The sequence below is a fragment of the Colossoma macropomum genome, unplaced genomic scaffold (assembly GCF_904425465.1).
Source record: "Colossoma macropomum unplaced genomic scaffold, Colossoma_macropomum, whole genome shotgun sequence".
NCBI lineage: Eukaryota > Metazoa > Chordata > Actinopteri > Characiformes > Serrasalmidae > Colossoma > Colossoma macropomum.
Window position 1 is genome coordinate 29,372,246 of NW_023494793.1, and position 71,717 is coordinate 29,443,962.

At 39.4% G+C, this 71,717-nt stretch overlaps 4 protein-coding genes across 6 annotated transcripts in view; 3 read left to right on the forward strand and 1 right to left on the reverse strand.

Moving 5' to 3' along the window:
• The first annotated feature begins 5,263 nt into the window (after window positions 1–5,263).
• tmem115 (transmembrane protein 115) lies at window positions 5,264–9,762 on the forward strand. Its single transcript, XM_036579092.1, has 3 exons — window positions 5,264–5,634; window positions 7,291–8,325; window positions 9,235–9,762. The coding sequence occupies exons 2-3, from the start codon at window positions 7,469–7,471 to the stop codon at window positions 9,458–9,460; spliced, it is 1,083 nt and encodes a 360-aa protein (XP_036434985.1). The 5' UTR covers window positions 5,264–5,634; window positions 7,291–7,468; the 3' UTR covers window positions 9,461–9,762.
• Window positions 9,763–15,511: 5,749 nt separating this feature from the next.
• On the forward strand, window positions 15,512–20,683 carry rhoab (ras homolog gene family, member Ab). 2 transcript variants are annotated; one of them, XM_036579094.1, is made up of 6 exons: window positions 15,524–15,624; window positions 16,373–16,511; window positions 17,963–18,120; window positions 18,738–18,858; window positions 19,359–19,489; window positions 19,890–20,683. In XM_036579094.1, exons 3-6 carry the CDS (start codon window positions 17,965–17,967, stop codon window positions 20,061–20,063), a joined length of 582 nt encoding a protein of 193 aa, XP_036434987.1. In that variant the 5' UTR covers window positions 15,524–15,624; window positions 16,373–16,511; window positions 17,963–17,964; the 3' UTR covers window positions 20,064–20,683. The 2 variants fall into 2 exon arrangements, with proteins under 2 accessions (XP_036434988.1, XP_036434987.1); XM_036579095.1 differs by lacking the exon at window positions 16,373–16,511 and having other exon boundaries at window positions 15,512–15,624.
• An 8,230-nt stretch (window positions 20,684–28,913) lies between these two features.
• On the forward strand, window positions 28,914–59,575 carry sema3h (sema domain, immunoglobulin domain (Ig), short basic domain, secreted, (semaphorin) 3H). 2 transcript variants are annotated; one of them, XM_036579096.1, is made up of 18 exons: window positions 28,914–28,977; window positions 29,371–30,416; window positions 39,026–39,180; window positions 40,321–40,383; window positions 40,523–40,642; window positions 41,299–41,392; window positions 41,895–42,014; window positions 42,790–42,935; window positions 44,265–44,379; window positions 50,487–50,556; window positions 53,578–53,722; window positions 54,510–54,729; window positions 55,181–55,269; window positions 55,366–55,407; window positions 56,054–56,208; window positions 56,575–56,636; window positions 56,886–57,028; window positions 57,894–59,575. In XM_036579096.1, exons 2-18 carry the CDS (start codon window positions 30,317–30,319, stop codon window positions 58,314–58,316), a joined length of 2,262 nt encoding a protein of 753 aa, XP_036434989.1. In that variant the 5' UTR covers window positions 28,914–28,977; window positions 29,371–30,316; the 3' UTR covers window positions 58,317–59,575. The 2 variants fall into 2 exon arrangements, with proteins under 2 accessions (XP_036434989.1, XP_036434990.1); XM_036579097.1 differs by having other exon boundaries at window positions 28,923–28,977; window positions 29,445–30,416.
• A 9,233-nt stretch (window positions 59,576–68,808) lies between these two features.
• Window positions 68,809–71,717, reverse strand: part of LOC118814084 (serine/threonine-protein kinase pim-3-like) — a 3,787-nt gene continuing 878 nt past the window's right edge. The window contains exons 3-7 of the mRNA XM_036579746.1: window positions 71,691–71,717; window positions 71,544–71,594; window positions 71,058–71,436; window positions 70,754–70,930; window positions 68,809–68,900 (exon numbers count right to left, since the gene is read on the reverse strand). The exon at window positions 71,691–71,717 is cut by the window's right edge and continues 68 nt beyond it. Coding sequence (XP_036435639.1) covers window positions 68,809–68,900; window positions 70,754–70,930; window positions 71,058–71,436; window positions 71,544–71,594; window positions 71,691–71,717 — 726 coding nt within the window. The remainder of the gene's footprint in view (window positions 68,901–70,753; window positions 70,931–71,057; window positions 71,437–71,543; window positions 71,595–71,690) is intronic.

Here is a 71,717-nt window from a genome sequence, read left to right on the forward strand (position 1 = left end):
ATGAATAAATATATTTTTTGTAAGGGAATCTTCTGGGGCCAGACAGTGCTTTAGGTCAAAGAAGGAGATGCTTGCCCCAGGGCATGGGAGCAGACCTCCATCGACTACACAATTTAACCACAAGCTGCATCCCCTCCCCAGTCTGCCAACTAGTTGTGTCGCAACTGTGCTGCTAGCTAGCCTAGTAGCTAATCCAGCTAAAGTTTTATTAATTTTCAAAAGAATTTTTGCTAAAACTTCTTAAAGATTACTGCTAAAACTTATAGATTAGCTAGCGTACTTGCTATCCAAACTGCATGCTAGCCAACCGTTTACTGCAAGTAGTGCTTCAGTCTGTCCATCAGTCTGAAGGTTTTTCTGCAATGAAAGGCTCGTTATTTAAAGCCATATCAAACCTGATGCCACTGAAAGCTGCAGGGCAGTTACACTGCAAATTCACACATGTAAGGATGGAGACTAAAGGTTTTGTTCATTTATCACATTAAAGTTGGCAGCCCTCATTCAATCTGTTGTGTTTGTGTTTTTTTCTCAGGCTGAAATTTCTTGAGTAAGAGTTCAATTGCAAGTCCCCATCCACCATTTCCTAAAGAAACTGATAATAAGCACAACATACTCAGGGAACTGCAACATAATTTATCATAAAAATGATAGCATATTGTAATATTGTCCACCCCTAGATGAGAGAGAGAAAGAGAGAATGAGAGGAATGAAAGAATGAGGGAGGGGGAGATTATTTGACAGGCAATATCACAGCTATTGTGCATCTGTGAGATCCACCAAAACACACACACAAACATTTCTGTCAAAACAAAGAGGCTCGCTGCAAAACTAAAGTACGCTGCGTGAGATCTGTTTCTGCGATAAGTAGCTGAAAGCCAGCGCTGCAGTAAAAAGCGGTGAGAATACAGCATGTCAGTCATGCTGTCTCAGTGCTTGTGATGCTTTTATTTCACAGATACGGTACATGACTTTATGACATGACTTTAGTTCAGTGCTGTAGATGACAGGCCTGCTGCTGAGATATTGAGCTCCCTGTGTTTGACAGCATGAGAAGTAATGTAGACCTTAGTGCTACACATAATGCAGTCAATGATAAAAACCTGCAGGGCGTCTGCATACACGGAATATGTTGACGACCATGAGAGAGAGAGAGAGGAGAGAGAGAGAGAGACAGATAAAGTGAGATAGAGTGAGAGAGAAAATGGAGAGAGAAAAAGAGAAAGAGAGAGAGAGAGAGAGAGACAGAGATGCAGGGTGGGAGGAAGGGAGCTAGAGAGAGACAGAGGAGAGAGAGAGATACAGGGACAGAGAGAAACAAAAGTAGCAGAGCGAGGAGCAGAGAGAAAAATGCAGACAGAGAGAGACAGAAAAGAGAGAGAGATACAGAGAGCGAAAGAGAGAGAGGAAAGAGAAACAAAAAGATCATATATATGTATATTATATATATGAAAGAGAGACAGAGAGAGATACAGCGAGAGAAAGAGAGAGATATAGAAAGAGAGAGAAAAAAGGAAAGAGAGGGAAGAGAGAGAGAGAGAGAGAGAGAGAGAGAGAGAGAGAGGAGGGAGGGAAAGAGAAAGGAGAGAGAAAGAAAAGGAAAACAGAAAAACAGATGTAGAGAGAGAAGTATGAAGTAGCCAGATCTTACTTCAGCGACATAAAAAAGTCATCCAAAGTTCAAGGTTAGATTTACAAGAAGATTGGCATGCTCACCCCCCACACACACACACATACACACACACACACACACACACAAACCTGTCTTTTTTTAAGAGATCTAAGAGATTATCCTTCTTTTATTTTAGTCAAGCAGCAACATCTACATTAATTACTGTTAACGCTAAATAAAAATTAGATCTAAGGCATTTGAGTTCTGGTTTTATTTTGATGTTGAGAATAAAAAAATATTTATTTCACTCAACACTTGGACACCTACCAAGTTTCTGTACATTATTATACATTTGTGTTAAAAGAATACTCCAGCATATTTTGATCTAATCTCTGTCTTCTGCATGTGTGGTTTACGGACAACATCACATTTTTACATGCTTTCCTGGAGAAAAGAACAGGAAAACAGCTGACACAAAATTGAAGCCACTGTGCAGGTGCTTCAATGAGTTTTCTTCAACAGGGAACGTATTGTCTGTGGTAGTCAGCCATACACTACAGCAGCAGAGATTAGGTTGAAAACCCTACAGTAGTCCTTTGAAAGGAATACATAGCCCTCAGTCCTGAAGTCCCTTTGAAAGGAACAAGTAGTCCACAAGGAGATCAGACAGAGTCATTCCAGTGGAGCTATTATTCTGCTGGAAGTTCAATATAAACATAGCTTTTGGTATTTTTCATTCAGTAATTTACCACATAGTGCAGGAGCTCGAAATTCCACTGTTCAGATTGCAAAAAGCCTCTTTGATTTGTAGCAAAGCAAGAGCCAGGGAAACGACTGAAGGTAGAAATCTTTCTCTGCTTATCATTTTGCATTGGTTTCCCCTGCTTAAAAAAACATAGACATGCATTCCATGGTGGTTTAAGCTGGTTTATGCTGGTCTGGTGCTGGTTTAGCTGGTCACCCAGCATGGTCATACTGGTTGCCCAGCACACCAGCCTCCAAAACACAACATATGCAGATTTTGCTGATAACCAGCCATGCTCGGGTGGTTTTTCTAGCAGGATTGTGTTAGCGATGCGAATTCTGACTCATTTGGGTCCGTTAATAAAAGTTGCCTCTTTTCGCGCTCAGAGAGCCTGTTTACACCTTGCATTAACATGTGTTTTATGTCCAGATCATATCTGGGTATATTTTGATTAGACTCCATTTACACTTTTCACTAAAACATGTCCCCAGTGTGACCAGATGAGATCTGATATTACCTTTCATGCTTAAAAACCACATCAGCACATGCACCATTTCTGTTTTACTTTTGTTTACTTTTTCCCCTATTATGATACAAGTTGACAAGTCGAGTTGAGTCACCCAGAGTGCGAGAAGACTCTTGGTTTGGGACATTCCAGCTTTGTGTATCCTCCTTCTTTCATTTCCTTGTTTATCCTCTAACCTGGCAGTTAGCACTAGGCAGACACATTTCTGCTCATGTGTGGATTATGAAAATGCAAGATCCACCTCTGATCACCTCCAAATGTGGTTCGAGTGATCCAATCATAATACAAACACATTGCGTTCTGGGGGTGTTTACAGCTGGTTTGTCATGTTCGATTGCTTGCAGCAGTAAAAATGCTCATGGCAAAATCTGTAACAACAGTATTTCATGGAAAGGCAGTAATAGTGGGTGAATTTCTCCTAAGCTATTGGTTTCAAGGATATGTCACAAATACACCAGATAACACAACATACAAACAGTGTAAAACACGCTAACATGTTAGCACACTACCTCAAAGGCTGCGCCATGCTACTTTCAGTAATCCCTCTTCTGCAGCTGTGTAGTCAATTACAGTCTGAGTTAATGTTAGCCCAGGTTTTATTGAGGGAGCCAACATTAGAGAGACATATAGAAGGAACCTGGTCTCTTGGGACAACTTTAGTCTTGGTTTAGCCTTTAGTGTGTCCACTAGCCCTGCCTGTGGTGCACCCCTGTCCGTCATTTGCTTTACGCAGCAGCATCTCACAGCCTTAACAAAGCCGAGAAATCCATAGCTGAACTGCTGCTACTGTTAGCGTGAATTATAGAATACATTTAAATTAATTGTAAATTATATACACACATATATAAACACATTTACATAAATGTAAAAACAGCCACTGCAACACATGTGCATTGGAAGTAAGAAATGCCACAATAACCACACTTGAATCATTCAAAGCAAATTGCACTCATAAATATAGAACACAATGCATTATAAAGAAAAAAAGGCAAAATACAAAGAAATGTGAAATAAATAACTGTGCAAAACTGCAACAATTTCTCCCTTCTTCAAATATTATTTTTATTTTCTTACAGTGCTTTTACTGATATTTGGCCTAAGATTCTTTTCTTTGATTGAACAGCCTAAAAGAATGAACTGAAAGTGCAGACTTGTTCACCAAAAATAGAACACTAGTATCAAGTTCCAGAAACATCTTAAGAAACAAGGAGTGTTAGCATTCAGCTGTAAATGACCTCTTTACTCAGCCATTAAATCAGTGTATTATTATTTACCCCAGTGTGCCTAAATGAAGCAGAAAGCTAATGATATGAAGCCTGACATTTTCCTTTGATTAGACAAAAATTGAGCACAAATGAATGTTAATTTCTTGGCTAATAAGTCAGCTTTAATGTGCCTGTGTCATCAGGGCAGTAAGCGAGTGCCTGATACAGTGAGCATTTTAACAAACATTTTAATGGCCTCCACATCTATGAAGTGATAGCTGCATAATCAGGAACAGCAGGAAGTGGAGAGGTGAAGATGGGAAGACTAATTAAACATCTTAATGAATATGAAAAGAAAAAGAGAGATACTTGAGTGTGTGTGAGATCTGGAGACACTACGTGTGTGTGTGTGTGTGTGTGTGTGTGTGTGTGTGTGTGTGTGTGTGTGTGTGTGTGAATAGTAGAAATCAGCACTTTTAAGTTCATTTTACCACTGCTGTAAGCAATGAAAGCTAATCTTTACATCAAAACATTCAACTAGAGTGAAGAGTTTAAAGACCCCGTAAATAACACCCACCTATGCATGTGTGCACATGTCCACAAATGTATTCCAAATGTTTTCTCATGTATCATATACACTCGTGATATAAAGCTCCTGGAGTATTAGCAGTTTGATACATGTTGACTTAGCTTGGTAGGCAATGTAGCAAATTAACACATAGATTGATTCATGCTAAGAATGCACCGATGATTAATATGCTAATCTGTTTAACTATAAGTGTTGTGGCTAGTTTGGCTTTCTGATATTCATAAAGAAATGAAAATCAGGGTGGTTCAGTCAAAGTTAGCAACTACTTCTCTGCCAGCTTTTTAAGCCCTCCATTCTTCACTGTCAGGTAAGTTAGCAAGTGTCATGGTTTGTGCTATGAGGAAACAGCTACAGACTACATTTATCGTTGTGTGGTATGTGAAGTTCATATGATACCTGAGCGAACACATATTTTTACATCTATTTTTAAAATAGTTACTATCATTTAAAAAAATCTTTTAATGTGAATTTACACTATATATGAATTATTACATATCACATAATTACATGTGCATTTACATTGTCTGTGAAGTGACTACATTTCCCAGTATTCTATGCGCCGCGCCGCGCCGCCGTAAAGTCACGCTGGTGGTGGTTGATGGTGACGTTTGCAAATCTGGCGTTTTGTGCTTTATCGCAGGGGAGGTTTAACTGGGCAGCGACTCGGAGTTACACAAGTGCACTACTGTTACACGTCAACCTGGACATTTATCCACAAAGTAGGACTGTAAATATCACTGTGAATACGCTGAACGGGTACAGCGGACGGCGTCTGCGAGGTTTACGGAGTTCCGCGTTGAGGAAAACACTAATTGGAGGCCTGCTGGAAAAGGCGATCCCCGGACTATCCTGTGGACTCCAGGCCGAGATGAGAGGACATGTCACTGGGCCGAGGTGTTAACGTTGGACTCTCCTCCCTTTATCTTGCCGATAAGAGGGCAAGGACCTAACCTGCGAAAGGTTGTAAAGCCTTAAAACTGATTTAAAACTCAACATTCGTCAAATTGATAAGGAAAAAATATCTTGCGAAACATACAGAGGGTTAAAGTTCCTGGAATGTTTGCAGTTTGACAAGTGTCGATTAGCTAGCTAGCTAGCTTGGTAGCTAACGTAGCAAATTAACAAGTGGATTGATTAGTGCCAGGAATGTACTGATGACGTTAATGTGATAATCTGTTTAATCTGTTTGCGAGTTTTGTGACCAGTTCGGATCCCTGATATTCATTAAATAATTCGAATTCTCAAAGTAGTTTAGTCAGAGTTAGCAACACTTAGCCAACTGCTTCGCCAACTTTTTAGCCTTTAGCCGCTCCACTCGTGAGTGTTAGCTAATTAAGTTAGCTGGTGTCATGGTTTGTGTTATTAAGAGACAGCTAGTAAGCTATGCTTGTTGACCTTTTGTGTGGTGTGTTAAATAAGCCCATATGTTAATTGAGACCATTCATTCTTGGTTCTTTTTTTTTGATATAGTCGTAGTGACATTGTTGAACTGGCTGAACTAGAACGACCAAATGATCTGAATCTAATTATCTGCCGTAGCAAGGTGGCAGTATCTCATTAGCCAGCTTGGTTGAGATTTAAATGGGAATTCCACTAAATGAAACAATGATCAAGATGTAAACACAATCGTACGTATTGGTTTGATGTGAAATGCTACGTTCTAGAGAAACTTAGCAAGTCAGAACCATTCATAGTGGTGGTGATGTGAATCAGACGTTTGAAGTGTTTAATGCTTCTAGAAGCTGACTCACTTAAATACAAAGTGGTAATAAATGTGCTGCCTGAAGCCTGATTCGTTGGGCCTCATTCACCAACCGTTATTAAGAAGATTTTTTCTTAAAAACCAATTACACAGTGTTAATGATTCTGACATTCACCAGTGTTTTCTTATTTGCGATTTGTTCTTAGGTAAGAACAGAATCTACGCACACTCATGAGCACAAAGGTGCAAACAGTTCTGTGGTTTAAGAATGCATCATGAATCTGATGTAGATTATTTCTAGGACCTTTCCCAAGAACAAATATAAGAAAAAAACTTAGGAAGATATTAGTGAATGAGATCTTTTATAATAGTTCTGAGATAAGCATTTAGCCTTAAACGTTTTTGTCTGTTTATAGTCGATAGGTACATGCAGGGCATTGTAAGGCAAAGAAAACACATTTTTTTCAGATTTATCATTATTTTACAATTTTTTGTACATATAAAACTCAGAAGACATGTGTAGGTGATCTGCCTGCCAAAAAAAATGCCTATATTTGTGTTGTAGACATCATGACCCCTGATTCTTATCAGCAGAGAATTTATAAAGATTGTAAAGAAATCAGAATCAATGTTTTATCAGTGCATCATTTCGCATCAGTACACTCTGAATGACGTTGTTTACATTTCAGTGACTTGTCACTAGTGAATTATGCAGAGATTTTGAGAAATTGGTGGAATTCTTTTCTTCCTTTAAATTTTATTGCAGGCTAAGTGTTGTAATCAAATGTAGTACAGGCTGCAGTCATCCCACAGTATCAAGAGGGCCAAACCAGCATATCTTTTTATTCTAAAGCCATTTGATGCATGTTAAAAGTGGAAATGTAATTCTGTTTTATTTTTTCTTCTCAACATAGGACACCAACATTGGTGTGGATGAGGCTGCCATGTTGCTTTTGGATGTTAAGGATTGAAGTTGCCGTTGTTTCACCCCGGCCCTGTTGACACTGACAGCATCTGAGCCGCTGATTGCTGAGGATTGTTTCTTCAGCTGGTTTCTAGCTTGTGACAGGTGAAGAGTCAAAACCATCAAACATGAACCGTTACCTGCCTGTGGCGCAGCAGCACTTTCTGACTGCTCTGGCCAGCACCAGTGTGGTGGTGAAATCCATCTGTGCCACAGTGCTCTTGCTGTACCTCATATCGTGGCTCGTGGACACACATGTTGCGCTCGGCGTCACCCCTGGCTACCTCTTCCCACCAAACTTCTGGATCTGGACTTTGGTGACCCACCCTGTGGTGGAACAGCACATATGGGGTGTGGCAGTGAATGTTGCAACGGTGATTATTGCTGGGCGACTGCTGGAGCCTCTGTGGGGGGCTCTGGAGCTGCTCATCTTCTTCGCTGTAGTGAACATTTCTGCGGGCCTGCTTTCCGGCCTTTCTTATGTGCTCACTTATGCTGCCACATTCGATTTGAGGTATCTGTTTGCTGTACATGTGTTTGGCGCGCCAGCGTTTCTGGGTGGTGTTTTGGTGGCCCTGAAGCAGACTTCAGGTGATACGACAGTACTTAGGGTGCCACAGATTCGTCTTAAGGCGGCCCCTGCCCTAGCCCTGCTAGCGTTAGCCATCTTGCGGCTAGCTGGGCTACTGGACAGCTCAGCGCCACTAGCAGGCTGTGGCTATGGAGCATTAGCAGGATGGGTGTACTTGCGCTTCTACCAGAGACACAGCCGTGGGCGTGGGGACATGTCGGACCACTTTGCCTTCGCCTCCTTCTTCCCTGAGGCACTGCAGCCGGCTGTGGGCTTTGTTGCTGGTCTTGTGCACGCAGCCCTGGTCAAGATGAAGGTGTGTCGGAAAATGGTGAAGCGCTATGATGTTGGAGCACCATCCTCCATCACCATCAGCCTGCCTGGTACAGACCCACAGGATGCTGAAAGGAGACGGTAAGAGCTGCACTAGACAGGAAAATGTAATGGAATTGCACCTTAAACACACAATATAGGCTTTATACATGTTTATTATGTTTGTTAAGTTAGCATCTGTGAAATTGTATGTTTTTTGCTCATCATACACATCATAGAATAGTTACATAAAAATAATTTGTGTGTTAAAATTAATTATTAATGTAATGAGGCTGTTGTTAAAAATTGGTAGTGTACCCCTTTAAGAATTCTGTTGAGCTGGAAGGGCTTAACTGCATTTAAAAGGAATAAATTACAATAGTTCCAGATTCCGTAAGCGGCTCCCTTTCATCTTTCCTTTGACCCTGTCTTCCCTTCTTTAGTTGAGATTTTAGAAACAGTTGTTTTACAAGGATGCACAATGCTCAGCGTAAGAAGACATTCAGACTTGAAATTCTAAAATCCTACCTGAGCAAGGTTGCGTATTAAAGGGCCCATGTAGTGAAAAATCTAATTTCCCTACCTTTTTTGAAATGAACGAGTTTGAAGTTACGTGAAAAACTATCAATAAAACGTACAATGTGGAAACAGTGCTACAAAAACAACCCGTTTTCAATTCATTCTTTCTGTGATGTCACGAGAACCAATTTGTTTACATATATTCGCCTACTCGGCCTGCAGCAGTTTAGCTCTGCCCATTCATACTGAAAATCTGTTTCAGCTCTGTATGCTTTATGAATGAAGCACAATGCAGGACAGTCAATCAGAGTGGTTGGAAAACAGTTATTTAAAAATTAAAACCATACAAATATTTAAAGGGCACCTCAGGGAAAAAATACAAGAAAATGTAGGATGTGGGCCCTTTAAAGATGAAAGGTTGTGCACTATTAGGGTTGCTCTAAATATTGAATTTCACTGCCACATTATATAATATTTGTGATTGGTCCACAGGCAACTGGCATTGAAAGCCCTAAATGAACGTCTAAAGCGAGTGGAGGACCAATCTTCATGGCCCAGTATGGAAGACGAGGAAGATGACGATGATGATGAAGTTCGGACGGATGCGCCTTTGCTACCAACCCGTGATCCCTCGCCACCAGTACCCAGCTCTACCCAGAATCCCACAGGGCAGGAGTCCAGCATTATAAGCTTTGAAGATGCCCCTGCTCACTCCTAACACACACGCACACATACACGCATATAAATGAGTGCAAAAACCTCACAGTTGACCCTCAGAATTTAAATTAAGATACCATCATAGTACCTGCTGAAGATGTGCAGGTAGACATGCCATGATCAAACCCTCAAAAATACAATGAATCGCCATAGGTCTTTATCTGTCAAATCAAATACATTGTCCTGACACAAACAAGCCTACAAATCCACTAATATGCTCTTTGTATGCTCTTAATGTATAAAAAGAACTTTGGACTTTCCTGAAAATCCATATATATGGCACTCAAGGTCCTTTTTATTTCTTTATTTGGCGATGTACAAACAGGCAGACAAGAATATCTTTATCTCTCCCTGTTGTGTGTGTGTGTGTGTGTGTGTGTGTATGTATATATATGTATGGATGTATGTGTTTGTATACATGTACATGTGTGCATAAGGTTTCTGGAAGGTGTTCCTTCCGAATAAATGCTTAAGCTGTGCTGGGGCTTATTACTTACATTTTACATGGGCTGCAGGCTCTCTAGAAAGCTTGAGGGTAACTGCTAGTTTACTTTCCCCTCCCAGCAGCAGGACACAGGACAGTTGACTAATTTTTTTATTTAATGACATAAAGTCCTTTTTGCTTATAATTTGGGTTAAAAGCCTGCTTCCTTTTATTTGAAAACATCCTTTAAAACATGAGCTGGTTTGCCAAAGGTGGAGATGTGCAGATTTCATAATACCTGAGACGATAAATGTTAAAACCACATTGTTTTTTCATTTGCCAGGCCATTCCCTTGTGTTCTTTGTACTTTGAACGTTGACTGATTTCAAACATTGAGTTATAAACCAGAGGGGCATCTTTTCTTGTCATCAGATCTGTTCTAGAATTTTGGATTATACACTACACAATTTAGTGGGGATGCAGTAGGGTGGGAATTGTGGACCAAAGCGGATAATATTTTTCTATGTACATACCTGCTGGTGTTGATTCCAGTACTTTTAACATTTATAATAATATAGAAATTTGAACTACATCCACCTAGATTAGCATTATGGAGAAATATAACGTATTTCTGTAGGGTTAAAAAGTTAGTAAAATTAATAAAATACAAATATTTTAGCACAGTAGCCCAACATTACCTAAACATTATGCTCTTCTGAAGTACGTTAAGCATGGCATCAAATATCAGTTATGCCAGTTTGGAGGATGTATCTGTATATGATGGATGAGCTTAAGCATAGCTTTCTTAGGCTCACCCATGTGAGCTTAAGCAAGCTATGCTTACTGTATAACTGTAACAGTATAGAGTTTCTCTGCATCTCTACGTTACAGTTACAGTTTTACTTTAGGTTGCCACTTGTTTTGAGCAAATGTTAAGCCAATACTGATGTATTACTGCCCCCTGCTGTGCTTGCATGGTATAGTTCAATTTTCCTGAAGTGTAGATCAGAGAATTTCTAGTAACAAGACTAGTCAAAGCCACCAGTAGTCCAGTAGCCTTAAGTGGAGATGAAATTAATAGGACTGAATAAATAAGCCATGTGATATTATAATGAGAAATGGCAGAGATATTCTCCCAAGTCAGTGGTGCTTTGTGCCTTCAGGCTGTTTCCATTACCATCTGTGGGAGAGAAACATGCCAGTTTTGGTCCTTGCCACCACACATTTGGAGAAAGATGCACCTCTAGGCTATAACTCTATGACTATCGCCCATCTTTTGGGCCTATGAGACCATGCATGAAGATGAGAGTATGTACAGTGGACATTCTGGGTAGTTCAAACTGAGGATAGCAATACAGCAACGATTCAGCTACACACTACATTTCACATTTCTCTTCTGAGGTAATATGTACCAAGCTTTTTAGTATAAGAAATATGACCTAGAGTTGGTTTAATCACTTTTATATCCTAAATAACAATAGTTTCATGGACAGTGTGAAGCTGAGCCTCAATCAGCAGAACATTCTATGTGACTTTTGATGTGTATGACCTCTGGAGTCCATTCTCTGTGTTGATCTGTGTGTTTTTCAGCCATCATAAAAGTATTTTCTGGGTTGTATAAGAGTACAGCATTCACGATCTTGAAATCTTACTGTTATGTGTGCAGGGAAAGTTGGGTTGGACATTTGTGTGTGTTTCACTGGGAGCAAGTGTTAGAGGGAGAGCAAAAATAGAAAGAATTTGGGCCTGTTTGTATAAAGCACACATTCTGTATACTTTTGACAGTGATGTTCAGAAATGAAGGGGCAAGACTGTGGGTCAATTTTGCAGAGGTTTTTTATTAGGTGGTTGGATTTCTCACTAATAGTTTTTGTTTGTTTCAGGTTTTTATTACATTCTGTTAATCTTTTTCCCTCTCTGGTTGTGAGTCTCAACATCTCTTCGCTCAGTGGCTCAGAAGCCCACCTCTCTCTTTGATTCTCTTTCTTTCTCCAATAAAAGACTGTAAGGAGATCACCTTTGCTGCTGAAACTGTTGTTAATTTTCCGTGAATGGGAAATTCATGGAGATTTTAGCTGGTAGTGTGGACATGCAGTCACCTGTTGGCACTCTTGTCACTCTATGACACTTTAATGATATATGATTGATATATATGGAAGAAAAAGAAAAGCAACATAAATTGTGTTATTATGATCATTGTGTTGGGCCTCTGTGAGTCACCAGAACAGCTTTCCCATAGATGTTGAGTTGGGTCAAGATCTGGTGAAGTGGAAGGCATAATTTTTATGCTCATCAAACCATTCAGTGACCCCTCGTGCCCTGTGGACAGGGGCATTGCCATACTGGAAGAGTATGTTCCAATTAGACTGCAAATGTGTTATAAGATAAAGGTGGTCAATCAGAATAACTTTGTATTGATATACAGTGATCATTACAGCAAAATCTCACTGTAGGTATCAAGCATTCAGGCCTGTATTGTGTGTGTGGTGAACTCCACACATGCATCGCCCACTTGTGAAGAATATGGTGAAAGATGACTCATCTGACCACATTTTCCACATGTCTGTAGACCAGTACCTATACCTATAGTTCATGTGGCTGAACTCTCCAGTTGTCATTTTGTCATGAGGGGATTGTGCACTGCAACTTTACTATAATCTCCCTCTCTATGTAATGGACTGTTCTTGCGGACAGTCAAACCATGTCCTGCATTGACATTCTCAGTCACCTGAGGAAGAGTTGCTCTTTCCTTGTTTCCGTACATTTCACACTACATGCCACAGATGGTTGTATTTTACTTGCCTAATTGCTTTGGCAGTGGACCTGTCTGGAAGCATGTGCACACGCTGTGTTCATCTATTCAGATTTTTCCTTAAATTTGTCATCCATCTGTATATAGATAGTTATTGTATTTTGTATCCTAATATATATTTTAGATGGAAATATGATTATAGGGTTGATCCTATAGACAAAGTACATGGAGCCTCATTCGCCAACCATTCTTAAGAAGACATTTCTTAAAACCCACTTACGAAGTTTTCACGAAGATTCTGACATTCACCGGTATTTTATTATTTGTTATTTGTTCTTAGGTAAAAACAGAATCTACACACACTTAAGAGCACAAAGGTGTGAACAATACTGAAGTTTAAGAAAACATCATGTATCTGGCGTAGACTTTTTCTTAGAACCTTTCTCAAGAACAAATTTAAGAAAAAACTTGGTAAGATATTAGTGAATGAGGCCCACTCTTATCAGCACTGTTTATTCTTAGTAGCTTTTGTCTTCAAAGGTATGGTGCTGTTGAAATACCTTCATTTTTGTTTTTTGTTTTTTTTTAACCTGACCTGAACCTAAGTGTTGTGGTGTTAAACTTAGCTTAACTTTTTGACAGAATGTTTAACGTCACATTGCCTTTAGCTTTTATGATGGCGCTTGTGCTAGGAAGCTTTTGCAGAAGCAGGCCCATAACTGTGTACACCGACCAATGAGCTTTGCAAGGAAATGTGGTCACCAGGCTGTTTTACTGTGGAAACAGCTACAGAGGTAGATTGGTTGTGAACAGAAACTCACACTTAACCTTTACAGCCACTTACCAAATGCACAGGAGTCTCTGTTTTAATCTGCCTGGTCACTCAAGAAGGATGACTCACTCCCAGGATTGGATGTAATGAAATACATATTTAGAGTACAGAATTAAGTACCTGTATTCAGTACATGTTGCATTTTTGTTAAGGCAGTATTCAGAATAAGTTGTCATTTAAATTTTAAGAAGAATACTTTTAGAATATTTATGCACCACTTCACACTTAAGTCCTGCTAAAGCCTGAATAGACTGGTAAACCAAACTGATGAGCCAGTCATTAATCTCAGCTTTACTAAACTCGTGGGGGATGATGATACTGAATGGTCCTCAGAAGTGAACATATTTACCAGCCCTGCTGGTAACAGCACCGACCACCATGCTGGTCTGTGCTAGTCTAGAGCTGATCTGATGTTGATTTAGCTGGTCACTCAGCATGGTCATGTTGGTTGACCAGCATACCAGCATCCAAAACACAACATCTGCTGGTTTTGCTGGTGACTAGCCATGCTGGTCCATGCTGGTTTTTCTAGCAGGAACTAATAAGCTCAGTACTAGTGTTGTTGTAGTGTTGTGTTTCATTACCTCAAATCACAGCCGTTCACTTTATAATCAAATTTGCAGGATTTCGTTATTGGGATATGGCGAATTGTTTGCTTCACAGAACCAAAATGTTAAAAACTTTGTAACTTCATTAAAATAAGTGATTTTTTAATGAAACATATTGACAGAAAAATTACATGAAGAAAACTGCCAAACAGTAACAGCAAGAAACAGTGTGAATTAAAAATCAAAACAGGAGTTCCATTCCATAGAAATGGTTAATTAACACACGTCACATTTTATTTCACTGGCTTACAGTCACTTCCTGAAACCATATATATGTATATATGTGTGTGTGTGTGTGTGTGTGTGTGTGTGTGTGTGTGTGTGTGTTTTATTGTACTACACATGTGAAAAGGAAAAACTGGCTTCACTGAAGAAGCCAATGTGACAATAGCCTTTCATTTACACTGACAAGCTTTTCTAACAGAACTGCTTTTAAGGACGGTAAGGTGAAGGGAGGTAAAGAGATGCGACCATATTTCAGTAATTCATGCAGTCCAAACACAGATAAATGAAAAGTGGTTCCATTTTTAAGCAGCGCAGCTCTCAAACATAAAAGCATTAGCTCATCCACCATTGGGCTGCATTTGTTTGGTTGCCGCGCTTTCGATGTGTAATGTAACGCTCTGTCCAGCAGATGGAGCCACTGGCATCTGGCATAGTCTATACAGGAGGGACGGTCTGAGTCGGCTTAATAGAGCCGTAACATACCAATAGGTTCCCGCAGTGACAGCACACCACAGCCGTTTGACCACAGTAGAGAAGGGCCGTTAGCTGCTCTGTATTTATATGGGCAAGTGAGTGTTTTAGGCTTTGGGGTGAGGGCACTCTAAGAGGATTAAAAAGTCTGGAAACTATAAAATTCAATTATAAAAACCCCCCCTCCCCCCTTATGTTGCATACCCTAATGATACAACCAAACCAAATTAGTGTGTAATTTTATTAGCAATATTAACATTAACATTATCAATATCCAGTGTTTCATATAAATCAATTTATATCAGTGTTCAATATGCAGGTATGTGCGATATGACACGATAAGTAGGTCTATTTTTCGCAATATTTATTTTTTTCAGAGGCTTAATATATAGGAGCAAACAAACAATAGTGCCATGTAAAAAATACAAAGTCTGTGAACACAGCGATTTTATTAGACATTTAAAATACAAATATAATTTAAGTAAATTAAATTAAACAGTACTGCTGACTTTGTAATGAAACAAAGTTACCGCTCACTGTTTTTATCCACGATATGCTCAGAAAAGCATATCGTGACGGAATGTGTCACGATAACGAACAATATCGTCATATTGCCCATCAATAAAAATACCAGCTGTGACTCCTAACGGCTGTCCGGCGTGTATAAGGGTTAAATAAAGTAATCTGCTGTCCGCGTGCCCGAGCAGGCGTGGCTCATGACCGCGCCCGCCGTCCCTTCCCCCTGCGCGTGTGTCCGCCCTCTGCGCGTGCTCGTCACCGACTCATTGTATCGGGCAGAAGAGACTAGAGCACAAACCGCTGGACAACAACTGAAAGACAACCCGAGCTTCAAGTAAGACAACTTTACCTTTTGTATTTCGGTACAAATTTGTGTTTAAAGTGAATTTTCCCGTCTACTCAGCTGAATCACGGCGAGCGCTGTGTAGCACTTTTTATCTGATTTCAGAGACGCTGTAAGACAGGACTTCTCCAGCGACCGCAGTAGCAGCAGCGGGCTAACGCAGCTTCCGCCAGAAGGAACGTTAATCTGTTAGAAAGAGCTTCATTGTTGTCTGTTGGGCTTCACTGACTAGTTTATTGTGAACGAGGCCGTAGTTGTACTATAGATAATTACATTCTTTGAGGAGATGTGTATTCAGCTTGTTTTTGTTTTTAATAAAAGATTTGTGTGGGTGGACTTATTAACTTAGAGCGTATAAACCAACCGTGCCGGCTGAGGCTAGCTAGCTTTAGCTCATTTAGCTCGATACAAATTTTGACCGAAGTAGGCTTAACCGTGTTTAACGTTGTTCCATCTTTCATCGGCCGGCCGGCTAGGCGCTCTTTTTTTGGGACTTAACTTTAGCTCAGCTGAAAATAGACATAATTAACACTGGTTTGTCTAAGTATATTTAATTAGCTACTTAAAAACCTTAACTTAGCTGTCTGTGGTGACCTGGCGGACGTTTCCCTGTTCTACATTAGAGTCCTGTAAAATGTAGCTAGCTAGCTGGCTAACGTTACGTTAACGTAAAGTGTTTGTGCATTTAGCTGGCATATAAGTGGACCTTGACTGTTATATATGTATTTTTACGTTACAGGGAGGTACCAGAGCAGGAAGGAAGGCTGTAACTTCAGTGTTCAGAGATCTGTGTACAGGACGCTTCGCCTGTTTTCAGCTGATAGACTTTTTTCAAGCAGGGAACTCCTCCATCGTTACATAAAGGAGCTTCTGCTCAGGTAATGAACAAAGCAGGACATCCAATTTGGTTAGTTAGATATATTTTAACCTTAAATATAATTTATCAACGCAGAAAATTCAGTAACAGTGTCAAAGGCGAACTTGAACGCTAGGAAGATTAGCTAAAGCTGAAGCTTGAGCCAAGTTAAGGTTACAATGGGGTGGGGGGTTTCAGTGTGAGATCCCACTCACCGAACAGACTGATTGCTATTCGCCAGTATCTTAAACCACGTAAACCGGTTTCCAGCGTTGAATCACTATTGAATCGCTGTGTTTATCACTGTGGAGTTCATTAGCGGCGTAGCGCAGATCCTCCGCGGCGTGAACAGCCATCTGTTGCTGCCTTGACGCCATCTTAAGCCGGAGGAGCCCGAAGACCCACCCAGCTTGTTTGGAAGAAATTATGATCGGCTTAGAATTACTTGTCTGACTTTGACAGCCCTTCTGTATGTTAAATACAGAGAAGCTAAATGAATAAACATGCTTCTGTCCTTCAAGCTATCAGGTTCTCTCACAGACCTGCTGGTGTTGAAGTGAGTAGCGACTGGTTTGAGTATAACAACATTACGTTCTGTCAAAATAAATCTTTGTGTTTTTAATCTCACTACAAGGGATTTGTTCTGTAGTGCATTTTGAACAAACACTGGCCAGTTTCTGACTACGTATTCAGTTTTTTTCTCCTCAGAAACCCCTCTGAGAACATGTCCAATAGTTTACCATACTGATTTTGGAAAGGCTGCTTTTTAGGTATGGAAAATGAGGATTTACAAGTTATGAACTTAAGCTGTACTGTTGCCAGAGATCCTCTGTGACACTGTCACAGATGTAAAATGTCATAGTTTTATAAAGGCGGACTCTATATTAACCATAAACTACATACACTCTGTAATGTTTGTGTTTTGCTCGAGATGCTGTATTTGTTTTTTTTCATCGTCTATATGTGTTCTCAAACATACTAGATTTACAGTGCCAACTTGGGTCAATATTGATTTAGAAGTTTCGATTGGTGAAACCTACATTGTTCATGTTGATGTGCTCTTGCTAATAGACTTAAGTTTTATGTTAGTAACACAGGCCTCAGCTGGGCTTCCTGTGAGGCCCATTCTGACAAGTGAAGACGTAGTTGTGATGTCTAACTTTACTGAGCTGTCTTTTAATAGAGTTTGCGATCTTCAGTTTCATCCTTATCTGTGATCTTGGTTTAAGGAGAATGTGTTGGGTTGGTATGACAGCAACCTTCCATACGTGTGATCTATAGTGCAGCGTTCTCATGGTAGATGTCAGTGTGACTGTAGACTTGCATGTGTGATTGACACATCATGAGATATCTGTAGGGTAGATCTATCTAAGTACAAATGGAATGTATGTGTTTGTAGCCATAGCAACTATCCTCAGTGAGCTGATGCTGCAAAGTGTGTCTCTAACCAGTTTGTGTATGTGTGTGTTGCAGACATGGCAGCGATCCGTAAGAAGCTGGTGATCGTGGGAGACGGAGCTTGTGGTAAAACCTGTTTGCTTATCGTCTTCAGTAAAGACCAGTTTCCTGAGGTCTACGTACCCACTGTGTTTGAGAACTATGTCGCTGACATCGAAGTGGATGGCAAACAGGTAAATCATGTACACACATTCTCCCTCTGACAGATGCTTGACATCATGCTGTAAAATGTTCACACTTTTCCGGGTGTTGTAAACGAGAGACGTGTGTTCTGCTTTGACCCACCTTATACATGAAGTAAACCAGTGAAAGAAATAATGAAATGTATTTATTGCCTTGTCAGTAAATGAGTCCAACTGAAAGATCATAAAAATTCTACACCAAAGTGTCATAGTACATCCAGTACAAGGTAACAGGAAATGGATGGGTGAAAGTACAAAAATATATTTATGTGCTTGGAGTGGGCTGAGATGTCTGCAGTATTAAGATACTGTGGCTTTGTGTTCTGACCCACAAACCCAGTTTAATTAGCTAATGAAGCCACTCCTGTCTGCTGGAGCTCTTTGATATTGAATTATTTTGAGTTAAACTGCCCTGGTTCAGTGTCCCTATTTAGAATGGCGTCCTTATTGCAGCCCCCCTGCAATGTTTCTTTAAAACATGCTGCCAGAGACGTAAAGGTTTAGCTGCCACATCAGCTTGTTACACTTAAATTATTTGTTTATGTGGAGCAGGTATGTTTAAATTGGAGTTTCAACAGATTCATTTGAGCTAACTCTTTGTGTTTTAGGTGGAACTGGCCCTTTGGGATACTGCTGGGCAAGAAGACTATGATAGGCTGCGGCCCCTGTCCTACCCAGACACAGATGTCATCCTCATGTGCTTCTCTATTGACAGTCCGGACAGTTTAGGTGCTTTTCTTTTCTGTTTTTCCCGATAAGACTGCTAATCTACTGTCAGTCCTCTCTGTATGTTAACTATCGTCTCTCTCAGATCTCATTCTTCTGTTGTAAAGATAAACCCCATGTCAAACAGCTTTGGAGCATGATTGCTGACAGTAGTTCTGTCTGTATCACAATGTCAGTGTATGTCTCAGTGATGTTTAAGATTATTAAGAGATCATTTGTCTTTCTTCCAGGTTAAAATTTAAGATATTATATTAGCCAGTTGGGTCGAAAATGCTCTTTACTTGTTTAGCTAGATTATTGCCTTGCATATTGAACCATTCCATTTAAAGCAATCGGTCAGTGTGACCAACCTGTTAAACGTCAGTAATGTAATGTGAGTAGGATTATCTGCCTTAATTGTAGAACAAGATCATATAAATGAACATACTATAGCTACAGATGACTTAAGGGTTGTTAAAGCTCACCCGTGTCTGACCTTCAACCTGTGTCCTCTGTCTGTGCAGAAAACATTCCAGAAAAGTGGACCCCTGAGGTCAAACACTTCTGCCCAAATGTACCCATTATCCTTGTGGGCAACAAGAAGGACCTACGCAATGATGAACATACACGTAGAGAGCTGGCTAAGATGAAACAGGTAAACCTCACATACAGTTTTACTTAACTGTACATTCATTTCTACCAGTGAAAATCCCCCTACATATGAGTTCATAGACTTCCTGCATAGTTCATAGTCCATTCTTTCATTCAGACTTTATTTATGCTGTGGTGGAGGTGAAGGGCAAGCTCTATTACTATTTGTGATAGTTGTTTGATCTTGTTTTCAGCTAAGCTAGCCATCAGGATTATACACCTTGCATAAGCAGTAGAATGACTAGTTTTTAACTGTCCTGGAATCCACTTTGCTCATATAGTGCTCATTTATTAGCCATTTTTCTATACTTTCCTCACCTCGCCTACATACTTGTTTTATCATACTGAGCTACGATACTATCACAGCAAGAAATAAATCACACTATTCATTGATCATCCAACAGGAACCAGTGAAAGCTGAGGAAGGGAGGGACATGGCCAATCGGATTGGAGCTTTTGGCTACATGGAGTGCTCCGCAAAGACAAAGGACGGTGTCCGGGAGGTGTTTGAAATGGCTACCAGGGCAGCGCTTCAAGCACGTAGGGGCAAAAAGAACAGCAGATGCCTTCTGCTGTGAACACACAGCACTGGACTGAAACCCCAAACGGGGGCAAACAAGTGTGTGTCCTTGGGGACATTCCTCAAACTCGCCAAACGCTTTGGAAGAAAGAGTAAACTCTCTGAACATAGTTTTTGTTTTATTAATTTTATTTTTAATCTTTCCTTTAGTCATGGAAATGTTTTATCAGTATTTAAGAAATGCAGAGAACTTTTGTCTTCGTTTGTTTTTATGATGCTTTACCTGATGACTTTTGTGATATCCTAAAAGCCACACCCACCCGCCAAATTCTGCCATGTGACTCAAAAAGCTGCCAATCGAATGCACAGCCCAGCTTCCAATTGCTGGCCAATTACTATTATTATTATTTTTTTTAAACAACCATGAAACAGGGCTGAATATGTGAACGTGATTTGTAATATCTGTATGTATGAATCATTTTTATGGGTTGTTTTAGATTGGGACTTAAAACGTACTTGTTTGAAAGCAAAAAGGAAATAGAGGGGTGGGGGTAGATATGTATACATACATGTACATATGAACACGTGTGTAGTAATGTATACACACGGTCATTACATGACTGGAATTTGTAAACTAGACTTGGTAATCTTATGTAATAAAATACTTTCTATAAGGAGCACTGGTCTGATTGTTTTGTTTTATGAATGGATTTTACATACATAAATGGATTGATAGACAAACATCAACCAAAAACTTGTTTTAAAGGACATAACATGGAAAACATTCCCTTGCTTTTTTAAAAAATATAATCTTTTCATGTAGTTTGTAAACATTTCAAAATATTTCACTTCTTGGTTCACACAGTACAAATATTGCTGCTGTTGGACCAAAACTTTCTCCATTTTTGTCCTTTTTCAGTTTTTGACATAATTTGAAAATGCCTGTTGCCCTTTACATTGTGTGTAAATTTCATGATTTCATGATGCCCAAAATGACTTGGTAAAAAGTCTGGTTCCATTGGCTTACATTAAAAGTAAAGTATGCTTTTTCCTTCTCTTTGAAGTTGTCATTTTGGAGATAGGAGGTTTTGTTCCAACAGCAGCGAAATGCAAAAATAGACTGTTTTAAATAAATTATTTTCATGATGTCGTGGAAACCAATGCATTTGCATATACATCAAACCTACTGCAGTTTATCCTTACCCAATCAGTGTGAAGACATAGTGTTTCACCCTGGACTGCTTTTTGACTGAAGCACAAAACAGGGCAGCGAATCAGAACAGATTGATTGATTATGTAGATCAGTCTTGAGGGCCCAATGATTCAAGCAACCTAAGGAATAAAGAGACTGAAAAATGGTCATGTAAAAATGAAGTGCAGCTGTTTCTGGTAGATGATTTCAAATTTCATAAGCAGACCTCAAGGGAATAAAAAAATTACTCAATTAGAGTAAATCTTTATGTACAACGTTATAGGTACTACTTTATTAATACCTACCAAAATGTCAGTAGTGGAAACTGGTTTGTATATGATGTGATATTTCAGATGTTTGTGATGTTTGAAACTGTAGGATTGAGCATCCACTGACTGATGAGGAGCATGGTGGAGCCAATCTTAATGGTTTTCCAGATTCCTTAAGTCGCAGTTCCAGTCGTTTTTGAAGTCAGGCCTGGAAAGAATAAAGCAACAAACTCAATTAAAATGGTTATACCACTCTGAATCCTGGTAATTGTGGAAATATATTAAAAAGTGCAGTAGAGCCACACCTAAGCCTGCGACTCTGGAAGCAGCTCTGACTGTGAGTATGAAGGCCTGCGGCCTGTATGAAGAGGCTGTGTAAGAAAGACTCCTACAGCTCTGCTTACTTTCACTTCCATAATGTGAAGTGAACAAAAGCGTGATTTAGTCAGACTGTGGCAACAGGCCGCTCTGAGCAGTGAGAGGGGGAAAAGGCTCAGTTCACTTCAGGAAGGAAACTCGTCATGCTAACCCCACCCAGCAAGGACAGTGAGAAAAGCGAGTGGCCTTCCAAACGGCGGCCTTTCTCGAGCCAGAGCCAGCGAGGAAAACGCCCTTTCTGCCTTTCTCCTTCTGATTCTGTCTGTCTGTCTTTTTGTCTCTCTCTCTTTCCCCAGCTGTTCCAGTCTTCCCCCGCTCCGCTCCGGCAGTGTAGTGCGCCGCACCTCTGCGAAACTCCGGCCTTTTATACGCGGCTATTTTTAGCGACAGAGAGCGAGACTATTTTTAACCAATGAGCTCATCGTTTTCCGACTGCACCAATGAGAGGAGAGAGGTGAACACGTGTATGGGAAGAGAGAGAGAGAGAGAGAGAGAGAGAGAGAGAGAGAGAGAGAGAGAGAGAGAGAGAGATGAGCAAACGGACAGCTGATAGAATCGGGGGCGCGCGAGTTCTCATCAACGTCACGGATTTTCCTTGCATGACAGCGAGACTTTGTCATTGGGTCAATTATTTGGGCTATTTTTGTTGATCCTCAGACACACCGTCTTTGAGGATGCGGAGCATATATGGAGCTGTTGAAGTTGCCGCGTAATAAAATATAATGTACGATTTCTGAGCGTCATTTTATTTTTTTATTTCTCTTTTTTTTATTCACAATTATTTTATTCTCAGTGAAATTAGGATCTTCTGGTGGTCTCAAGTGAAAAAAAATATATGATTTAATATGATAAGTGATAAAAGCTAACTTTTTTAACTATATAGTTTGATCGGTCTTAAACATTTTTTCCTGTTTGTGCTCAGGCAAGCTCAGAAATAAACAGATCAAAGGAAATGTAAAATTTCAAATGGACACTAATGGCTTTATCTGAAACATAAGCGCCTGTACTAGCGCTGGCTAAAGCTGCACATATCTGTGTAGGTTGTTATTTATGGATGAAGCTCATATGTGAGGTGATAAAGGCCTGGAGTTAACTGAGATCATGATTAACACCTTTTCAGTAAGCTCTCTCGAGCAGGTCTAACTTTTGCCTCGGCTGTCAGTGGCTTGATCCTTATTTTATCCTAAAGCGACACCTGGTGGCTGAACGCAGCACACTAGAAATGCGCGGGTCTGTAAACATGTTAAAAGTAACCTGTTTTTTGTAACTGAGTTGCCTGTAAACAGTAACACACAACACTGAGGCTTTAGGCTCCTCCTCTTTTGTTCAACGTTTTTGCGGTGTCCCATCACTTTATAATAAAGGCTAATATTATATGCCACATTTTGTCCCATCACTTTTAAATGTCACCTGTAGCTCTGCTCTGTGCTTCCTGAGGAATCTGTAATGACAGTGGCTCACGGGTTAGCCCAACATACCTTCCTGCAGTTAAAAGGGATTGTTTAGCCGACTTGTAAAGCTTTTATCAGGTCGCTCTGGGAGATAGATGTAGTGTGGGTTTGTCAGACGCTAGAGGGCGCTCTGGAGCAAGTACAAAATGAAAGCGCCATGGAGCATTTGAGCAAAACCATAGTTTGTAAATGCTTAAACATTTTTATATAGAACACTGTTTTCAATTCCTAAACACAGAACAGCATAAAATATTTTTGCACTGCTGTTATATTTTTGAGTTATATGATTTTGTAAGGGTACCTTATGTACGTTAATGACGTCATTGAGCGCAAACCGCTTCACTCAGCCAATGAGCTGCTCAGCTCACCAACCTGTCAGCACTCAGTAGCAGTAATGCTAGCATCCTACAGCCCAGAACCCATTTGCTGTAGAAAAAAGGAATTATACAGGTAAATATTCTTTTAATTGTAGTGAAACACACCCTTCTACTTCCCTTAAAGGAAGGTTCTGGACAAGTAACTAGAAACTGTTTTAACTTTTGTGTCTTTAGCTGTTTAAGGCCATTCACTCCAAATCATTTAGCCCGCCGGCGCCCTCTGATGTTTTGCAGTCAAGTTTTTATGCTGCCTTCACGTCCTGTCAGAAATGTTGAATTTAGGAGATGATGAACGCACATAAGCACCACCACAATGTCGTATTTACTAGTGGGAAACACAATGTCGTATTTACTAGTGGGATACTAGTGGGATTTTTTAATAAGTGCAGCGTTTCAGAGTTGAGGGCGTGTCAACAAAATGAAGCAATGATAGCTGCTGGTAAACTGGCTGTATTCAGTTATTCATCAGCCCCACCCTTAACACTGCAGGCGAAAACCAACTGCACACGCAAATACAGACATAAGAGCGTTATGTGATCCATCTACCTGCATAAAAACATTACTCTTCTCATAAGCATCCTCTGCTCTTCACTTTGCTGCAGTAACACAAAATACACAGACTCTCTTCAACGACAGAAAAAGAGCAAACTAAAAACATTATTTCGAGTGTATCTATTTTATTTCCAACCAAAACCACTTGAACACAAATCAGGTTATACTTACGACCTCGTAAGTAGTAAGTAGGAACTTCCGAGGAGGACTTGAAGGCAGTATCAATATAAGGGGAGAAACAGGAAGTGGCCTGGCTTGACCGGCTGTGGCGGAAGTCATTATTCATTTAATGTTAGTTGTTAGAAATGGAAAACAGCAGCAGCTCTATGTCATGGATCTTTACTAAAAGAGTCACAACATGCAAAGGTAAAATATATGTTAACATGTCTGTCACAAGCTTCAAATGTTTAGTCTAGAATAGCCAAAAAACATGCAAATTGCTGTTAGCTTAGCGTTAACATGCTACTGGAATCCCATGGCAGTGCTAGGAGAAATTTGTATTACTCTATAGATGTTTTTCTCATTTTTGATTACATGTATGGCTCAAACTAAAGACCCAGCACTAATAATAAGGAAAGAAACATACTTCACGCAAGGACGTGAACACAGACGCTTCGAGCTACACAGACAGGGTTTTGCTCGTAGTTGCATTAAAAAATGTGTCACGATGCATTTCATAATGCAGTGCAAGCACCTGAGTGTTACAAGGGGCACTATAACCACGGCCAAGCCTGTGCAAGCAGTCTTGTACCCCCAGCGTGCGGTTTTCTCCAGAGCCGGTTTATGAGGAGCTTGGACTTTCCCACAAGCGAGTCCTACTACTGAGTGCGGATTGGTTGGTGAGTGGAGCAGCTCATTGGCTGTTCGTGCTCACTGACGTCATGGGTATATATGAGGTGCTGTTTTAAACTCGAGTTTAAAAGCTCTTAAAAATATGACAGCCGTGTTAAAATGGTTTATGCTGTTCTGTTTTTAGGCAATGAACATATTATTTTATTTTAAAATTGTTTAAGCCTTTATAAACTATGATTTTGCTCAAATTCCTCAAATATTAACCCATTCATTTTTGGGTCGCTCGGGAGCGCCCTCTAGCAATCGCACGCAAAAATGTCTTACATAAACTTAAAAATATGATACGTTATTGCCTTTCCGTTCCAACAGAAAAGGTAAAGCAGCTCACTCTACTGTCCATGTTTAGCTGTTGAGGCTTTTGAAATAACAGTAGATCCCTATCTGATTTGTTTTCTTTCGCCCCCTTCAGTGCTGAGTATTTTAACCACCACAGTAACGTAAGAACGCATGGTGAGTTTGTACATAAGGACTGAGCATTTGCAATGTGTTTGCATTGTTTTTAACAAGTCTGCTAACTAATAATGTAAGTAATATTAATTGTCCTGTTCGGATCACCATCACAGTAATGTAATAACAAAACTGAGTAATAGGAAACAGCACCTCCTTTTTTTTTTGCAATCTGAAGGCTAACAGCTAAAATGGAGCTTGACTTTACCCCATTCATTAATTCTCATGTTCATGACAAGACTGCACAGACAGTTTTGGGCCAATTGTGGATTTTTTATGCGTGTGCTGGTTGACTGCCAGGCAGATGTTAGGCATGCAGGCCAGAACAGGGTCAGTTGCCATAGAGCTGCATATGGTTTGGCCTCGTCTCTATGTTTGTGGGCCAATTCTGCTGTGAACTGATGAAGACATTAGTTCTTCAGAAACAGTATAAAGGAAGAGACAGGTCACTGGCTGAAATATGAATAAGAAAATGGTGTCTGTTCACGGAGCAAGTCATGTGGTTCTAGAAAAAGAGCCAGTCACCTTGCTGAAAGCCCCCCTCGTTGTGGAGATATGTGCAAGTGCAGTAGCCAGAACAAATGAAAAAACACATTTTTTGTGTGTTATTGAGCCAAACGATACAAACTATTTATGAAGGTTTTGTCAAATTTTAACAGTGATTTCAAATATGTTTTTGAAGCAGTAATTTGATAGGTTTTGAGTATATTGGGTATTCAGAAGGTTGTATATACCAGACGGTTAGCTAGTAAATACAACTTCACTCTCTTGGGGTGCTAATTGTTAGACACGCTCACTACTCAGAGAATGAATGCATGGAGGTCCAGAGAAAACATATCCTGCTTTTTCCTTGCTGTATTGAAAAGCACAAAGATCTAATAGAAGCACAAGTGGGAAAACCGGTAATACCCTGTTTCCGACACCACTCAAATCTGGTCTTGTATGGCTGGAAACAGCTGCCCAGTGGTTGGCCATCGAGTGAACAAACTTTCCTATAAAGACTTTGGTTCTACTCACTTTGCAGTGCGTGGGCCAGATGTGGGCTGAGGATCCAGCTATATACTCGGCCAGAACATTCCCAAGGATTTGGCCCCCAAGTGGGCCAGACAAATTTTGTCAACAGGGTACTAAAATCCATTTTTGGTGATGGTTGAATGACAAGGTGAAGGAGTATGAAATATTGCGAAAGTACCTCTCACAAGTGTGTTTTCTGTCTTGTTGGGCAGCATTTTCTGGGTTTCACTTTCATGGCACTTCACCAAAAGCACACAGTATGATTATGTTCCATTATCTCGAATTGCTGTTGATAATGGACGTCCAGTGTCACGTTTTGGGGTTTATTTTTGGCAGCAAATGCTGATGTAAGTGTCTGCATGATGATGTTTCGATCTGGGGTAATTTACACAATGGTTTCTATGTGATATCTAGACTAATGTCATTGTGGTTTGTGCTGTCCTCACCACCACATTAGCTCATCTTGTCCCTATTGCCATCCTCCTGTTTCTTCTTGACTGATAACAACAGAGCAAATATAAGACTCAGAGAAGCACTTTGGCATGCTCAGAGAACACTTCAGCTGTGGCTAACCGTGTACTAAAAGGTCACTTGAGCCCCGTATGAATCAGCTGGTCAAATCACACAGAGATTACATTACCAGACCTCCTCTGCTAAAACTAATCCACTGATCATCAATCTCATTTTTAGACCATTAATCAAATAAAGGCAGTATTTACTTTGACAGTAGCTGGCTTCCACTAAATAAAGTGAACCATAACATTGTGGAGGATATCAGTGCATCATACTGGACAGAGGATAAATTACACCGTTGTAAGTTCACTCCACATTACATTTGAAAAATAATCATTTTACAGTTTGTAATTGTCATTTGCTCTGTTGTTATCAGTGAAAAAAGAAACAGGATGGCTAAAAGGACAGGATTAGCTGTGGAGTTGAGGTGAGCATGAACCAAAGACACAATACAATGACACGACATAGAAACCACTGTTAGCCATATTTTGGACAGAGTCATTTCTGGACAAGAAGACAGACTAGAAAACTCATTGGCTTTTGTTTGTGTTTGTTTGGGCAGTTTAAGGGGAAAATACTGGAGACATCATCACATGTAGAATTCATTTATAAGCAGCTGATGTTTTTCTATATATATATATATATATATATATATATATATATATATATATATATATATATATATATATATCATATTGGATCAAAACCTTGTATCTCCAAAATGGTAACTTTACAGGAGAAGGAAAAAAAAATACTTTACTTTCAATAAGTCAATGGAACCAGACCTTTTTCCAAGTAATTTTGGGCCATTTCTTTTGGTCCATTCATTATATTATATATGTATATACATGGCATATATTACTATTCATATATTACTGTTATCACCTGTTCTTAACAAATTCAACAGTTAATGGACCCTTCCAAACACACACACACACACACAAACACAAAGATTCCAGGGTTTCAAGGTTTCTAAGATCTCTAGATTACCAATGTACATGTCATTAAAAAGACCCTAATGATGCCAAACAGCCTGACCTACGTGCATGCTGTTTCGTGCTATGTTCCAGTTCCACTAGAGGGCGATGTGGTCTTGGCTGTCAGGCTCTTGTGCATTACCGTGAGTTTCACAGGGCTGTAGTTATTATTGTCTCTCAGTCTGTCTCTCTGATTCACATTAATGAGCTCTCTCTCTCTCTCTCTCTCTCTCTCTCTCTCTCTCTCTCTCTCTCTCTCTAAAATGTTTGTTTTTGTCAATACTATCCCTTTGGCGTGCACCATTGCTGTCTCTGAGCTGGTCTAAACCACTCCAGTGGTTTACACTAAACTGCCCAGAGACACAGATTCAGTTCAGTTCAAAGCACATTTTGAACAGTGACACCATATTGATAGGACAGGCCTATTTTTGGCCTACAGGGCTCATGTTTATATACCAAAAACAGTCATAATTCATTTTTATATGACCTCTTAGAATTAAGCTGGATGTTTTATGTCACTGTACCTTTATGACTGAAATATGTAAGTAATCTTTGTTTTGATTGGCTGCCTTGTATTGTTGAAATACTGAAACACTCCTTATAACTTTAATGTGAATTGGCTGGTAAGCCTGTCACAATTATTAAGTAATTGGCTGATTGCAATTATTTGAGCTGATTGCAGTTATTTAAACTGACCACAATTACTTTCCCCAGTTGTTAGCTTTCACAATATATTCATGTCTCAAAAAACAGAATCTGATTTGGTGTTTTTCAGTTGGATTCAGGCAAACAGATAAAGGAAAGCAGAAAGCACATGTACTGAGACCCGTCATGGGTCTTATGAAAACAATGAGTGTTCTAACTTCCGACTCAGTGATATAACATGTTCAGAGGTCACCAGAGGAAGCGGCTGCTTCTGTCTTCGGTTGGAAGCTACTAAGTATCGACAGGTTGGTAGCAAGATTTGGGCAGCTTGTGTTTGTAATTTGATAGTTGCATACGATTAACAAAAAGGCAGTTTAAATGTTAATTGCATTTATTTATATGGTAATCAATGGTGAGCTAAGATTTCATTCAATTGTGACAGGCCTATTTTGGGATCAACTGCATGTAAATGTGACATCACAAAAATAATGAATTCCCAGCGCACTACTCTTGCAGCTCAATTTTCAAGTGTAGACTGAATGGACTGGGTAGTCAATGGTATGTTTTAAACCTTGTTTATACAGGACATCAAACTTTATTTCATAAAAATAAAGGGTTTTTTGTGATATGGGCCCTTTAATATTAGGTTTAATCCATAGCTGGGTGTACCAACAACTCTAATTCTCTTTCCCTACCAGATTCTCATTGTCTCTTTCAACCTATCCACAGTAAAGCTGTCTATGGGTCTGATTCTTGCTAATCTCTCTCTCAGGGACTGAGATTGGGCTCTCGCTGTAGCGGTGAACAGATTCAGTGGAATTTGGAACTCGGTGCAGTGAGTTTGGGGCAGGGAATTATTCTATGCTCCTAGCTCACAAGCGCTTGTAAAACTGAGATAAGAGTAGAGAGAAAATGAGGAAGGGATTTAGAGACATAATCAGTGAGTCAAGAGTCAGGATCACAGAGAGAAAGAGAGAAAGAGTGGGTGTGGTAGACAAAGTGAATGAGAGAGAGAGAGAGAGAGAGAGGGAGAGAGCGATGCGGAATGAGATGAAAGGCGCACACCAACTGTCTCATCCCTTTTTTAAGAATGCATAGAGGAGGGAGATAGAGAGAGAGAGAGAGGCGTGGAATAGAGCCCTCCTTCTTTACAGAGGAGTGTGTGGAAGTGAGAGAGGGAAGGCTTAAAGAGGAGAAGAGGAGTGAGTAAAAGACATTAAGAGAAAGAGAGAGAGAGAGAGAAAGAAGTCAACCGCAAAGAGAGAACTGACTATAAAACATAACAGGGTTCAGGAGAATAAGAGAGAAGGAGAGAGGGTGTATGAGTAAGAGAGAGACAGAGAGAGCGAGAGAGAGAGGCAGCACTCATTCTACTCTAGAAGAGCCAGTGATACAGCTGGACAGAAGGAAAGAAGAGAGGGAGCGGGAGGACAAACGGGAAGCAAAAGTAGAGGGGGGCTCAGAGGAGACGCTGGTGGCAGGAATATTAAAGCAGGCTGGATTAGATTTCACTGCACTGTGGAGAAACACACACACACAGCAGGAGGTGTGCGTGTTGCACATATCTGTGTGTGTCAGCTGTGAAGTGTGTGTTTGTGTTTAGACTGCGTGTGGTGTAAAGTGAGTCTAGTGAGTGTGACAGCCATGAGGAGGATGTTATCTAGTGTCTTTGCATTGCTGTTGGCTTCTACTTTAACGGGAGCATGGAGCCCATCTCAACCCAGACTGCAGTTCTCACACTCAGGTATGATATCTCAGCACATACATCACACATGTACACTCTCTCTCACTCTCTCTCTCTCTCTCTCTCTCTCTCTCTCAGTCTTAGACACCTGAGAAAAGTGTTTGAAGTCATTTATCTGTAGTAGTTGTGTTATTGCTTGTAAATTTTTGGAACATTAACATATAAAAAAAAAAACAATAAGTATAAATGCACTGAAAAGTAACAAAAATGTCTGATTTTCAAAAAAATAAAATAGTTATCTTGTGGTTCAAGATTTCTCCTGGATGCCCATAGCCATCATATAAATCTGTTAAATTTCATCATCAGTATTTCTTGACCAAAACAGGTGTTGGATAAGTACATGATTTCTTTGAGGAAAGGTTTGGAAATGCTTAAGTAAACGTGTGAGCAAACATATAATTACCACCTATCGTCTAATTGTTATTTACATTTATTCTAATATTAGTGTTTTCTGAGCAAATAAACACTTACTGCCCAGATAAATAGCTTTTTACAAGTAATTTTTTTCCTCAGGTGTAAATAGATAAATAGTTCATCGAGAACTTTTCACACTATGAAAAGCACAGTTGCTGTTTTCAAAGTGTGTAAAAGGTTTTGTCCCATCAGAAACATATATCTATATATCCAGTACATTTTTGGACATCAAGTAAATCTTGTGGCCAAAATTAAAGAAATGAAATGAAAATGATTTGTTTCTAGAAAAATAGAAACAAGTTTATGTATATATATATATATATATATATATATATATATATATATATATATATATTTACCATTACCAAAAAAACAGCCTGGTGTTACTATTAAAAACTGAATTATTAAGAATATTGCCATTGTGGTGATCCCCTGCCAAGCTGGTCCATCCTGACATCACCCGATCTAGGTTATGTGATTAAGTGCTGTTTAGCTACTTTAATCATAGTCAACTTATTTAATATGTCATTTTATTTAAGATCTTATTTCATTAAGTGATATTAGCAAACTCCAGTCAATAGCTATTGCAGTGGTTAAAGTTAAACTCCAACATCTGATTTGGTGCAATTAGTTCCATGTCCGACCAAAAAGGGAAAAAGAGCATAAAGAATGTCCAAGGCAATTGGCCACTCAGGCCACAGGCTCTGCATTTTTAGCGACCAGAATGTGAAATGTTGTGGCCTGAGGCACCGAGCGATAGGCAGTGTCTGTTCAAGGTGTATATATAAAGAGCATTTTCCCATTGTTCAGTGTGTGTGTGTGTGTGTGTGTGTGTGTGTTTGTGTGTGCGCGCGTGTGTGTGTGTGTGTGTTCAAATAAAAGATTGATTACTTCATCAGTACAGACATTCTCAAACTTCTAACCTCAAATTCTTAATTACTTAATGATCCCTCTCTTTCACCCAAAGTGCCTGTTTGCATGTGTATGAATCTGAACTGGAATGTGGAATGTGTGGTGTGACTGAGACTAATGATTATAACATTTTGGCATGATTTCCACATTGATATATTACATCTGTTAGTTTTTGCCAAGCCACACACATGCACATGCTGAAACCACTCACACTGATGTTGGCGCTGTCTAAGTTTTTCTGAATTTGTCTAAGGAGAGTTGAAGCTTTAACAGTGGCTCATTTAGATTATTGGTTGGTGATTTCTGATTAAATCAGGGGTATTGATAGTGATTTTGTCCCCTCTTTGCTGCAGTAAAAGTCTCTACTCTTTTGGGAAGGCTTTACACTAGATGTTGGAACATTGCTGTGAGGATTTGATTGCATTCAGCCACGAGAGCACTGTTAGAGTACTGATGTTGAATGATTAGTTCTGGATCACTAATGCCAAAGCTATTGGATGATCCTCATTCATTCCAGAGAGCACAGTTCTGCTGATCCACAGCCAATTGCTGGAAAGATTCATACCCATCTCGCTATCGCTTGGCACTGGGCATGGTGACCTTAGTTTCAAAGCATCCCTTTCTATTGCCAGCACTCTTCTGCGGAAATTACACAAGGCATGTGTGCTGTTGAACACCTATATCAGCAACGAATGCACTTTAAAGTAGCTGAACTCACTCTTTCGAAGAGGTGTGTGGATATGTTAGGACATGTATTTGATTCATCAGATGACAATTTTTAATAGACTGACCTTGTTTCTGTCAATAATAGACTTAAATTACTCAGTTGCTTTTTGAATTGAGCTCCAATGTGCTGCCCAACAGATGGACGGTTTGCTGGTATGTGACAAAGCAACTGGGAAAAGAGCCAGCCAGCCAACACTGTCAATTTACTGACAGTGTGGTAGATTAGGTTCTGGAAGCTCAACAGCAGGAGTCATCTCTGCAGCCCCAGGCAGCGCTATAATGGAGTGTGGCATCAAAGGAATGAGACGAGGGCAATAGTGATGTTGCTGATGCGAATGAGTCGATGGAAAGATATTGAGGCTGTAGAGGGATATGACAGGCAGGAAAAGTTAATATAATAGATGGACTGTGTGTGTGTGTGTGTGTGTGTGTGGCAGGGTATAATTATGATGTATGCTTGTATTCAGGAAAGGTTGTAGGTCATAGTGAGTAGGTGTGTGTGAGTAACAGCTGAGGAAATCCAGACGCTGGTGGTGTGTTTATGACTGCTGTGTTTTTGGTTGGTGTGTGTTCTTATGAGAGGTGTTTGCATAGAATATTAGAATCTATCTGTGATTTATATGAATGTATTTGTTTTTGTGTGTTTTTTTGTGTTTAATTTGAATCTGAATGTAACATATTAGGAAAAATATAACAAATGCAGCCTGTGCAAAAGTTATAGTGAATTTTAGATTTTATGTTTCAGTTTTTCCAAGCAAATAAATAGAATGTGTGCTCTAAATGCCATAATTATTACATATAGAGTAATGTGCAAAAGTCGTAGTTGCTTGAGAAAATTATATTTAAAAAGCTATTTATCTGGACAGTAAATCTCTCCTTTAGGTTGCCCAATATTATTTGTAGTTAACATCCAACACCTGTTTTGGCTTAACTGGTGCTTCGATAAGTTAAATCAGGCATGCTGGTGATGGAATTTAACAAAGATTTTTTGAAATTGAGAACTTCTTATTACTTTTTACTGAATTATTATACTGTATTAACCCTAACTTGTACATATGGGACAGACAAATTACTCCACGCTGTGACAAGGTATAAAAACAGACCTGTGTGTGTGAATGTATGTGTGTTTCTCAGTGCTAATCTCCAGACCTCTTCTCTCTAATTGGGCTGTAATTGGGGAAGTGATAACCCCATTTCCACAGGAAGTGTGTCCCGTTTTTCTCCGCTCCCCAATGGCGCGACAGAGAAACTCTTCCTCAGGGGAACGCTGCCCCAGACAGGGCTGCCCATTCAGAGGCAACCTATACACCACATAGGAAAACATATACCCTCTCGCACTTTCACACACCCACACACACAGTCAAGCCTAACACTCCCATTTCCAGACCATTATATGGCCTGAATTCTGCCAAAAACCTGTCTTTGTCTTTGTCCTTGTCTTTTGGGGGTAGTAATTTTATCCCAGCAGAAGACATAGCTGACCGATAGTGGATGAAACTGCCGATCGGATGTTACTGTGTGTTGCTGTCACTCATTCAGCTTTGCTCTCTGGAGAGATTAATTTGTCACAGAGCGAAACAGAGTTGCTTTGAGACATCTTGTACATGCCGACACACAATGGGGAGAATAGCCTAAACCCTTACTGAAGTAAAAGTATTTCACTTCAATGAAATAATGACTCAAGTAGAGGCAAAAACAGCAGTGGAATGTCTTAGTACATCCAGCATTTTGTTAGAATAGGAACATAAACAAGGTTTATTAAGGCTATTCTTCTCTTTTTGGGATTAAATGATAAATCTTGATAGTGAGGAGTGTGAGCAACAGCAAAGCACTCCAGCTGAAACAATAGAACAGAATAAAATGAAACCCAAAGTGAATTGAGTAAAAAGTAGATTACTTTCTTCACAAATATACTTAAGTAAAAGCAGTGGGGAACCCTCAGGGCCTTACAGGCCTTCAGAGAATTGCGGTAAATTAAAAAACAATTGCCTGTAATTATTTGTTATTTTTTATGAACTGTAATCATCATGCTTCATGTATTTAAACTCTGCGTTTTTTTAATTTCATTGTTTCAAGCTTTGGTTGGAAACACAACGGTTAAATTCTTCAAATAGCCAATGGAAAATGATCTATTTAGGATTTTCTCTGGTATCTAGGTAGATACAGCCAAAAGAGCTCTCCCATTGGTCAGGATTTCAGGAGCAGAACCGAAGGCCTAATATATCAGATTAGTATATAGTATAACTAGCAACGATTAGTGATATCATAAAGATAGTGTTTTGACATTTATGACCTGAACTGAAAGCCTGGTGGTATGCCACTGAGGAAATGTTTATGTTGCTCAGAGAAGTGCAAATCCATCTGATGTTTTACTTCAGAGCATATAACTGAGTAAACGTAACTTCCTACATGCATATATTTTTTGTTAAATGCAAATTGTTCTTGCATCCTCAAAGACAATGGCACAGTTGATGTTTTTTTTCACTGAAAACAAGAGAGAAAGAGCGAGGTAGTCCCCCGAATGGCATGCCAAACACTATCACAATCAACAAAATATTTTCTTTTTTAGCGACCTGGAAACTAAATATATGTGAGGTTGAGAGCTTGTCTGTGTGCGTGTTTGCTGATCCAAGAATGTCCTTAGCCGTATCACACGCCACACATTTGCTCTAATCACATATTCCAACTTCAACCTCTCCCATGACTAAGGTAATCTAATGTTCACACACAAACACACACAGCAAACTGTGAGGTTAAATATATCCTCAGCTGCCCCTAAAATGATGGACACCAAGACATACATACCCAGTCAGACTGGCACGGAATGTTGGTGGCTCTACCTCTTTTTCAGAGTATGTGGGTGGATGAATGGATGGACAGATGCATGAATGAAAGAATTCCTCCTTTATTTAATTTCCGGTTTAAATAAGCCTCTAAGTGTACAAGTTATTCATTTTTAGGAGATATTTCTGAGGGGATTACACAGAATCCGCGTGCATGAGGAAGAGGTCAGAGAAAAATAAGTGGAAAAGAAAAACAGGAATTTCCAAAACTGAAGTTCAAAAAATGATAAAAAGATGTAGAGAAAATGGGACTCCTAACATCTCTCTTCTCAAAATCAAGCTCCACTCTTGCTTCAGATCTGAAAACATCCGCAAGTCTTTTTGTCCATCATTTCACTGTGAGAAGACAACTCAACGCTATGAGTCTGAAAGGATGTGTAGCTGTCAAGAAGACATTACTTAGTCAAGCAAACAGAGAAATAGACAAAAATGAAGAACATCTGCAAATCAAACAAAGAGGCTGCTGCTCTTCTCAGAACAATGGACTGACCACCCCAGACTCCAGACCTCAAAATCACTGAATGTGTTTGGGTTGACTTGGAAGCAGAAAATACAGCTAGTGTGAAAGACCGAACTTTGGAGGTGTGTAAAAATATCCCATCAGGTTTCTTTAAAAACTGAAAGCCAGTGTCCCAAAAAGAATGGAAGCTGTTATATATGCAAAGAGTGAACATATTAAATACTGAAAATTTTGATATTATATTTAGTTACATATTTTCTGCTTCATGGCTGTTTTGACTGGAAATTACATAAATGAAGGATGGTCTTTTACTTTGGCACAGTATGTGTGTCTAGGTCAAAAGGGTCAATCATCAAGTCATTGGAGGTCAAAGGTTACACTGCTTTAAACTTTGGACCACCTAGTTGTTAAAGGGTTTCTTATAAGAGGGCCTGAACTGAATGAACACGCACTCAGCAGAGAGACAGGTGGAATACCAACCGTAATCCTTCAGAGGGGGTATTAGTGTACACACACACCCCAGAATGGCTGACATAGTAATTGTTGCTACAGCAACTGTCCCCAGGAAAGGGTGGAGTGGGTGCAGCTGGTGCTGCTCAGATTGAGTGAGGAATGTGTGTGAGTGTGCATGTGTGTCTATGTGAGGGCCTTACAGTCTATGTGAGCACCCAGCAGGAGCCTCAATGAGAGACAATGTGTGCACTGCTTTTTGTTCAGGACAACTGAAGTGTGTGTGTTGAGTGCGAGTTTAACCCTATCATACCTAATTTACCTAACTATCTTGTTGATAGTCCATGAAATAAATGCATTTAAGGTTGTTTGTAAACATTGTTACAGTTTTAAATAATTAAATAATTAAAATAAGGCATCAGGCAGCTTATGCAGAACCATTTCATGTAATAACTTTCTGTGAGGGAGCTTTCAGAGTCATTAAACTCTTCAGACGTCTGGTTCCTATCACCAGCACTGTGAACAATTCAGACTCTGTAAGTTTCTCTAGAATGTAGCCTTTCTCATCAAACCACCCGGAACGACTTTGTTTACATCTCAGTGATTGAATTGTGCAAATTTTGAAAAAATGGTGGAATTACCTTTTAAGGCAACAGTGTTGATAATATATAGGCTGTATTAAAATTGCAAGAAGAAATCTAAAAAGGACACATTAATAATCTGAACACAAATCTGAGACCAAACCACTGTGTGCTGTTACTGTTAACTGTTGCTGCTGTCAGGCTCTAACAGTCTGTCAATAATCCATTCCTAAACAGTCCTTCTGTTCTGTTCTGCGTCTCTCGTTTGCTTTATCTCACCATGTGATCTCTCCATCTTTTCACTCATTTGTTTATCTGTCTGTCATCAGCGGTCCCATGCATCTGTAAATCTCGCCATTTGTTTAATGCTTGAAGCTGGTTTTTCTGGACCGACCGTCTGGCGTCCTGTCCTCTGTTTTCTCTGAATGTGTGTTTGTGTTTGTCTGTTTGTTTCTGTGCCTTTTCAGCACAAAAGTGTCCTGACATTGTAGGCAAACCTTAAATGTTCAGGCCAGCAAACTGATCCTGACTTTGTAAAGATCTAAGCTCTTCATTACCTTTTCTTTATTTGTTTAAACAAAACATTAAAGGAATAGTTCACTGAAAAATCAGATTCTTGCTCTTTTTTCCCTTAAGGCGAATGTCATCAACTGTCCAAGACACAGCCTGAAATTTGCCTCTTTACTTTTGCCCTGTAGCTATGAGGCCAAAAGATTTTGGGTGACATGGGCTTCCATTCATTTTTAGCTACATTAGCCTCTTAGCCTCAGTGCAAAACTAAAGAAACAAACTTCAGACACCAAACATGTCTTGGCCAAACAACTATGTTTGGAATAAGGGTGAAACCTACGTTTTGGTTTTGCTGTGCTGAGATTGAGGGACTTGGCAGCAGAATGATGAATGCTTCGTCTAAACAAAGCCAGAGTCTCTGCTAGTTCAGTTCTGATGTAGTGGGCCTATAAGTTATTTGATCCAGTGCCTGCACTCGTCCGCTTGTTTCTCTCTCTCTCCCACACACATGCAAACAATGTTTTTCCATCCTCTCCATTGAGTAAACCAATTTGGCTAAATTGACTCTTCTGTATTGCCGTGACAGAAACAGTGACTGTTGTGTTGCATGAATATAAGCACTAATCAGCTGAAGGTCTCTATGGAGACATTCGTTCGTAGCTTTTATTTTATTGTTTGCATTATTTCTGTGTTATCATTTTACATCAGGAATTAAAATTAACCAAAAAGCAGGCAAAACAACACTCACTTTGTTTTCTAAATTAGTTAAAGCCTGTTTAAATATGTCTCTCACAGCCTACAATAGCTTTGAGGCTATAAAATGTACCAGTTTAAGACTTTCTTAAGAGAATATCTGAGAGCTTCTTAATTTTTTAATTGCACTTCAGAATATTCTTATGAATGTCTCCAAAAAAGAATACATTTTCAGTATTGTGTGTATTAAAAATTAGATTCTACACATCTCTAATTATATACTACGCAGATTAGTTTGGCTCAGATCAGCAGTTCTTATCAAGCCCTGAAAACTGCAACCTCTAGCATTTATCAGCGTAATAATTTAGGCATGAGTTGGTGCAGAGCATAAGCTCCGCCCCAAACCCACTTTATTCTGAATGCACCCAGATGTGTAGTAGGCGTGCACTGATATGGGCATTGTGGGCTGATGCTTAAATCCTATATTTCTCATGTACTTTTCTGCCAATACATAAATATTTGTTAAATGTAGAAATTGGGATCAAACCCATATGAATAAGCACTATAAAGAAATATAACCTTTATTTCTAAATGTGTTACAAATGCAGTAAAAAGAATAAAATGTGGACATTTAGCACAGTAACACAGAGCTACCTAGACATTCTGCTCTTCCAAGAAAAATAAAATATACGAAAACATAAACATCTATCTGATGCTGCTATTTTTTAAAATCAAATACCAGCCGATGCCGATATGAATCTGATATCATTGTGCATCCCTAATCCATAGTTTGAGCATTAGTAGTTTTCAAAAAAGATGCAAGTGCTGTTATTTTCATCTGTAAACAAGTTTCAATACTGTTTTGAAATTGATCATAGCCATCATAGCCAAATCAATGAATATAGTCATAAACCAAAAAAGGTATTAATAAGTTGCCAGTCATACTGTCATACTCAAGAATCCATCTCTCTCTCTCTCTCTCTCTCTCTCTCTCTCTCTCTCTCTCTCTCTCTCTCTCAGACTTGGTGCGCAGTGGGAGGTTGTTTTCTCTCCCTCTTTCTGCGGGAGACCTTCACTCTCTTCTGCCCGACGAAGATGGCCGCCGTCTCTACATCAGCATGAAGGACTATCTACTGTCCACAAGCCTGGATGATATTACACACCCTCCCCGCAAGGTGCTTACGCATTCTCTCTAATACACACACACACTGACACACACACACACACACACACACAGTGCTCTCTCAGTTATCACTGAAAGAGCATGATTTGAAACTATTAAACCCTAAAGGTCTGTATTTCCTCACTTTCATATCTACATACTTTATTATTTATCATATTAGTTTCTGAATAACTTTTAAGACTGATATCAGATTAATAAGCCTGGAGTTTAAGGGGTTAATTCTGCCGCATTGCCACTGGCACACTATACCAGTGACATAGCGTAGTGCTGAGTGGGAGAGAGAGAGTAACTCTGCACTGGTGTATAAAATGAACAAACACACACGCGCGCACCCACACACACACACACACACACACACACACACACACACACACACACACATATGAACAGCTTCATTACCAGTAAAATGTGCTCAAGAATTCAGTTGCAGACACACTCTTATCTTATCAAAACTGCCATTTCAGACCAGCCCACACCATTTACATGACTAACTGTGTGTGTATTTTTGTGCGCATGTGCTTTCATCCCCTACAAGTGTGTGTTTATGCAGATTAAATCTCAGACACACACATACCAGTTCAGCATAGTCTCAGGAGTGCAGGCCGTTCCTCATGTACTGACTCACAAAACATTTACTGAAAGTAGTTTTCAACAATAATTTATATTAAGAAAATTATGATGAAAATTTGAATAAATAAATGGTTCTATTCAAAGTATAAACACATTTGAATAAATGTAAACAAGCACTAATGCAGTAAAAAGTAACAATAATTTATTGCTGTCAAAAAAGTAGTTAGAAGATTCATGATGTCTCCTTAATGCCCCCAGCCATCGCATGGATTTATTCAATTCCACTAGCGCACCTGATTTTACTAAAGCAGCACTGATTAGCCAAACCACAAATAATACTGGGCTTCCTCAAGGAGAAGTTTGAAGGTGGTTGAGCAAAAACATTGACATTCATAAAATCAATAGATTTCCAGCCATTGCATGGATTTGTTCAGTTCCATCAGCAGCTCACCTGACAGTACTCTATATTCAATATGTGTCATCATATGAGATATTTTTACACTGAATTTAAAACAACATTTGACTTTGCATGTAGGTTCATCTGCTTTATCATTTATCTCAGATTCACTGGCCAGCAAATCCAGATCGGATCCAAGACTGCCTGATGGCTGGGAAAGACCCACAGGTGAAATACACACTGAAGCACACACATGTACAACCACACACACACACACACAGACTGCACACATAAACATTTATGTGTTGGATCTATAATATTCCATGGGACTTATTTTTACTCCCAGTTCTCTTTATCTTGTCCTCAGTTGGAGTGTGCCAATTTCTTGCGCGTGTTGGAGACTTATAACCAAACACACCTTTACGCCTGTGGAACTGGTGCTTTCAGCCCTCGCTGTGCCTTCATCCCTGTCCAGCTCTTCCTCACGGTACAGAAATCATCATCATCATCATCATCATCAGTTTGACTGGTTTATATAGTATCTTTTACTTCAATCACAAAAAACAGTATTTGAGCAAAACAAAAACACAAGACAGCTACCTTTACATGCTTTTCTAATGCTTGTTTTTTTCATAGCCAGACCTTTGTGCCAAGCACAGAGACTTGTTGACTACTAATAGCTGAAACTGGCGTCAACTTTGAGTCATGTTTACTGTGTGAATAGAGAGGAACCAGTCATTGTAGTCAGGAATGGTGTATCACACTTGTAATTGTGACCTGAGCTGCACTGAGGTGTGTGTGTGTGTGTGTGTGTGTGTGTGTGTGTGAGAGAGAGAGAGAGAGAGAGGGAGTTAAGCCTATAAAGACCGTAGTGAGGTGGTTAGGTTAAGCTGAGAGGACATGGTGCTTTGTGCTGGCGGTACAGCACAGGGGATTTTAACACTCTTCCTCTTTATGAGATTAAACTTGAAACATCAATAGCATTAAAGTCGACTGGCCTTATCTTTTATGTGTGTGTGGATGAGTGTGTGTGTGTGTGTGTGTGTGTGTGTGTGTGTGTGTGTGTGTGTGTGAAAGAGAAAGCGAGAGAGCAGCAAGCCTGTGCAAGAGGATGAAGAATTAACAGTGTAATGTGTATTACAGGCTGAGGAGCAAACACTGGAGCATGAGCAGACTGAGACAGGTAAAGGGAAGTGCCCCTATGACCCCCACCAGAGGACCGCTACTGCCATCATAGGTATGACTATGTGTGTGAGTGTGTGTTTATTGTGAACATTGTTTAAAAGTTACATTCTTTATATCCAATATATATAGTATTCGAATGATTCCAGCACATTATATGAGGTATACAGATTTTAAATTTAAGATATTAAGATATATTTAAGATTAATTAATTTTAAATAATAGCACTGATATCAGATCAGTCCTCAGTATCGGCCGATACTCTTAATCAGGTATCAGAATTGGGAGAGAAAAGGTTGGATCAGGGCATCCCTTACAGCAACAATGACAGCCTGTTTAATTCTAAGGGATAGAGAGAAGCTGAAAAATGATCATGTGAAAATGAATTCTGACAGCCTTTTGTACATGAAACCACACAAACGTCATAAGTGGGTCTCAGAGGGGGAAAAACAAAAGATTGGCCTTTTAAACCTGATATTTTTGGGTTTCTGTGTTTGTGTGTTTGTGTATGTTGGCATGAAGAGTCTTTAAACCTTTCCTTTGATTGTGTGTTGCAGATGGGGAGCTGTATGCTGGCATCACCTCAGACTTCATGAGTCGTGACTCTGCATTTTTTCGAAGTCTTGGAGAGCGGCATGTGATCCGCACAGAGCAATACGACCCGACCTGGCTACAGGGTACACACACACACACACACACACACACACACACACACACACACCTACAGAAACACACACAGAAAGGAAAGTAAATAAATAAAGCAACACAGTCTGGATACACAGACAGGCAGAAAAGTGCACACACACACACACACACACAGAGAGAACATGTCAGATGCATAATTTCAAACACTCATTCATATATACAGATAAGCATGGAGATTATTATAACACTTTATTTCAAACACTTTATTTCCCCTATAGATTATTTACAGATGCTCAAATTATATTTTAACAGCCATCTGTTTCTATAACATTAGGATTTAGATTCAAATTCTGAGTGGATGTTAGGGTTAGATTAAGGTTTAAGATTAGTTTGAACAGAATATATTACATTCAGGTTAAAGGCCGGTTCTTAAACACACTCCAAACACGCCATCCAAACCGCTCATCCTTCTGGGTTGTGGTGGGGCGCTGGAGCCTATCCCAGCTGTCCAGTTCTTAAGCAGAAAGATTAAAAAAAGTACTTTTGGCCATAGAAAATCTGAAAAGATGGTTCGTTATAATGATCTCCTCCCACTGTTTTGTGGTTTGAGTAGGAAACTCCAATAAATGTAGATGCAATGAGGCAAAAACCACAAAAGAGCAGCAGCTGCCCCTTTGATCTTATTGTGGACTCTAAAGGGCCCCTGTGCCTATTTAGTAAATCATAAAACTCACTTTTTAACACCAAAATGTTGAACAATAAATGATAGTCTCTCTCTTTCTCTGTCTCTTGCTCTCTCTCTCTCAGAGGCTGAGTTTGTGCACGTGGCCATGATGAAGGAGAGTGATAATGAGGAAGACGATAAGGTCTATATGTTCTTCACTGAGCGCGCTCAGGAGGCAGAGGGGCCGGCTGGGAAAGTTCTCTACTCCAGAGTCGCCCGCGTCTGCAAGGTATTTTTGCGTGTGTGTGTGTTACGTGCACGTCCGCACCTGTATGACTGAATGCTTGCGCATCTACCTGCATGTGTGGAGGTGGACGTGCCAGCCTGCATTTCTGCCCCGCCGTGTTCACTGTACATCGCCGGAAATGCAGGAGCAAAAAATGAAAGTGTTACATAAAAATTTGCTTATTATGGTTATAGCGTACAGTTGTAAATCTCTGACCTCACACTGATTTGATTCTGACTCTTTAGTATATGATCGAAAGATTCATGAAATTTCAAATTTTGATATGATTCGTTCAATGTTAATATTTTCTTATGATTCAGAATTTTTAAAAAAAAAATATACTGAGTACACAAATTGGATTAGTTGAGTTATTTTCACATTACTGGAATATAGACAAGAAACAATATTTCAAGTGCTTTTTGGATGTCTATGTGTGAAAATAGCTCAAAGATATTATTTTAGGGAAAAAAATGAGTGCGTACTTAATTGAATGTTATTGTAATCATTTAAAATCGATTATACAGCAGTTAGTTCTGACCACACAATATGATCGGCTGATAAGCATTCCAGGAAAAATACGGTTATTATGAAAAATGATGCTACTCAGTTTCTACTTAAACACATACAAAACAAAATGTATTAGATATTTTTATAAGATAATATTTGACCTGCAGCCCATTTGGTCAGATCCTGAAGTAGAGTGTGACAACAGGCCTGCATCAAATTCCGACCCTGTCGTTGCTCCCAAGTAAGCTTTTGGCAGCTTTGACGGCAGAACTAAACAAACTGAAATGAGCTGGAAATGAACAGAATAAAATTCAGCAAATGAGATGGGCTGTGAAATACTTCACAGACTGGCTGAAACAAAACAACACTCAGGTTATTCTGGCAAATATTGAAAAAGCTGAGCTGAACCTGATATTGCGACAGTTTTATCGGTCTATTCGTGACATAAAAGGGTGCTACTTTTTTTGGCGGAAGGAATTTACAGTATCAAAGCACACTTGATACAGTGTTCGGGGCTTCTTTGCTGTACTTTTTTCTTTATTTTTCAGAACTGCTATATAAAAGCAAAGAACTTGAGGTCATGTGCTATCATGAATAACATCATGACTGAGATGATCTACGGTCTTGCTTTCAGTTCAAGCCTGCAACCAAATCACGGCTGTGATATTATTCACAAAAACACACTTAATTAAACACATAGTCTAATGTTTAATTATAACATTCCAAAATCTATGTAGTTGAATCACCACCTTCAGGTCAATGCATCTCAATATCTCCTTTTTATATGAGTATATTACATGTGTTCGTGTGTGATTCTCTCTGTAGAATGACATCGGGGGACAGCGGAGTTTGGTGAATAAATGGAGTACGTTTCAGAAGGCCCGAATTGTCTGTTCTGTGCCTGGACCTGACGGCATACAAACCCACTTCGACCAGCTCCGTGAGTAAAAACCACACCCTGACACATGACCCATACACACAAATCTTTCTCAAAACAATAAGACCTTTCACTCGATCGCTTGCATTTTCAAACCCCAACTTGTTCTTATATTTCTTCTGAAAAGCTTTTTTTTATTTTTACAGCTTTCTCAAACTTCTTCACACTTAAAAAGCCTGACCGTTTTGTATTGAAAGGAATACTTTGTATTTAGATGATGCTCAGAAATGGGCCAAGGTGTATCAGCGCTAAGAGATCAGTGTTTATGCACACTCACACACACACACACAGACCAGTTTCTTATCACTCTGTCTATGTAAGCAAAAGCTGTCTGTAGAGTAAACAATTCTTCTGTGCTGAGGCAGACTGAAGGAAATACATCAAACACACATACACACACCAAACCTACCCCCTGAACCCCACTATATCTCCACTGAACAATCAAGCTCAGGTATGGTATCTGCATGAGGCGTTATCACATCTCAGACTGGCTCTGCACAATCCTTCTCTCCTTTCTGCTTAAATGAAAAGGGAGAGATGCTGAAAGGATCATGCAGCGTGCAAGGCGACACAGTGGTTAGCGGTTACCATTCGAGCGGACCCCAGGCCCTCCCACTAAGCTCTGCTGTTGTCTCTGTGAGTGAGACGCTGACCCACATGATGCTAAACAATGGCAGCTAATGTACTGTTCTCTATACATCAAAAAGGGTGGGCTCACTGGCCATGACTTGATAAATACACTACCATTCAAAAGCCTGGAATCATATCATTATACAACATTATATAATACATATATTATTTAATATACAAAAGTTAATTCCAACTGCACAGTTTGATTATTAGATAACTTCTCTAAGAGAATATTTGGCCTGCAGCCCATTTGGTAAGATTCTGAGGGAGTGTGTCAGCAGGCCTGCTGAACCTGTCATTGCCCTCAAGTAAGCTTTTTGACAGCTGGGACAACAGAACAAATAAAAAAACTGCAATGAGCCAGAAACAAGCAGAATACAATCTGTTCAACAAGATGGGCTTGAAATGATTTACAGACTGGCTGGAACTAGAAATATTCAGGTTAATCTGGAAAATACTGAAAAGCTGAGCTGAACCTGATATTGTGACAGTTACGAGTCTGCAACGCAAAAGGGTACTGCTTTATTTGGTGGAGGAAGTTTACAGTGTTAAGCGTGTTTGATACAATATTTGTAGCTTCTTTGCTTTACTTTTTTCTTTATTTTAGTTAAATAAAGTACACAGTGTAATTATTTACTATCAAATTGGTTTTATATTATCAAAAACATTGATTCTTAGCTACTTAACAGTGGTTACAAACTTTGGAATGGTAGAATAAACAAAAGCAAATAAAGTCTTCCCAACCAAAAAAAAACTTTTTTTTAAACCTCCTACTCAAGTAAAACTGAAATCCCCACTGCAGTCACACACTTCTCAATTTCGCACAGGAATGATAATGTTATTACACCCTGCCCTCCTCACACTCATACATGCTTTACAGCACTGTCATCACCGTAGTTAGAATTCCATCACTGTAATGTTTTCCCCATGCTCTGTTGCCCGGAACAACTACATCTCCCACAAACCCCCTCTGCATCAGGGACCCTCATGCTGCAGAGCCTGTAGCACGCGGGTAGACCACACTGCATGGCAAACAGTGTGTGGCCTGAGTTACTGCAATGGCCTGGGGCAAGGTTACTTTCACATGGAGATATGCTGTAGATATGAATGAGACTTATAATTAATATATTACATGTGATGTGTGATGTATTGTGAATTTCGACAATATTAATCTTGGGAATACTGATATTACAAAAGGCTGCAATATGCATGTAAGCCTTCTGACAAATCAATTGTTTTGTTTTTATTGCACACTGTGAACATCCTGAACATCCTTGGGTGTTTACAACCAGATCCTGTGGGTGTTTTGATGAGTCAAGACATTCATGTGATCCAACAAACCAAATAATGAGGGCAATCTCTGGCGTGTATGTAATATATGACTCTGTCTCAAAGTCACAATTTGTAGAAATATAACAGCAATATGATCACACGCAGGCCTAATGTAACCCGGGACTTTACCATGGGAATACACGTGATAATTGCAATGAAACAGGCTTTTGCACTGAGACCTTCACTGAATTCTTTGTCCTCTGTTTTGTCATAACTCTAACAGCAGGATTAATAGCAGCCATACATTATTAATATGTTGCTCCATCAGCTGTACAGCTCATTATAATGTTGATACATTAGCTCTACAGCTAAATATTATGTTGATTTAATAGCTTTAAGTCAGCAATGGACTGGTTTATTTTACATGTTTCAAACATGGTATTAGGGAAACAAGTTATTCTGAGTCATTGTAGAGTGCCGTGAAAAAGTATTTGCCCCCTCCTGATTTCCTCTGTTTTTGCATATCTGTAACACAAAATTCAGAAACTCATAGAAAATGTAATACAACACAAGAAGAACATGAGGAAAACAAAATGACCATTTAATTTCATGAAGGAAAAAGATTTTGGAACATCTATATCACCCATGTGAGAAAGTAAAAAAAAAAAAGAAAAAAACTTAACTGGTTGTGCCACCTTTTTAATGCAATATCTGCAACCTAACACTTCCTATAATCGGAGATCGCCATGTGAGAATGGTAAGAATGATGGCCTTCTCTATAGATTAAAGCAGAATTGCTTTAATTCAATCACACTGGGGGCTATTGAGCACAAACTGCTTGTTTGGGATTCTGCCACAGCACTTCAAAGGGCTCAAGTCAAGACTTTGGCTAGACTACTACAAAACCTTTTATCACTGCACAGGACAGCTCGCTTGATACCATTTTTGCCCTGTCTGTTTCTAATTGTAAATCATGAACGCTAGCCTTATCTGAGGGGAGCTACGTTAAGGTGTTCCTCCAGGTTCTTTTGGGACTTTCTGAATGAGTCGTCACTGTGCTCTTGGAGGAATTTTTGTAGGCTGACCACTTCTGGGAAGGTTAAACACTGTTCCAAGTTTTTTCTGTTTGGAGATAATGGCTCTCATTGTGGTTTACTGGAGTTCTAGAGCCTTAGAAACGGCTTTGTAACCCTTTCCAGACTGATAAATTTCGATTTCAATTTTCTCATCTCTTCCAGAATTTCTTCTGATCAGCATTGTGTGCTGCTTGTTGAGACCTTTAAACCTACTTCATATTTACTGGGGAACTTCTATTTAAGTGATGTTTAGATGCAACCGGGCTGGCAGTAATCAAGCCTGAGTGTGTCTAGTTTAATTGATCCAATTTATTAACTAGATTTTATTCATTAGCAGTCGTTTTTTTCACATTGAGCCCGTTGGTGTTGGATAACTTTTTTCCTTCACTTCCTTCAATCTTTAGTCATATTGCTTTTGTCTTATATGAATTTGTTTAGCATCTGAAACAATTAGGTGTGACAAATATGAAGAATAGAAGAAGGTGGGGGGGCAAATACTTTTTCACAGCACTGTTATTTAGGACATGTAACTCAAGACTGTTATAGCTTTAAAGCAGGCCTTTTCACTGAGCACTTCACCCTTGGTTCATTTTTTATAAAAAATGGTAGATCGTTGAAGAAATCGAGGTATAGTTTAGCTAAATATATTTGTGTGAGAGGAATTTGCCCAGAATGGGACTCAAGTATGAAGATCTGCAGTGGCATTAATTAGATAATGTCTCTGGTCATGAGTTTTCTACAGAAACAGGCTGTGCCAGTTTTGCTTGGTAGCACTTATAAACTGGGTTATTCTTTTATCCACTTAAATGGCCAGGGCCCACCAGCAGGCCCAAGGTTTTATTACACAATTCTATAAGAATAGCTGAGCCAGTTTGCACTGAAGTCCCTGTGGTTACTGTATAATAAGCCTTAGTATGTAATAAGCCTGGGAATTCAAGGAGTTAAAATGTTTTTTAATTAAGTCTTGATTTGATGAACTCAGAATTTAGAATAGCCATTTGAATGTTGTCACTGCTAGGAGGATCAAGGTTAGTAGGACTTTATGTTCGTGTGTGCAGAGGCGTTGGTATGTGGCAGAATAGGTATGTGGGAGAATTTGTCATTGTCCGGGTTCATGGAGGTCAGTCCAGTTCTTTTTGTTTGTGTGTGCAAGTGTGTGTCGTTGGAGAAAACAAGTTTTTAGTGGTGTGTGGTTTGGAACTAGCATACATTCTTGTTTACAGTTGTCTGAAGTATTTTTGGGATTTTTTGGGAGGTCAAAGTGATTGACTGTAAAAGAGACTGTATGTAGCCTATATGTGTGGTGTGGGTGTGTGTGTGTGTGTGTGGTGTGTGTGCTTGTGTGTTTGTTGCATTAAATGGTATAGCAGTTATGCACTAACAAGCTGTTGGAATCTTTTCATATGTATTTGGATCCTTTAACTGTCTTTTATGTGAAGCTAGTATTTAAAAGAATTTAAAGAAAGTATTTAAAACGTTGGAGGGTATGTGTCTGTGTGATTGTGTCACCCTCATCCTGTCTCCAGTTTGCCTGGCAGTCTGATGCGGGATGGATAGATGAGCAGGGAGAAAACCAGAGGAGAGGAGGAGAAGGGGATGTTTATGGCCATAATGGAGGATGAGGGCGGGATGGGGAACACAGCGGAGTGCGGGTCAGACAAAACTATCTCTTCTCAGGAAGAACCGAGTCTTTTGTTTAGAAAATCTGCTACAAGGATAGTTCCCCAACAAAGAGGAGAAGGAGGAGAGAGAGAGGTAAAGGAAAAGAGAAAGGAAGAAGAGCAGGAGAAACCGTGAGAAACAAAAACAAGAGAAAAGGTGGATGGGAGGGGTCAGACAGAGATAAATGACAATGACACAGATAATGAAATGTTTTAAGGAGGTTGTAGGTTTACTGTACATTTTTGTTTGTGGACCAAACTTTCTGCTGAACACTTCAAAGCCAAAATTATACAATTAAAATACGGCAAAAACTGCAAATATTGCTAAAGAGTGGAATTAACTTTTTAATTGTGACTACGGCAAAAACAGCCATAGGCATCAGAGAGAAATGCAACACGACTACATTTGAAAACTGTTAGAACAAGGTGTAACGTTTCTGGCAGCATTATGTGAAAGTACTTATTTTCTTGAAATTTTGACTTACTAAGTCATATGAATGACTAATTTTTTCAAAAGTTTGACTTACTATGTTGAAAAAAGTTACTGTCTTAAAATAATGACTTATTATTCCTTATTATTATTATCTTCATAACTCAAAATCTCAACATAATTCATTAAATTTCAAGATAAGTCATTATTTTGACTTAATAAGTCAAAATCTCTAAAAGAATCTTTATTTTATGATAGCAATTTTAAGAAAATAAGTAATCATTTCTCAATACTAAGTCAACATTTCTAAAAAAACAAGCATTATTTTGAGATATTAAGTCCAATTTTTGACAGGGAAAAAAGGAGAAAAAACATTTTGACAATGCCATTGACATTTGTTTGTTTTCTTTATACATTTTGTAATAAGAGTGTAAAACTGTTTATAATGTGAAGTTAGTCATTCTTCACTCTTACGCAATGTTGTTGAGAAATACTATAAACTACAGTGTACATGCTGTATGAGTGAGAAGGGTTTAAGTCTGTCTATGAGCAGGATTTTGTGTGTGTGTGTTTGTGTGTGTGTGTGTGTGTTGTAACCGCCTATGGGTGTGTGTGTCACTGTGTGTGGCTCTTTCTGTGTGTATGTGTGTGTGTGTTAGTTGAGATAGGAGGTCTGATCATATCTGAAATGGGTGGAATGTGAAAATGCAGATATGCACTTCACAGTATGTCTCACAGAGAGAGAGAGAGAGAGAGAAAGAGAGAGAGCATAAAACCACAAGTATGTCAGGCTGCGCAAGTTTATTCGCAAAGAAAGAGAGTGTGACTGAGGTGAGAAATATGTTTATTTGTCTTTGACACGACTGTAAGAGATATTGTACTTTTATCTCCAGTCTCGCTTCTGTCTGTCTCCTTCTCCTGCTCTGTTTCTCTTCCCCTCTCTGGCACAGATATTCTCATTCTCTTTCTTCTGTCTGAGTCACTCCCTCTCACTCCTCTCTAATATTCTAACCCTACACTTCTTTTTTTTTTTCTCCATAGAGGATATCTTCATTCAGTATGGCAAAGACCAGAAGAATCCTCTGATCTATGGCGTCTTCACCACCTCCAGGTGAGTCCACTCATAGGGGTGGGCGATATGGGAAAACTTTTTTTTTTTCTGGGATTTGCAAACACAATGCACCAGCAAATCAGTCTTAGTTGGTTGCATTTTCCACCTCTCATGATCCAAATAATCCCAAACACAAAGCAGAAGTGGATCTTTACTCATTTTTCATTGTAAATTGGAAACGTCACTCTGCAGATTACATATATCTACTCAGAAATATGACCTGAAAAATCAGTTACTTGCTCTTAATGGACATTGTGAATGAAAGCCAGGCCGAAAGGTTTTGCACTGTACTGTACTTTAACGTTTAAAAAAACAAATAATTTATGAAAGAATTAAATATGGCATATCAATCTCAATGTGTATCGATATTGGCCCAATGTTTGCAGAAAATAACGGATCGGATATTAGAGGGAAAAAATGATGAATTTGTACTAGTCCTGTAACAAACCTAGCCTGAAACAGAACACGCTCACGATGTTACGTCATGTTGTTAGCTGCATATTTCTTCCTGTGGGGTAGTAGAGTCACTAAATCAAGTGTTTAGTGTTTCTCCACACCTGTGAGTGAAGATTGCGAGTGAAGATCAGTCTTTGATTATTTTGTCAGCCATCCACAGTCACTGTAGCTGCTTTATGAGGATTGTGAGTGGATGCTCACAAATAAAGTGGTCAGGAATATGCAGAAATATTTTCCAGTCAGCTCTTAGATGACATTTAAGATCCATTTTACATATTTAAAACAGATTATACACCCAGCAGGCTTCACATTTGCAAAATCAAATGATGTGCATGGGTGTGTGTGTCCACATCTGTGTGTGCCTTAAAAGTGACCGACTTCTGTGTTGCGTGCGCCGCATGTGTGTTTTTGGTTTGGTTTTGGATCGAGCCGCTGGGTGGAGAAAGTTTCTGAAAGGCAGACTTATGGAAACAGTGAGTGTAGTGTTGCTCTCTGCAGCACCATTAGGTCAATGGTGAACGTTTTTTACACTTCTCACATTGCTCACTACAGTGAGCTGGATTGGCTGCTGAAGTGGAACTCGAGTCATAACAATGGAATGGATATAAGAATGGAAAAGGAAAAAAAGAATGTTGCTGCATTTTACCAACAAACACTTGCAGTGCTGTGCAAAAATCAGAGACCACCTTTTATTCATTTCATTTCTGGTCATAATGGCCTTTAAGACACTTTTTAATTTTCAGCTGTTTAACAGCAAATTACACAGAAGCCTCCACATGAAGTTTAATATCAAATCGATCAGTATTTAATTTGTCCACTCCTTACTTTTGGCACCCTACATTCTTTTTCAGGGATTCTTTAGTAAAGACAATGGTTCTATACAGAACCATGAACACTCAAAGAGCCATTTGCATGACCAAATGGTTCTTTCCATGGTGAAATTGTTCTTCAGCTTGACAGAGAATGTGTTGTAAATGGTTCTATATAGAACCTTTTTGAATAGGGTTCCATGTACCACCAAAAAGGGTTCTTCTATTGTTACTATGGGGCAGCACGGTGGTGCAGTGGGTAGATAGAGTTAGATAGATACTTTATTGTTCCCGAAGGAAATTTAGCGAACCAGAGGGTAGTGCTGTCGCCTCACAGCAAGAAGGGCCTGAGTATGATTCCTGGCCAGGTGACCTGGGGTCCTTTCTGTGTGGAGTTTGCATGTTCTCCCCATGTTTGCGTGGGTTTCCTTCGGTTCCTCCAGTTTCCTTCCCCAGTCCAAAGACATGCAGTCAGGCCAATTGGTCATGCTAAATTGCCCCTAGGTGTGAGTGTATATGTCTGTCTGTCTGCCCTGCGATGGACTAGCGACCTGTCCAGGGTGTTTCCTGCCTTCTGCCCAATAGCTGCTGGGATAGGCTCCTGCACCCCCCCGTGACTCAGAAAGATAAGCGGTTTAGAAAATGTGTGTGTGTGTGTGTGTGTGTGTGTGTGTATTGTTACTACTGATCCAAAGCCAAACTTGACAACACAACAACAGCAGAACTTCTATTGTTACCATTGCTTTAAAACCAAACTTGACATCGTAACAATAGCAGAACCATTTTTGATGCTATATAGAACCCTTTTCAAAAAGGTTCTATATAGACCAATATATAACACATTCTCAGTTAATCTGAAGAACATTTTCACGCAAAGAACAATTTAATCATGCAAATGGTTCGGTGAGTGTTCATGGTTCTGTACACAACCATTATCTTTACCAAAGAACCCTTTGAAGAACCATCTTTTTTAAGAGTCTACTGCCTCTTTTACTCTTCCATTCCTCCAATCTTAAAACCAGCAAGTTAAAACTGTGTCCTCCCAACAAAAGATGCTCCCAAAGGAGCCACTGACATTGTGTTCCCCTTCAAGGAGACATTAAATTCATATAAACAACGAACTAAACATCTAAAATGGCTAAAGAAGATATTTAAGAGATTAGATAGGTTAGACAGATTAGATAGATCCTTAATCTGAGATAAAGGAGAAAGCTAAATAACATAAGTGAAAAAAACTGGAGATTTCAAAACTGGACTTCAGAACGTCATTAAAAGATGCAGAACATTGGGCTCCTATCAACCATGCAAGACCTAGTAGATCACCAAAACCGTCACCATCAGATGGTACTTAAAGCCTTCATCACAGAGAGAGGAGAAAATCAAGCTCAGATCCAAAAAAATACAGAGGTTTTTTTTATCCTTCCACTGTGAGACAACAGCTCAACACTATGGGTCTGAAAGGACGTGTAGCTGTAGAAAATTCGCAACTTTGACACGTGAGATGTGGAGTAAGTTTTTATGGACTGATTACTCTAAATGTTTATATTGGGATTACTTAGCTGGTGAGAAGTGGAAAATGCAACCAACCTCTGAGACTTTAATGGTGTTCAGAAGAAGTATGAAAAGGCTTCCTGTGAATTTCACTGCAGATTTCTTTGACAAAATGAAAGCAAGTGTCCCAAAAAGAATTGAAGCTGTAATAAAAGCAAGGGGTGGACACTTAGTACGTGTTCTGTTCTTTCCTCTGTCTCTGCAGTGACGTGTTCAACGGATCAGCAGTATGTGTGTACCGCATGCAGGACATCATCCGTGCCTTCAAAGGAAATTTCTACCATAGGGAGGGGCCACAGTACAAATGGGCGGAGTTTACAGGCAAAGTGCCCTATCCCAGACCTGGAACAGTGAGTATATTTCATCTTAATTTAATTTCTTTAGCCATGAAGTTTACTTTTCACTTGATCATATTTGTGCATTTGATAATTCAGAAAACACATCAGTACATATCTGCTGTCTCTTCAGACCCATCACCATTGGTCAGCTGTGCTATTGCTCAGCAATGAGCATTTTTATTTTAAAGCTAAAGTGTTCGCATATAGTTTACATTATTCAGAGCTGAGCTATATTATGAAGGCATTGAACACTTTCCATATATTTAAAAATGTAATACACGTTCAGTGATATTGGGTCAAAGTTGCTGCTGCATGCTCTGACCAATAAAACAGACTTTTTCTTTTTTAGTTACTAGTTCAGTAGTTTTGTGCTGTATCTCAAAATGACTAGTTCCACACTGTGGTACCTGCTGTGCAAGTAGTATTTTCACACCGGGAACTTCCACACAATGAAACGTGGGCATTCCATGCTGCTTGTAAACAGCAGCTACTGACAGCCATTCGTAGCAGTAGGGAAGTAAACATGTAGGTCAAGTATGTTTGGTAAGATTAAACAAGCTTATTTGGTGCTGTTGTTTCTGGATGGACTTTCAAAGACTCTTTGAGTTCTGTGGTTGCAGATGCAAATTAGTAGCAAGAACTGTAGGGCAAACTTTTTGCATGTGGAGGCTATAAAATAATCAGGAACCACACAGTAATTTGTTGTTTTCGCAAACTGTGAAATGTTAATAATACATAATCTGTTTTATTATACTGTCAGCCTTAGTAACAGAACATTTTCTCCCTCTCACCCCCCCAGTGTCCGAGCAGCACTTACGGCAGCTTCCGCTCCACGAGGGAGTATCCTGATGATGTCATCTTCTTTAGCCGCACCCATCCATTACTGCAGGATGTGGTGCTACCTCTGCATGGCCGACCATTGCTGATTCGAGTGGGCGTGAACTATAAGCTGACCCGCCTCGTCGTGGACAGAGTGGAGGCTGTGGATGGACAGTATGATGTTCTGTTCATTGGAACAGGTGTGTGTATGTGTGGGTTGGTGTACAGATGATCAAGTGTGTGGTTAGTGAGATGAGGACCTACTGGAAATATGTATTGTATATTACTGTGCAGGAGACTTTAAAGCGATGGCTTAGTGAATTCAACTCTACACAATTTTCCTCTTACCTCAAATGTATTCAGTGTTTCCTGGCTAATCTACCTAACAAATAATGGATTTTTATTCCCCACCAATTAGCCAGTTGCAAACTCCATGTCTAATTCATCACACATTTGCCTCAAACTGTGTCAGGTTGTTAATTTTGTCTCCAAATGAAGTGAAGAGAAGCAGCTTCTCCCTGTATACCACACACAGTACATTTGGAGCATTAGCATTTCTAGTGGCGATGAATCCATAGTATACATTTGCCAAACTACTGCTTTAAAGATTCACATTGTATGTTGATTCAAACGTGTGTGTGTGTTAACTAGACTCTGGACTTGTGCTGAAGTCCTTATACCTCTACCAAGACAGAGGACAACATCAAGAGGTCACACTGGAGCAGCTGCACGTTTTTAAGGTACGTTGTGTGTTTGCACTATGGATTTTGGACAGATTTCATTGAATGAATCCTGATCAAAGATTTTTTACCTCTGTTGTGCCTCTCTTCTTACAGCACAAGTCACCGATCACTGCCCTGACGCTGTCCAAGAAAAAGGTATGTTTACAGCAGCATTATATATACACACCCTCACACAAACAGAGACACAGACCCTTCCCTCATCCTCACTACCTCTCATACAGTGTCTCTATGGCAACCTGAGACTAGGCAGATGAAACTCATTTCCAGAAGTGTGAATTTTCACACAACTACACAAGGAAGCGCACGCAGGCGAATGCACTTGAGACAGCGTGCAAAAGCTACAGAGCATTTTCACTGACCTCAGCCTAAGAGTGAATTTCTGAATATGTGTGCACCTAAGAAATCATCAATCCCTAGCAAATCCTCTGCTATTCTCATTGCAAAAGAAGTGATGCTTTAAATCTTGTGTTATGTTTGTATATATTTATGCATATACATATATAAATTCTAATAAATAAATAAATAAATAAAAGTACTGGACAGATGTTTTCCTAGCACAATGTTTAACCCTGTAAAATCCCAGGCTAATTACATTCTGAGGCTCTTAATAACTACATGGACTACAATGTAAATTAAGTTATTATTAGGTTATAGAAGTGAGCAGTAAAACTTTGGACCTGCTGGTGGGTCCTGGACATTTAAGGAGTTAATGTTCATATTTCATTAAAAATGATGGTTTTCATGAACATGTATCTGTATGTGTGTGTTTTCTGTTGAGCAGTGGCTGTTTGCGGGGTCTGCAGAGGGGGTGTCTCAGCTGGCTCTGTTTCAGTGTGATCTGTACGGACAGGTCTGTGCTGAGTGCTGTATGGCCCGAGACCCCTACTGCACCTGGGACGGCCATGCCTGCAGCCCCTACATGCCAGTCGCACGCAGGTGAGCACCACACACACACACACACACACTTTGCTCAAATTTTACAAAATGTTTTTTTCTTTTTTTCCACACAAAGCCTTGTATTTCCAAAATAGCAAAATTTGGGAAAAGAAAAAACTTCTTTGATCTTAATAGAACTTAAAGTAAAAGCTTTTTTTCCAAATAGTCTTGGACCGATTTTATTGGTCTATATATTGCCAAATTCTCACACAATAGAAAGAGCAGCTGGTGGGTTCAAATTATGAAAAAAAAAAAATCAACAAATTGAGATACAAGGTTTTGTCTCAATGGTGGCAATATGTTTTCAAAGGCACACATATATTCAGCCTTCCAATGCACACATCTCATCTATCTGTGTTTCTGTAGGAGAAACACTCGTCAGGTTGGAGATGACAAGAATCCTTTAAACCAGTGTGTCAGACAAGGAGGTAAGTGTTGCCAAATCATACAATCTACTGAGATGTATAACATAAATATGAAGAAAATATTACAAATGAATATTTAAATGAGTGCTCAGCTCTGCTGTAACTGTAAACATTCAGACTATGATATGGTATATTACTGTCATTTTCTAACACTTTTTCTTTGCCATAATTCCTCAATACAATAGTCAGAGGTCATTTAATAGGGCTTGTTTTGGCAAACTGCATATATTTATTTGCTGTTTGTTTGCTTAGCTGGACTGCAGGTGCACACAGAGGAGAAGGCCATAGTGGTTGCTGTGGGTAACAGCACCTACCTGGAGTGTTTGCCGAATTCCCAACATGCTGCAGTTACCTGGTTTAAACAGACGGGAGAGAACAGTTTGGAACTGCAACAGGTATACACTCACACACACACACACACACACGCACTTACACAAATAAACTACAGGCCAGAAGTATGGAATCCAGCATTTATTTTTTTTCACAAATATTGTACATTTAACTCTATTTGCCAGCAACCAATATAACACAATACATTAATTTAAATATAGTTTAACCGGCTCCCAAGTAATGCAACCGTCTAAGCGTTGACCCTATCATCAGGAGATCATTAGTTCAATCCCAAGTGATGCTACAGCCATTCATGGCCGGGAGTCAAAGAGAGCACAACTGGTGGGTAGGATAGCCCCCCTTCTCTCCAATCACCCAGCCCGTTCTCCTCAAAGCACGTTCAGCTCACCAGTGGTGCTGCATTAGCGGCAGTTTGAAAAGAGTGGCACTTCACATGACTTGGAGGAAGCTTGTGTTAGCCTTCACACACCTCACGCTGGTGGTATTGTGTGATTGGGGGAATCCTAGCCAGTGGGTGGAATTGGATATGACTAAATTGGGGAGAACATTGGAAAAAAAATCCCCAAAAAAAGGATTGCGGAAAACCTGGAAGACCTGAAGGGAAAAAAAGAGTTACCCATAGAAATGGGTACAGATCTTTTTTCCCCTTCCTTTCTCTACTTATCTAGTGCACTATATTATGAAATGTTATGTTATGCTGTGCTCTAAGTAATGACATTCTGGCTTCTACACCCAAGTAGTGCACTATTTGTCCAGTATGGAATTGTGCACACATAGACATAATATGTACTGTTTAAGTGCAGGGGTCAGTATTTTCATTTGTATGTAGTGCACTGTGTATCATTATACACATAATGCATATGCACACAACAGCATGCTTGTACCTGAACTACTGTCTCTCCTGCTCAGGTGAAATCAGGGAATCAGCTGGTGGTCATTGACAGGGGAATTCTGATTCCAAGGGCGGAGCTGAATCATGGGGGGATATATCACTGTCAGCTGGAGGAGCACGGCTTCAGCTGGACAGCCGTAACGATTCGCTTAAGCGTGTGGAACCCCGCCCAGCGCTTCACGCCTGATGCCTCCTCGCAACCCTGGTACCAAGATGTGATGACACTCATTCACCACGGCAACCTGGAAGAGTACTGTAAGGACCTTGCCAAAAGAGGTCACGACAGCAAAGGGTCTAAAGAAGTGGAGCTGAAGCGGGACAGAAAAAAAGGGGACAGACAAAAACATGGAGGAAAAGGAGGAGAGAAGGAGCGAGGGAAAGGGAGGAAGAATAGGAGCAAAATGGACAATCTGGTTTCGAGGTCTCCGAGGAGCACCTAGAGACTCAAACTGGACACAAAAGATTTGCAGCATTCTTGAAAAAACAACAATACATAGCATATATACTTACAAACACAGTAAAACGTTACTGAAGCTGAATGAAAGGACTAAATGGGTGTCATTGTAAAGACTGTTCCTAAGCAGCGATGTGTGAATGACGTGAAGTGTGGCTATTATGAGGGAGGACCTAAAAGACAAAGAGTGTGGCCATAAGATCTGGACATTTCGACATGTGAACATATCCGGGATATAATTTCCTGGTTATGCTGTTGACCAGTGGGTCAATTAAACAGTGACTGTACTCGGCAGATGTGGAAACCCTCTGAAAGTTAGGGAGCCCTGTAGCCTGTGTAAATAAAGACAAGCCTCCCAGTGTTTGGGAGCATCTTAAAAAAGCTCTTTGTTTTAAAAAGACTGCTGAGTTTAAAGCACAAATTTTACTTTTTTATTACATACTAGCTGCATCTAAATGTATTGTTTTCTTTTCTTATTTAACTTTGTATTTATTTTCTCTATGTGTCTTGAGGCTGCATTCTCAAGTCATTTTTTCAGCGATGTCTCCTTTTTATGACATTTAAAGTGGTTTAGTACAGTTAGATGAATCATCACTGAAGGAAGGGTATTGAGAGACTTGCAAAATATGCATGGATCTGCAAATCAGTTTCATTTTTCCACAGTTCAGCTGTGCTTGGTGTTTGCTTGCATATGGAAAATTAATCTAAAAATGTACTTAACAAAATGGAAGAGCTCAGCTACAGTGAAGAAACTAAAGAGAGGAGAGTAACTAGGAAATAAACCATTAGTTAACTGTTTTATACATTACCATTATGAAAGGTCATGAGAAACAAAACATATGAATTGCAAACATATGTGCATAACGTAGAATTATGATGACAGATGAGGACACGGTTAGTATTCAAACCCTTTAGCTAATGGGTGTTATTCAGAGATACCCAAATGGAAGAGAGACATTTCCATATGACAATTAGGAGGTTAACCTTTGCACACATAGCTATAAAAACACACAAACAAACAAAAACATATTGATTTTAATTAAGTGACTTTTGCTATGGTTATAATAGACATAACTACAATTTGTACCATAAAGACGTGATCAAGTGACCTCACAACTTGGTGAAAATATAGCTTTAATTAATTTAATACACTTGGAAATGTACTTCCACTTGTAACTGAGCAACTTCCCAATGCTGGAACTCACTGGCTGCTGTAATGTAAAATAAATCAAACTGTTCTGTGGATTTGTGAGTGGATTTTTAAGCTCAGTTGAACTGGGCTGTATGTATCAAAGTTGCACTGTTGGCCTAGGATCAGCTTCAAGTTCACTTATGAAAAAGACAAAAACTAGGTTACAATAGGGTGCTTGATAGAACTGGCCACTGCCCGTTCTCTTCTCTCTGCCTATGTCTCTCTTTCTTTTTCTCCCTCTATCTATTTCTCTATCTCTCTCTCTCTCTCTCTCTCTCTCTCTCTCTCTCTCATCTCTCTCTCTGTCTCTCTGTCTGTCTGTCTGTCTCTCAAGTCAAAATTTGTTTATATAGCACTTTTTACAAGGGGCGTGGTCAAAAAGCAGCTTTACAGAAAATCCAGGTCCAAGACAAGAGATGAGAAAAACTCCCTTAGAGCAAATGGAAAAACCCTTGAAAGGAACCAAGGCTCAAATAGAGAACCCATCCTCCTCTGGTCAACACCGGATAGCAAAACAGCAACACAAGAAGAGCAAATATTGTCACTATCTCTCTCTCCTCTTCTTTCTTTCTCTCCTTCTGCTCTCTCTTTGCTCTCTTCTTCTCCTCTCTCTTTCTTTCTCTCTTTCTCTCATCTCTCTATCACTTTTTCCCTGCTCTCTTTCCTCTCTCTCTTTTTGTCTCTCTTTTTGTCTCTCTTTGTGTTACTTCATGGAGGAGAAGGGTGTGTGTGATGTTACTAGACTGAAGAGTCAGAAGACTCCAGCTAACAAACACAAACACGTCAGTCAGGATGTTTGGAGTCAGAGAGTTAAACGTGTGGTCATTTCTGATGTGGAGTGAAAACACATTCAGGGCCAGAGGAAATTAAAATGTGCTAAGACTTCAACCACGAGAGCAAAAGCAACACCAAGCTCTTATCCCAGATATCCGAGGGTGGTGTTGTCTTAACAGTGGGGTGCAGTAACAAAGTACATTTTCCAAGTATGTGTTCTTTGTTAAAGTATTTCCATTTTTGAGACTTTCACTTTTACTCCACTGCATTTCAAAGTAGTTTCCTATTTTTCACTCCGTTCTGCAACATCTGTCCTTACTCTGAATGATGCATTTTCAAATTGGGGCACCTTTCACTAAACCCCTCCCCTGAAACCTGATAGCTTAGCAACTGTGACTTGGCAAAACAGCAACTATGACTGGGCACAGGCATCTCTGACAAGCTTTTAACGAAATATCATAATATTGTGGTAGCTAAGATACCCGATCAAAAACAACTGAGTTTAAAGAGTGTGTATGAGTGTTGGGGGAGTGTTTAACACATTTCCTGAACTGAAGGCACAAGAGAAGAAATGTGGGGTTGTTAGAATATCTGAAGTATATTTAAAAGCAAATACTTTAATTCAGTTAGTTCTGACCTTTTGCTTAAATACTGTAGTTGCGTAAGTTCATGCCAACAGTGGAATGTAAAGAAGAAGACAGGCTAAATTGAAGAAGACATAATATAAACACTTCCTATGTCACCTGATCACATGTGCGGTTACTGATTTGTATCATTTGTACATTTTAATGTGTCCTGTTTTGCACCGGGGCTCTTCAGCCGTGGCTACCACATTTGAAAGTGATCTTGATGAATTTGCTGTCATAAGAAAGAGAAAAGAACCAAAAAGCACCTGTTTTTGTAGGAATCTGAGTATGAAGTGGTCTTCATATGCTACAACACCATCAAAGGAACGGTTTACCTCAATATCTAATTTACACTAATGTCCCTTGACCCAGTCGATCAGCCAAGACTTGTTTCTGAGCTTTGCTTCTTTAGCTTTGCACTGGAGCTATGAGATTAATATAACAGAGGTCCATTACATGTTAGCTAAAAAAAAAACATAGAAACCATTAATCCCTGTGTGGTGTTGATGTTTTTGTTACTCAGCGGTCTGGTGAACCCAACGCATTAATGTTTGTTTAAATCAATACAGCCATAACAATTTATGTAAAAGTACCATATGTTTAAAATATCACAAGTGGCCAGTGTAGGGTTCTACGCTGCAAGATGTAGTCGTATAATACAGAATGTGTTCATTCAGACAAGGCGTTTTTTACAGGAGCCATAAGGTTAATGTAACAGACGTCTATAAGTTTGGCTGACATTGGATTTATTTCTTAGCCTTTATTATACATTATTTCTTTGCCTCATGGCTCCAGTACAAAACTAAGAAAGTAAACCTCAGGCACCAAATATGTCTCTAATGACTGGGTATGTTTGAGGTAAAAAAGAAATACATTAGATTTTTTTCTGTGAACATTCCTTTAAATCAGGGATGCCTAAAGTTGTCCCATGAGGATGTTTGATTTGGCTCACCATAAAGTCAAACTAACCCCACCCCTTGACTCTATGAAAGTGCATATTTTTATACTATATCTTCCCTATTAATTTCTTATTTTCCTTTTAAAGTGCCCACATCCAACATTATTCTACAATATGTTTTTACATATATCCAACTATTTTATGTTCAGTTTTCCATCTGAGGTTCATTTGTGTGGTTGTATGTAATTCATTTTTACATGACAATCTTACAACCAACCTCTCTTTATGCCTTAGAATGAAGCAGGCTGTTTTTGTTACTGTGACTTTAAGATTTGTTTACACTATATAGACAAAAGTATTGGGACACACCTCCTAATTATTGAGTTCAGGTGTTTCAGCCACAGCCATTGCTAACAGGTGGATAAAATTAAACACATAGCCATGTAGTCTCAATAAACAAACAAAAAAAAAGAGTTGTACTAATGAGCTCAGTGACTTTAAACATGGCACTGTCATAGGATGGCACCTCTGCCACAAGTCAGTTTGTGAAATTTCTGTCCTGATAGATCCACCCCTGTCAACTGTAAGTGTTATTACTGTGAATTGGAAGCGTCTAGGAGCAACAGCAGCTTAGCCACGAAGCGGTTGACCATGCAAACTCACAGAGCGGAGCCGCTGAGTGCTGAAGCGCCTATCCTCTGTTGAATCACTTACTAATGAGTTGCAAATTACCTCTGGAAGCCACATCAGCAAAAGAATTGCACATTAGGAGCTTCATGAAATGTATTTCTATGGCCGAACAGCTACACACATACCTAAGATCAAAATGCACAATGCCGAACAGGGGCAGGGGGTGGTGTAACGCACCCAGCAGTGGAAATATATTTTATGAAGTGATGAACCAGGCTTCTCTATCTGGCTGTCTGATTGACGAGTCTGGGTTTGGTGAATGCCAGAAGAACATTACCTGTCTGACTGCATTGTGCCAATTGTAAAGGTTTATGGAGGAGGGACAATGCTATGGGGTTGTTTTTCAGGGCTTGGCCGAGGCCACGTAGTTCCTAAGCCCCTTAGGAACAGTTTGGGGAAGGCCCTTTTCTGTTCCAGCATGACTGAGCCCCAGTGCACATAGCAAGGTCCATAAAGGCATGGCTGGGTGAGTTTGGTGTGGAAGAACCTGACTGGCCCGCACAGAGCCCTGACCTCAACCCCATTATACACCTTGGAATGAACTAGAATGGAGATTGAGAGCCACCATCACCATCTTGTCCACCATCAGCGTCTGACCTCACAAATGCTCTTCTGTATGAATGGGCAAAAATTCCCACAGACAGACTTCAAAACTTTGTAGAACACTTTCCAGAAGAGAGGAAGCTGTTACAGCTGCAAAGGGGGGGACCAACACCATATTAATGCCTATGGTTTTAGAATAGGATGCAATAAAAGCTCCTGTGGGTGTAATTTGTAGGTGTCCCAATACTTTTGTCCATACAGTGTACAATATAAATATAATGTATGTAAATGAACTCTGTTCTGATTGGCTGACCTGTATTGCAGCTCATTTAAAAAGCACTCTGTATTACTTCAGCTGAATGGGCGGAGCTAAACTGCTGTAGGCTAAAAGGCTAATGTATATAAATGTGTTTATTTAAGTGACGGCACAAAAACAGTGAATTTAACACAGGCTTTTTTGCAGCTCAGTTTCCATATGGACTCAGGAGTGAACAATGTGTTTTGAAACTTTTCCAATGTTACATCAAACTTAATGAAGGAAGTGAGGAAAATGTAGTTTTCCATGATTATTATATTATTATTATATGTATTTTAGTAACAACAAAGTGTAATGTAATAAAATACATTTGAAACCTGCCTTCCTTTATTACTTGTGTATTGTTCTGTTTTTTAGGCCCTCAGCCCATCACAACATTGCCCCCAGCCCTCCAAGACAAAAAATTTGGGTTCCCCTGCTTGAATGTGTTTTGAATATGTGATTGTGTTGTGTATTCGTTCTCCAAAAGTCTGTTTTAAACTGCTTTAAACTGTTTCACTAAACACATACTCACAATCAAACACACACACAGTTTACCCTGTTTGGATCACTGCGTGGCGGTGGTGTGTAATTTATCGGGTCACGCCTGAGGAGGCAGACTGCCTTGAACTCTCTTTGACCTGCCGTGTGGAATATTCTGAGGCAAACACTGAACACTGGAATTCTACAATCAGATTATATTCTGCCTTCCAAACACAGACTGTGAAATTACCTCAGCGTGTTGCCTTGGATACGGCAGAACCTTTAAACAGGCACACAAAATGAATAATAAATGCAGAGAGAGAGAGAGAGAGAGAGAGAGAGAGAGAGAGAGTGGGGGGGGGGCTAATATGTAAGGGGTGATGACTGACTGCTGAGGACACTGTGGTTCTGTGTGACTGGGGCTTGAAGGCCTAAAAACATGAGAGCTCTTTCATCTCCCTGCTCCAGTTTATTAAATACTGTGTGTGTGTGTGTGTGTGTGTGTGTATGTGAGAGAGAGAGAGAGAGAGAGAGAGAGAGAGAGAGTGTGCTGGGTGTGGTTCGTGTGTCGCTGTCAGGCTCTCCTAAGAGCTTCTTAGCAGGGAGGATTTTGGTGGTGAGGATAATAACAGCCTCTTTCATTTCAGAAGCCATGGTGAGATTCATAACTCTGGAGCTGGATCTACAGCTAGAAAAAAGCCAGTAAATATGACTAACGTTTCCTTTAATTTTGAGTAAACATTATAGGGAATGGCAAATAAAATCTAAAGAGGATTTAAAACTTAAAACGTAGGCACGTTTTAGCACACTGAGACGCAGACCGACTTAAGGTTTTGTCGCCACCTTTGGCAAAACGATGGTACTGCATGCAGATTTAGATTTAGTATAATTTGTATCTTTGTGCAATCTACATCGCATAATTTGAATATTTTCAGGAAGATAAGGAAAAAATAAGAAGAACCTTTAAGAACAAGATCTATGTACTGTAAAATGAATATTGCACATGAGTTTAGCGTGTAGAGGATGATTCGTAAACCAATGATAAAGAGAATGATTTGAAACAGAAGTCGGCTTTTCATAGAATAAAAATGAATATCTTCTAAGGGTCGTCTTGTCTCGCTATCAGAGCAAAATACTGGTTAAAATAGCCCTTAAAACTTCCTTACCCCTTTAAAAGGGGGTTCTTTAAGAGTTTGTCAGTAAAAACAATGGATATACATATACATATAGAACCATGGACATTCAAAGACCAAGTTTCATTGCATGATTAAATGGTTCTATAACAATAATAATAACAACAAAAACAACAGAAACCTAAACAACTAAAATTAATATTTTTTTTAGTATTTGGTGTTGGTCCAGTTCCAGATAGATATTAGGCACATGGTCCAGAATTGGGCCAGATGCTGGACTGCTGTGTATGGTTTGTGTGTATAACTCTTCTTTATGTTTAAGGGCCAGGTTCAGGTGTGAATGTTGTGGCCCAACAATATGGATGAATGAAGAGGGCCACAGCACAATTAAGTTGTGGCAGATTCGTGCTCGGTTGATTTACACCACAGTATTTTTGGGCCATGTCTGGCATAAGTATATAAATATAACAATATATATAAATGCAGGTCAATATAAAACAAAAAAAGATTCTAGAAACCCTGTTTACATTAACCAAATCAGAAAAAAACATTTTGTCACAATGTTAAAGCAGCAGGTTTTCATGTTTAATAAGGAGGCAATTTAGCAACGGCAGCTGCACCTTCAGATGAGCTAATGCTAAAGCTAACAGTGCAGTCAGAGCAATGTTAGATGCTGAGGAGGACTGATTGTCTTTTACAGGAGATTTTTCAGCAAACTAATTAAACAGTATAAAAAAGCCATGAGTTCATTAATATTCATCTTTACACAAACAGTGCTGTTTAATCTGACTGATTATCACGCTTTCAGCAGCTAAGTTAGGAAAAGCTACTTAGCTAAATGATCTTAACATCTTATTTATAGTTAGACTTCATATTCATAGCAGATAAAGTTTAGCTCTCCTAAGAGTTGTCTGTTAACAATTTTGACACTGAGCTGGTCCTCCGTATAATTAAATCCAAAGCTTCTTTAGCTTCAAGGATGAACTAAAAACAGCTGCACCCTCCAGATGATCAGGATAGCATGTGTCAGGCATTACATGCATACAACACTTTTCAATTATTGCCAAGTGTAATCATTCTGACTAAATTACAGCCTGTGTCGTTCTCACTGCAGGTTTGGTTTGAAGAGTTCTGTGGACATTTTTTCTTCTCGTGAGAGAGGAAGTCGTATGTAGAGATGACAGTGATTGGCTGAGAGGCGTGTCAAAGTCAATTTTGGTAACAGTTCTGGGAACCGAGCCCTTTAACTGTCCCTTTGATGTGTTTTGATTTGTCTTTCTGAACTGCTCAAAAGGAAGAATGAAAAAATAATCCAGTGAATAATTCACTGCATCTCTTTAACATTAATTGAAAAAACACTGTTCCTCATCCGGTTCCTTAGTATAGTGTTGGGGAGCCGATTCCAAAAGAATTGATTCTTCAACTCCAACAAGAGTGGAAGTTGGGGTCGACTCTTGGCCAACGATTCTAGGAGTCGAAATGCTTGGAATCGACTTTTCAACTGTTTTAGTTTACCTTTATTTTACGTTACTACAACAAAACTGATGAGCTGAGGATTCTTATGAGATGAGTAATGCTTTTATCCAGTTAGAAGCATCACATAATGTGTTATCATTTATAAATTTACCTTTTTTCACATTGAAAAATCCATGTTTCCAGCTTGTAAATACAGCGTTCACGTGCACTCATCTCATAAATACAATATTTCCAAGACCACTTGAAGGTGGCAATAGTTTGAGTAGTGTGAGTTCGCTTAATTGCCAGGCTTTAAAGTAGCAACATGTAAGACTGACAGCAAGCATTTAAAGTGTGTACTGCAGCCCAAATTCAGAACACTGTAAAGAGTTGTCGCGCCCTCCTCCCCAGACTTTTAGCTCACATGGGTTGCCAGTTTAAGAACACTGAACCTACACGAACAAGCGCAAGATAAGCGCAACGTTAAACTTTGACAAGTGACAAGAGTCATAAGCTGTAAGTGGACCACAGTGTATTAATGCGAGTACTCAAATGTTGAAATTACTGAAAATGACCATCCCAACTAGTAGCTGTGATAAATTAGTTAAGGTTAGCTTAGCTGAAGCTGAGAAATTCAGCCAACTTGACATCAGTCTTAAAGTCCTTCTGAGATCTTAGCTGTCTCCATCTTTCAAATGCATCGCCAATATTTACTGGCGATTTACTACATCTCTGGTCATGGAGCTTTTAATAAGGGTACCAAGTTTTTAGGTTGGGATCCAGTAAGTTTGTTTGCGTTAACGTCTGCAGCACACTGTGTTTGCCTGCCAATTTGTTTCATATCTAGCAACCCAGGCGATTAGGATTGCAAGAATTATGAGTATAACAATAATATTTTTCACAGAAAGTTGTGGAAAAGAGGATGAAGCTGATATTGGCAGCTTCTCATTCAAATTGTCCGTTACACTTAAATGGTGCTGCATTTATTCTTTCACTGGCCAGAATCACTTAAACTAAGAGGGAAATCATTAAAGGTGGAATGGAAAGGTTGAATAAGCTGACTGATATGAAGCCAACTCATACAATGTGGAAAAGAATCTTAAGATGGTTCATTTTCTACGGAGCCCTGAAAGGGACAAAAATCTAACGCACACCAGATACTACGTGGTGAGCACTAGATACTATCAGATACTATCAGGTGACCACCAGATACTTTTTAAAAAATGTATCACGTCTGTATGTGCTGCTCATCTGTATCTGTTGCTCTACTCATAGTATCTGGTGCTCACCAGATTTTCAGCTAAAAAGTACATCACATGTCCCATCAGGGGCTCCATATATTTTTCCGAATTATGAGTACAGTAATGATTTTCTTAGTACATCACTCTGACTTTCCCTCATCCCTCACTATATGAAATAGGCTGATGATAAGAAGTGTTGAACCTGGGGAGAGAGAGAACAGGCACTAGAGATTTATGATTTGGGGGGACTAAGCCTCTACTAGGGGGGTCTGGGAGCATTCTCCCACAGGATAATTTTTTGCAATTGCTCCGAAATGTTGGTTTATTATGAAATTATAGAGCAGCGATGGGTGAACAATTGTTCGAATTTGGTCAAGTTAGCACAAACAGACACAGATTAATCAAAGATAGTAAAGCAATGCTGCCTCCTCTCTCTTAGATAAGCTCGTCCTAAACATGTTATTTAAAATACTTTAGAAATCAGTACAGTCTCAGCTGGATCAATCAGAAAGAGTGATTTTGTTCTGTAGTTGTGCTTTCATGTTTAATAACCTAGTTATGTTCCACGTAACCTACACTTTAAAAGAAGACGGTTCTTCAGTGGTTCTTGAATAAAAAGAAAAAAAAGAAAAAGAAAGAAAAAGAAAAGCTTTATTTAGAATCAATAGTTCTATATAAAACCATTTTGTGCATAAATTGTTCTTTGCATGGAGAAATCGTTCTTCAGATTGATGGAGAATAAGTTATGGTTCTATGTAGAACCTTTTTGAAAATGTCTCTATGAAGCACCAAAAAAATGTTCTTCTACTGTTACAAGCTTGACATTGTACATTGTAACAGTAGAAGAACGCTTTATATATATATATATATATATATATATATATAAAACACATTCTTCATCAATCTAAAGAACGACTTCGCCATGCAAAGAACCATTTAAGCATGAAATAGTTCTTTATAAAACTCATGGTTCTAAAGAAAACCATTCCCTTTACTAAAGAACCCTTGAAAAGAACAGCTTTTTCAAGAGCGTAGTTGTAGTTGCACTATAAGCATAAATTTTATTCAGTCTTAGAAATTATGATATATTAAAGGAATAACATTCCTACAAAGTCAGTATTCATTTTAACTGAAAGCTTAAAAAACACTCACTCGCTTTCTTCTTGATCACTAACCTCCATCAGATCTGCTCCTTCAGCTCTGTCAGTCTCCGTCAGCTTCTTCCTCTCCCTCTCCTCACCTGTGTTGAGTAAAATGGAATTATTTAGTAGACTTACAGGAATTTAAGGATCAGTGAGATCATTTTTTTTGCTTGAACTGGCAAAACTCTTCTCACCTGACTGGGCTTCTGTGGATCTGCCACCTCTTCCTTACCGTGTAATGTTACAGACTGAGCAATTCAGGGATATGAAACAATTCAGTAAAAACAATATATAGCTAATACTGGTCTGATTATTTAGAAACACTTCATAGAAATTTGGAGACAAATAATCTGTGAACCAGTTGACTCTTCAACTAGCTAACATTCATGATTTATGTCCTATCCCTTTTCTTTACCTCACATGAACTTAAGATAGCTCAATATCCAGCTTTATCAACCAGAATTTGCTCAAATCCATATTTTAGGTAAACATCTTTACTCTGTAACTAATTGCTGATTCTGACTGTATGTTAAATATTTAGAATAAGGCCTAATCTTTATTTTAGCTAAAATCCTGAAACAAATTAAGCAGGTCTGATATTATTGGATTACAGTTTAGGAGGTCTGATATGGTTAGATTAAATCCTATGAAGCATGATATGATTGGCTGAGTCTGCCTTATTGAGGGGGACAAAGCAGTACACAATACAGGACAGCCAACTAGAACAGATTACATTTGCATATACCAGTTTTTAAAGGTACAGTAAGAACAACAACCTATTGAATTCTAAGGGATAAAGTGGTCATGTAGAAATGAATTAAGGCTGTTTTGGTACTTTGGTACAATGAACATGAAAGTCATTAGTGGACCTCAAGGTAAAAAACATTACAAGAAAAATGTAGAATATGAGCCCTTTAATGCAATTCAGTCCAAAACTATGTAATCAAGCAGTGCTTTTATTTCAAACATAATGAAAGAACTTTTCACTGATGTTGTCCTTTTTCACTAATGTTGTCCATTTTCACTGTTGTTGTCCTTTATCCACCAAGTCGTCCTTTTTTTTCACTCATTATGTGTCGTCCACTGTTGTTGTATTTAATCTGTGTCGTTGTTTTGAACTGACTGTCTTATATCCATAGTCATGTTCATTTTTTTTTGCATCATCATCCATTGTTTACTACTGTCACCATTTTTCACTGTCACAGTTCTGTTTGTATTGTCACTGTCCCTTTTTACTGCTCTTGTTGTTCTTCCATGGCTGTATCTTCTTCCACTGTCATTGTTCTTTTTCCATTGTCATTGTATTTAGTCATGTCACTTTTCTTTATCCAGTAGTCTGTTGTCACATTGATAGGTGTTTTTTGTTGCTGTTGTTGTTGTTGTTGTTTTTTTTATTAACAGCTCTTCATAACCTGAAACATAAACCAAAAGATATGCATTAGACTCTGAAGTTTAGAAATCTTAAGAGTTTTAATCTTAATCTTCATTTCCAGTTTCCTTATGGCATGTATGTGCACCACAGTATCTCCTCAATTGTCACTAGATATTTTAGGCTTACTGCTTCTTCTCCTGGCCTCCCTGCCTAACCTGATCCTAGGCCTGATTGGTGCACTGGAACCACTCATGCTCCGTGATCTGCTGCAAACTAGGCCGCTGGGATGGGCAACACTCCAAGCACCAGCTAATCAGACTACAGCATTCTGTGCAGAGTGACAGGATTGGATGGGAGAGAGACACTTAACCACTAAATTTCAGAAGGGCTACCAGTAAAAGGATGAGTTGTAACTATATCATGAAAGGAAACTATTATAAACGTATACATTTGGGGGCATCTGGCCTCTACAGCAAAACTCTTCTAACTATTGATTATGTGATCAATTGTCCTTCTTCGGTACGTGGTTACCAAGTCAAAGGTATACCTCGTTTACCCGGATGCTCCAGTTTATCTTACCTTTAGAAAGGCCATCCTTGATGCTGAAAATCCCTGCCACGGTCTCCACATGGTAAGCAAAGGGAATGTATCCACAAACCATCCTGAACAGCAGGACACCAAGCGACCAAACTGTTGCAGGATCAGCGTGATACTTCCCGCTAACAAAAACCTCAGGAGGGCAGTACTGAAGTGTGCCTTAAGAACATAACAAAGAGAAAGAGCACAGTTAAGCACAGTAATTCATTTAACAGCTAAGTGGCTGTGGGACACTCAGTCACCTATGGCTGAAGATTCTCCACAAGGGGGAGTGTTGAAATCTTACCTGCATATCTGTCATATTCAGTTGTCTTAATCAGGTCACCGCAGCCAAAGTCAATAAGTTTGACCTCTGAGGTGTCCGTGTTGATCAGGAAGTTCTCCCCTTTCATATCCCGATGCAGGACACCTCGCGTGCTGCACTGGCTCGCTGCCGCCACTACTTGGACCATTACGGCTCGGGCCGTTTCTTCATCCAGGCAATTTCCAAGGTTTAACATGAACCTCTCCAGGTCCACACATGGGTGAGGGCGCTCCAGGATCAGGATGTATCTGTCAGGCTCGTCAAACCATTCGATTAGCTGAACTATGTTCTTGCAGACGGGAGGCTGGCTCGTTATCTGCAGCAGAGCCACTTCCACAGGAACGGCCTTGGACTCAACAGGCTGCAGGACAGTACATAGTTAGATGGTGAGGAGTGATGAACATGGGGAGAAACTCATTGGGTTGGTATGGAATTATTTTGTGTTACGTGTTAAGTAGGTGCACTTACGCTGTAGAGATATCGATCTGTTCCCCATTTGAAGACAAATTTGATGGCCACCTACACACAAACAAAACAATATTAAAATTACTTGCAGTGCAAAGAGAGAAGGGAAAATAATGACCATTAAAATGAAATCTCAGGTATGAGCTGAACCTGTAGGCCATCAGAAATGCGTCTTCC

Bases quoted from the DNA above. Each gene is read 5' to 3' on its own strand.
- tmem115 (XM_036579092.1), top strand. From the start codon at position 7,469: ATGAACCGTTACCTGCCTGTGGCGCAGCAGCACTTTCTGACTGCTCTG. The intron at 8,326-9,234 runs GTAAGAGCTGCA...ATTGGTCCACAG, and splicing joins CAGGATGCTGAAAGGAGACG to GCAACTGGCATTGAAAGCCC.
- rhoab (XM_036579095.1), top strand. From the start codon at position 17,965: ATGGCAGCGATCCGTAAGAAGCTGGTGATCGTGGGAGACGGAGCTTGT. The intron at 18,859-19,358 runs GTGCTTTTCTTT...CTGTCTGTGCAG, and splicing joins TGACAGTCCGGACAGTTTAG to AAAACATTCCAGAAAAGTGG. The intron at 19,490-19,889 runs GTAAACCTCACA...ATCATCCAACAG, and splicing joins AGCTGGCTAAGATGAAACAG to GAACCAGTGAAAGCTGAGGA.
- sema3h (XM_036579096.1), top strand. From the start codon at position 30,317: ATGAGGAGGATGTTATCTAGTGTCTTTGCATTGCTGTTGGCTTCTACT. The intron at 40,384-40,522 runs GTGAAATACACA...TCTTGTCCTCAG, and splicing joins TGGCTGGGAAAGACCCACAG to TTGGAGTGTGCCAATTTCTT. The intron at 50,557-53,577 runs GTGAGTCCACTC...CTGTCTCTGCAG, and splicing joins GGCGTCTTCACCACCTCCAG to TGACGTGTTCAACGGATCAG.